The sequence below is a fragment of the Chaetodon trifascialis genome, chromosome 7 (assembly GCF_039877785.1).
Source record: "Chaetodon trifascialis isolate fChaTrf1 chromosome 7, fChaTrf1.hap1, whole genome shotgun sequence".
Taxonomy (NCBI): domain Eukaryota; kingdom Metazoa; phylum Chordata; class Actinopteri; order Chaetodontiformes; family Chaetodontidae; genus Chaetodon; species Chaetodon trifascialis.
Genome location: NC_092062.1, coordinates 17,131,783 through 17,201,120, shown reverse-complemented (window position 1 = coordinate 17,201,120; position 69,338 = coordinate 17,131,783). Strand labels below are relative to the sequence as shown.

General features: G+C 43.6%; 6 protein-coding genes across 8 annotated transcripts in view; 1 reads left to right on the top strand and 5 right to left on the bottom strand.

Annotated features, from left to right (window-relative positions):
• Positions 1 to 7,061, bottom strand: part of atp8b2 (ATPase phospholipid transporting 8B2) — a 20,249-nt gene extending 13,188 nt beyond the window's left edge. Inside the window, exons 1-11 of the mRNA XM_070966395.1 lie at positions 6,806 to 7,061; positions 3,408 to 3,466; positions 3,150 to 3,263; positions 2,281 to 2,379; positions 2,023 to 2,084; positions 1,825 to 1,897; positions 1,345 to 1,415; positions 1,161 to 1,240; positions 426 to 584; positions 262 to 350; positions 1 to 34 (exon numbers count right to left, since the gene is read on the bottom strand). The exon at positions 1 to 34 is cut by the window's left edge and continues 163 nt beyond it. Of these exons, the coding sequence (XP_070822496.1) occupies positions 1 to 34; positions 262 to 350; positions 426 to 584; positions 1,161 to 1,240; positions 1,345 to 1,415; positions 1,825 to 1,897; positions 2,023 to 2,084; positions 2,281 to 2,379; positions 3,150 to 3,263; positions 3,408 to 3,466; positions 6,806 to 6,914 (949 nt within the window). The 5' untranslated portion in view covers positions 6,915 to 7,061. The remainder of the gene's footprint in view (positions 35 to 261; positions 351 to 425; positions 585 to 1,160; positions 1,241 to 1,344; positions 1,416 to 1,824; positions 1,898 to 2,022; positions 2,085 to 2,280; positions 2,380 to 3,149; positions 3,264 to 3,407; positions 3,467 to 6,805) is intronic.
• An 8,989-nt stretch (positions 7,062 to 16,050) lies between these two features.
• On the bottom strand, positions 16,051 to 19,175 carry aqp10a (aquaporin 10a). Its single transcript, XM_070966829.1, has 6 exons — positions 19,092 to 19,175; positions 18,698 to 18,824; positions 18,169 to 18,306; positions 17,251 to 17,369; positions 16,942 to 17,159; positions 16,051 to 16,255 (listed from the first exon to the last, which is right to left on the bottom strand). The coding sequence occupies exons 1-6, from the start codon at positions 19,173 to 19,175 to the stop codon at positions 16,051 to 16,053; spliced, it is 891 nt and encodes a 296-aa protein (XP_070822930.1).
• Positions 19,176 to 21,762: 2,587 nt separating this feature from the next.
• On the bottom strand, positions 21,763 to 29,779 carry LOC139334081 (uncharacterized). 3 transcript variants are annotated; one of them, XM_070966828.1, is made up of 7 exons: positions 29,506 to 29,779; positions 24,354 to 27,287; positions 24,063 to 24,258; positions 23,825 to 23,923; positions 23,488 to 23,731; positions 23,263 to 23,379; positions 21,763 to 22,300 (listed from the first exon to the last, which is right to left on the bottom strand). In XM_070966828.1, the coding sequence occupies exons 2-7, from the start codon at positions 26,912 to 26,914 to the stop codon at positions 22,137 to 22,139; spliced, it is 3,381 nt and encodes a 1,126-aa protein (XP_070822929.1). In that variant the 5' UTR covers positions 26,915 to 27,287; positions 29,506 to 29,779; the 3' UTR covers positions 21,763 to 22,136. The 3 variants fall into 3 exon arrangements, with proteins under 3 accessions (XP_070822929.1, XP_070822928.1, XP_070822927.1); XM_070966827.1 differs by lacking the exon at positions 29,506 to 29,779 and adding an exon at positions 28,512 to 28,869; XM_070966826.1 differs by lacking the exon at positions 29,506 to 29,779 and having other exon boundaries at positions 24,354 to 27,559.
• Positions 29,780 to 30,279: 500 nt separating this feature from the next.
• Positions 30,280 to 34,328, top strand: c7h1orf43 (chromosome 7 C1orf43 homolog). The gene is made up of 7 exons (XM_070966424.1): positions 30,280 to 30,568; positions 31,276 to 31,377; positions 31,529 to 31,637; positions 31,772 to 31,825; positions 31,936 to 32,102; positions 32,765 to 32,823; positions 32,943 to 34,328. The coding sequence occupies exons 1-7, from the start codon at positions 30,506 to 30,508 to the stop codon at positions 33,163 to 33,165; spliced, it is 777 nt and encodes a 258-aa protein (XP_070822525.1). The 5' UTR covers positions 30,280 to 30,505; the 3' UTR covers positions 33,166 to 34,328.
• A 102-nt stretch (positions 34,329 to 34,430) lies between these two features.
• Positions 34,431 to 46,399, bottom strand: tuft1a (tuftelin 1a). The gene is made up of 12 exons (XM_070967208.1): positions 46,154 to 46,399; positions 39,565 to 39,645; positions 38,443 to 38,544; positions 38,263 to 38,349; positions 37,976 to 38,026; positions 37,750 to 37,836; positions 36,687 to 36,797; positions 36,341 to 36,564; positions 36,132 to 36,237; positions 35,948 to 36,031; positions 35,708 to 35,802; positions 34,431 to 35,544 (listed from the first exon to the last, which is right to left on the bottom strand). The coding sequence occupies exons 1-12, from the start codon at positions 46,211 to 46,213 to the stop codon at positions 35,472 to 35,474; spliced, it is 1,161 nt and encodes a 386-aa protein (XP_070823309.1). The 5' UTR covers positions 46,214 to 46,399; the 3' UTR covers positions 34,431 to 35,471.
• Positions 46,400 to 52,159: 5,760 nt separating this feature from the next.
• LOC139334387 (cingulin) lies at positions 52,160 to 68,737 on the bottom strand. The gene is made up of 20 exons (XM_070967230.1): positions 68,585 to 68,737; positions 62,624 to 63,530; positions 62,417 to 62,487; positions 62,223 to 62,292; positions 61,996 to 62,091; positions 60,982 to 61,103; positions 60,637 to 60,748; positions 60,271 to 60,483; positions 59,223 to 59,371; positions 58,338 to 58,458; positions 58,015 to 58,227; positions 57,656 to 57,877; positions 57,312 to 57,560; positions 56,979 to 57,149; positions 56,579 to 56,740; positions 56,079 to 56,252; positions 55,758 to 55,876; positions 54,735 to 54,843; positions 54,481 to 54,644; positions 52,160 to 53,955 (listed from the first exon to the last, which is right to left on the bottom strand). Exons 2-20 carry the CDS (start codon positions 63,527 to 63,529, stop codon positions 53,820 to 53,822), a joined length of 3,579 nt encoding a protein of 1,192 aa, XP_070823331.1. The 5' UTR covers position 63,530; positions 68,585 to 68,737; the 3' UTR covers positions 52,160 to 53,819.
• Positions 68,738 to 69,338: the final 601 nt, after the last annotated feature.

Sequence of the window (69,338 nt, the reverse complement as noted above, 5' to 3'; positions counted from 1 at the left end):
GAATCACACCCATACACACCAGGAAGCCAAAGATCTGACAGAAACACACAGATAGAGAAACATTACAGACAGAGAAGGCAAGAGTGAGGTGTCTAAATGGACAATCAGATATCTTGCATTTTGGATCTTAGCTCAGTTGAGTCCATATTGGGAGATAATACATTGTTAAGGAGATATTTGAAACTGGATTCAAGCCACTGAGATTAAGCCCTGAAATAGTTACTGTATGAGGCAGAAAGTGAGAGGTTTGAGGTGTCCTACCCAGAGGACCAGAGTGTTCATCAGACGATCGATGCTCGTACGCTTAAACTTGGTGCGACCGCTGTTCTGCATAAGTTTGGTATCTGGGCCTGCGACAAAAAAAGGGAAAGTTAGACTTGTTCCACACATCACATCTGTACCTTGACACAGAAATACAAACAGACCTGCGAAGATGACCAGGCCGTAGCAGGCCTCCGTGTTGCGGAGGACACATCCTCGTAGCAGCATGTTCTGGTTGGTCAGGGTGTATTTCTTGTCTCGCCAGTACAGAGTCCCACAGAAACGATCCAGCTTGTTGTTGGGGGGCTCACACACCACCTCACCTGAACACACAAACAAACACAAATCTAATCCAGATGCTGTATCACAGATGTCCATCAAATCCAGTTACAGCATAACGTTTATCTTTCTAGCTGGATGACATAGTGCTGAGTTAATCAGCCCCATGACATCATTCCATTGCCACACACACAAACACACATCCAAAGGCCAAACCACACACCTTTAGTAAGTTGATATGAGGCAAAGTGGGGGTTGATTTGCTGCAGTAATGCATTTTCCTGAGCAGGTGAGGAGTGTGTGTGTATGTGTGTGTGTGGGCGCGCTGTGCTGACACAGAAGTCTTTCGTTGCGTGTACTCGTGGGCGGGTGATGATAGGCTGTCGTTCAGTGCTGGCAGGGGAGGGCAGAAAGTGTGTATGTGTGTGTGTGTGTGTGTGTGTGTGTGTTTTGCGTGTATCTTTTTGTTCGTGTGGATAGGTGTGAAGGTGGATAACATTTCTGTCAAGACGCAGACGCTCAGATGCAGACTGAAAAACACTTGACCTTTAGACTATCAAGAAAGGAAGACGCACCAAACCAGAAACCGAGAGAAGAAGATGAGTTTTCTCAAATCTCACCGTCGAACGAAGCTAAGTTGTTCTGGTCTCCAAGTTCAGATGTCACTGAGACCGACTGACGCACCTTCATATTGGTCTCTCTGCAAGATAACACAACACACAGCGTTTTCAATGCAGTGTCCTGTTGCTTCTGCAGATTGTGAGGTACTGTGAGTCGATGGCACGGTGTGGTGTGTTTTCTGACCCGTCCAGCTCGGCTGTCTCGATGTAACAGAGCCCGTGAGGTTCACTGCTGGACAACAGGAGCAGGTCAGCCTGAAAATAGATACAATAGCTGAGGTTAGCATCCACTGCATGCCAGTGACAGCACAGGAACAGAATTAGTAAGGCACAGGTGACACAGTGATGATAAGATATGCATCTGGAAACAAATGAGTAATTAACAGCGGTAGCTAGTGTCCCTTACGAAGGCACATACTGTTCTGAAATACATTCAGTATTATAGAATTTGGTCTGAAATACAGTATAAACAGTCATCATGACCACATGCATATATAAAATGACTTGTGACTTGCAGGCTGAACCCTGAGCAGTCCATCCCTACGCTGGTAGACAGAATCTTAAAAAGTCCTAATTAAAATGGGCCCTACAAGACCACTGAGTGTTTGTGTTTGTGAATGTGTATGTGTGGTGATGATTATCACGGTATTGGACACACACTTACTGCCACAAACTGGTTGTTTTCCAGTTTAATGATATCACCCACTCGAACATTCATCCACTTTTCATTCTGTAGCCTAAAAGATAGAGAGATAAAAGGAAGAAAAAGTGATTAAATGTGAATACTTAATTTTATAATTAGCAGATTTAGTTTAGGAAGCAGAAGCTGGTTAATGCTTAGTTGACAAGACAGGAGACTCACAAGCCATGGATGAGGACCTGAGACTGGCGGTTGTTCACTTGGTTGTCGCTCTTGTGACGAAACTGCAGGAGACAAAGATCATTGTGAGCTTTGCAGGAACTGAGTCGAGCTCTCCATATTTAAGAGGCCACGTTCATAGCAGTGTCTGCTAGGAATAATTTGGAGTCCTTGCACTGTATTACACTGTAATGTTATCCTGCCACAAATAAGATTACACAGCAAAAAAAACCAACCAACCAAAAACCAAAACATGCTCACATAGTCATCTGTGGCATCCTTTACTGCAGTGATGCACAGCACCAGAGCTAAAGGCACAATGGTGGTGAACCAGGAGAGGGAGGAGATCTGAGGTATTAACTGGACAGAGACAGAGAGAAGGGTGATTTACAGATTGAATAGGGACACAAAGGCATTGTGCAATTCAGAGACAGCTATACATCTGACCCTAGCCACACAGCAGGTCGCTGAGCTCCTTCAGAACCTGAGTGCACCTGAATGCACCACACTGTGTGTTCAGGTGCTGGTGAGACGGTTCCAAGCAGGCAGGTACAAAGCAGTGAATTCACAATGCACATACACATTTGTCACAAGTCAGCATGTGTTGACTGACTGATGAAGATCCTCCTCAAAGTATAGAAAACAAGGCCTTGTTAGCTTAACTAATGTGTAACTTGATGTTTTCCCACTAAGCTTTGGAAAAGGTTGTACAATTTTCAGTCTATCGAAGAGATTTAATTCTTTAGCTGAGGTTAAAACATAGCAAGACTAACAGTCAGCTGCCATGCTAGAAATGGTCACAGATTAACTGTGAAGGCAGTCTAGGCAGTTCCCAATGTCGTTATGCTAACTAAGCATATTTACTTTCTTAGTTTAGTATGCTAGTATGCTAACACTTGCCGATTATCACTAAACTCAAAGCATAAGTGAGTCTGATGGGAATGCAGTTAGTTATGCCACAAATATTTCTGCAAAATTAAACAAGAAATTGGGCCTTTGGAGATGTAAAGCGGGAACTCTTCAGCCTTTGACACTGCAGCTGCACCCACACACAGAGACACAAATGCACAGCTATCTCTCTGCCTCTCTGCATCCCTCTTTTCCATCCCTCCTTCACCTCCTCTCCTCACCTGCAGTATGAGCAGGAAAAGGAAGTAGGTGTTGGCTACTTCCTGGAACTGCTCAAACAAGTTGACGGGCAGGAAGGTGATGATGTTGTACTTGGATGTCATAATGCAGTTACTCTGGATGAGAAGAAATGAAGAAAATAGAAAATTATATAGTCTCAGAGGACATTTTGGTTGAATTGTTTCAAAGATTAAAACGTTCTCTCATCTTTAATGACAGAGTCCATATTTTGGAACATGTACAGGAGAAAACCAGCTTACCGCATATTGAAACTTTTCATTGTACTCTCTGTCATTGGCTCTGACCCTTCTCTCCTCCTCTGCAGAAACACAAGACACCAAATGAGTCATAAGAGGATGATATCACGACAAAGAAATACAGAAAGCGCTCAAACTGCTGAATCTCTGTCTGTCAAAGTGCATAAAAGGACCAAGAGACCGTCAATATCAGTAATATCCTCCTGGCCAGAGGAAGAGAGAGAAGGAGACAATGGTCCATGTTTGTGCATTTATTTAGAAATCAATGAAGCCGGTGAGTCTGCTGGAGGTTTTTTGAGTAGACACAATCATTCTCACATACACATACAGGAACTAATTATCAGACCAATTACCTGTTATCTTTAATTAACTGTTGTCTCTGTCTCTTAATGACTGAATGTGCAATCTGGGCCAGATATGCAACACATAACCACAGATGAGTGTGTACATCTGTCATTCAACAGGAGCACTGGGACCCAGTACAGGAAGTCACAGGTGAAGCATTACATCCATTACACTTATGGTCAGATTAAACAACTATGGAGGACAAAAACTAAACCGTAAAATTTCCTTCCCTTGCCCTCGAGCTGCTGTAGTCCTCCCCTCCTGACCCTGCTCTTTATCCTCTCGCTGTTTTTAGGTTTCTGTTTATGCTGATGCCAAGTAGTTTGGGAGTTCCCCTCCTCCTCCATCAAGCCTGTCTCCTCTAATATTGATGAGGCTGCTTTTTAAATGAAATGACTGGCCTTTTTTGCACAGAGCTGCACACAGTTCATATGCACGCACACACACACACACACACACACACACACACACACACACACACGGATATAAAATTCAGGGCCAAAGCGTATGTTCTGCACAGAGACACTGTCGCTCTGAAACCACAAAGTCTCTAACACACTTTTGACTGATGACTGAGAGGCAATGAGGCGCCACAGGAAGGGACATCACACAGCAAAGGCCATAACCATTACAATCACACGCACACACATAAACAAAGACCTGCGGTTTCCTGTCTTTCTGCAGCGGTGTGAAGCCCCGTCTTACAGCTCTTAACATCTGCTGTATTCAGCTTCACCAGACAAACACAGGCCAGTTAAAGAGATGCCATCAGAGCTCCTCTTTGTTGTCGGGTTATAAGACAGATTTGATGTGGCAGGTGAGCTCCAGTCGACTGCAGACCAGCTGGACTGTCACGGTGGATTTAGTCAAGTTAGTCAAGAAAATACAAAGTATTTACCATCTCCCCCTAGTTACTGTCAGATGCTAACATTTAAGGACTTGTTAAAGGGAGTGCTTCCATAGCATGAATGTGATAAAATCAAATTCAAATCATCTCAACGTGTGCTGTATAGCATATTGCTCCATAAATATGTATAGATAACAATATGCCTCTAAAAATAAATTGAAATATTCTTTTTTTATTTGTAAAAATATTCTTATCCTTTAGAACTATGCTGTGGCTGAGTGGTGGCCGGATTCTGAAAAACAAGTTATATTTACCTGTGGAAGAGAGTTTTAGGGCATCACTTGATTTCTGTCTATGGTGTATACAAAGTTAATTTTAGTAAAGGCATGTTATAACCCTTAAACTTTGAGTGTATATAAAATGGCAGTATATAGGAATCTATCTCTGGCCTGATGGTATTTGATATGCCCTCTCCTCTACACTCTGGCTAGTATATCAGATTTGTCTGATCTTGTTGGTGCACATCATCCAACATCTATTCTGCTGAAACTCTTCCAATCCTGCCCCCCCTCCTCTTTCCTTTTCCCTCTGGCACTTCTCCCGTCCACCTGAAGGTCATTATGTTGCTTTCTGGGGCAAGTGTTCACTGGAGAGATCTGTCTGACAGGCAGTGCCAAGGCTGCATAAACACTCCACAAAGAGGGCAAGATGCTTGTGCCTGGTAAGCACCGAGACACTGAGGCTTTCCAGCATCTGACGTCAGGACCAGGCACTCCAGTGCAAGCTGACCAACCCAACCTGGATGCATGAGAATCATTAGCAAACTGCCCATTAAGTGTTTAATGTCTCTGACAGCTTCAAGGGCATTAGGAGCCCTGACGCAGACTGGATGCTACACAGCAAGTCCATATAAATCTATAAAGCTCCATTACTGAGAAACCGTCAATCGCAGTCTTACTCTGCTAGGAGCATAAGGTTTCCATCAACAACTGAGACATGAAGCAGTACATTAATATTGATTCAAACTAAAATACTTAATATCATGCTATCTTACACAGAATAACTGTAGTCTAATCCAAAAGCACTCATTTCTTTTCATCCACCCGCTGTCTCTTTAACAGCCTCCACCCCCAATGGCCGGACATGAAAGGCGACTTGCCACAGCTCTGAATCTCCTCATGTCTCTGTGAGCCACACACACTCTCACAGCACAGCGAACGCAGAAGTCATACCAACGATGACCACGGAGCACAGTCAGTCTGACGAATGGGAAAGGCTGCTGCCCTTGCCATGACTAAGCTGGAGTCAGGATCCGACTCTGTGCAGAAGCGATCATCACTCACTGATTTAATTAGATGAAAATGGGATAGTGGAATCGTCTGCAGTCATGCTCGTGCGCGTGCATGCACACCCACCCACACACACACAGAGTGATCTGATTTGTTGGAAAGCGATGCGTGTGACAACGACAGACTGATGGGCTGGAGGTCAAATGAAGGTGCACATGCGGTGTGAGTCGTGATAGTTAAGCTAAGGAATAAGGATACAGACGAGCCAGTGCAGTGACAGCGCAGCCTGGCGCCTGGAAGATTGATCAGCGTCTCAGGCAGCAGAGACAAGGACATCATCCTACTTATTTACACTAAATTAACAGATAAACTCAGCTCTGTTTTCACATGTACATCCCTCACATTAAACACAATCGTAATCAGCAAACAGAGCAATGACTCTGAGTCACATTAGACTGTTTTTTCCCCCAAATATTAGAATGGAAATAGAGGAAAAAAAGGTGGCACTGAGCCAAAACACTGGTTGGCAGTGGAGAAGTGCAGACTATTTGCATTAGTTATTGTTAATTCCCTGTTTTTAAATGTTTGACAGTTGAGACCTGATGCCGGTGTCTAATAAACAGAGTAAGAAAGCTCAGTAATTACAAGACCAGCAGACACAAAGTTGTGCTGTACAAAAAGCCACTGAGGTTATGGACATGTAATATGATGAGGTGTCCAGTGTAGGCACACATACACAAACACACAGGCCATTAAAAAAATGGGGTGAGTGAGATGAAGAAGCAGGACTCAGTCGGGATGAGGGTGAGAAACGATGTTTATTTAAGATGGAGTTTGTATCAACAAGCTGCTGACGATGATGACAATAAACAGTCAAAGCTGAATTAACCGCAGCCTCAGCGGTCACACAAAACTCGTACCTGTCCGCTTCTTTTTCGATTTGCCTCCATTTAGTCTTGTCTGTTTCTTTCCTTGCAGGGGGAAAACGATTGGGAACCATTTCTCCGGGAAGTCTTTCAGTACTGTCATCTTGACTTCTCCCACGGTCTAAATTGTCGTTAGACGCGCGCTGTTCCAGTGACAGATGACCGCCGCATCTCCGCAAGGACGCGGGGATGAAGCTCCGGTCCCAACTTCGGTAAAGTTGGACTAAGCGCGCACCGTCCCATCCCTGCCTCACTCCCTTCCCTTAACACACACACACACACACACACACACACACACACACACACACACACACACACACACACACACACACACACACACACACACACACTTGGTCGATCCCTTGCTCTACTTTCTCTCCCTCCCTCCTGCCGCAGAAACACTGAGGTCATGTTTTTCTCTAATATTGGCAGCAACTTCACAGTTAATCCGCCAGGACAGGCTCTGATTGCTTAAAATGTATATTTATTATGAATATTAAATACGTAGAGTCGTTTATACATCTCCTAAATGTTCTAAAGTCTTGTAGCACAAACGCACATCAGCCCTGTTGTATCATTATTTTATCAACTGACGCATCCATGTGCGAGGTCTGCAGTCTGAGTCTGATCCCAAACATAAACACTCCGCTGTAAACATTACGTAACCACATAGGCGCTGGCGTGCTGGCCGTTACCATGGCAACCGCATCTGCAGGGAGCCCACAGCTGGGCAAGTCGCTGGATGAGGATACTGGGCGACATTTTGGATCTACGAGGCACGAGCTGATTGGAGCGCGTCCGCGGCGTTTGGAGCCAGAGTGGCTCGTGCAGCAGTCCAGTTTCCTGTGCGTTTAAACGGAGAAGGTGCACTGCAGTGGGCGGAGCCAGGCAGGTGCCCGAGCACGTGCCGTGCGGTAAGCCTCGTGCCGGAACATTAAAGGCTGGCGACCACACACACGCACACGTATATATTTTACATGGATTCTGACCTTCCATTGTGCATGGTGTCTGTGATGCATATCATTAAAACACACACACACACACGCACACACACATACACACACACACACACACACACACACACACACACACACACACACACACACACACACACACACAAATGAATTAGGTGTTTCTCCAGAATAGCCCACCATCTATCTGATTGGGGTAATAAAGGCGGCGCAGTTAGGGTAATGAAACTGACGGTCATTCCTGAACTTATTCAGACAGAACAGATTTAAACGTCATCGTATGATTGATGAGCCCCCTTAATGCAGCTGCAATGCATCCTTCACGCTAAGTTATCAGAGACTCTGCAATCCAACCTTAAGTAAAGCACAGCCCCACGGCTCCCCTGTGCACTTTGCAATAATCGCATCTTGTATCCAGACTGTGGGTTTTACAAGTCAGATTAAATGTACAACTCAACATACTGCACGTCTGTTGTCCTCGCTGAGATCTGATTTGACTTTTTCATGTAAAGTCTACACTCCAATAACATAATTATTTCCCTTGTGTTTACATCTCGCCTGACACATGAGAGGCATTAGGGGCCTTTGATACACGGTGTGGCAGGCTATACTGTTATAACCCTGATTCCAAAAAAGTTGAGACACTGTTTTAAGTGTAATACACTGTGTTTACTGTAAACAGTTTTGTAAAGTGTTCCTCAGCCCATGCACTAATATCCTTTGAACAATCATGTGTTCACAAAGTAGTGAACCTCTCTCCATCCTTGCTTGTGAACAACTGAGCCTTTCCAGGATGCCCCTTTCATACCCAATCATGACACTATTACCTGTTACCAATGAGCCTGCTTACCTGTGGAATGTTCCAAACAGGTGTTTTTGGAGCATTCCACATCTTTCCCAGTCTGTTGTTGCTCCTGTCCCGACGTATTTGAAACATTTTGCTGCATCAAATTCAGAATAAGCAGATATTTACAAAAATCAATGAAGCTGATGAGATAAAACGTTAAATATAATGTCTTTGTACTGTTTTCAGTTGAGTATATTTCAAACAGCATCCCAACTTTTTTGGAATCAGGGTTGCATATGTGTTTTTTATCCTCTCAAAGCTGAAGAAAAAGCAGTAGTACTGGAGTATTTTCAGCCATCAGCAGCGATTACTGTGTTACTCTGTGTGGATTAAACGTGACCTCATTCACGCTTTTGCTCAACATGTTCATAATGTATCCCTGAACACCTCACGACTTGGTATGGATGTAAGAATCTATCTTCCATACATCCTGTGTGCATGTATACCTCTATATCACTAAGAACACCTGTTCTAGGTGGCACGGTGGCACGGGGGTAACACTGTCGCCTCACAGCTAGAAGGTCCCGAGTTCTATTCCTGCCTGGGGCGCTGTGGGCGTCGGGGGCGCCACCATGCCTTCAGTGCCTGCTGCTCGAGGAAAGGGGCATTTCTGTGTGGAGTTTGCATGTTTGCATGTACACCTGGGCTATCCTCCATTAAAAAAAAACACTAAAAACATGCAAGAAAACGACAAAGAAAACTGGGTCCCCGGGTGCCGGTTGGATGGCAGCCCACCGCTCCTGGTCTGATGCGGAGGAAGGACTACCGGATGGGTCAAAAGCGGAGGACAAATTTCACCAATGCATGGCGTGTGTTAGCATGTGTAGCAGTGAGTGACAAATAAAAAGGGGACTGTCCCTCTGATTTCATTTCTGTTCACACCATTTAAAAATCAAGACTCTGACAAGCCATGTGAGCTTTCCCCTCAAAGAGACGCTAACCTCCCCAGTTACCTGAAATCACAAGTGATTAGCGTGTTTGGTGTCAGGTACTGACCTGGAGGAGGCCTCTTTCTGAACATCTCCACTCTGCCGGCGTCCTTCTGCTATGGCCCATGGGATTGTCTGCAGAGGAAGCGAAGAACACAGACGAGAAGAGGCCTTAATTGTGAAGAGAGGAGCTGAGGAGGAGGAGGAAATGAGGAGGACACAGCGGAGAGAAGAAGTGGTCACGACAGAGGAGGTGAAGTGAGGGCTGTTTAAACAGATATCCTCTTCTGATGCAAAGCATGAGAGAGACGGTGCTCAGCGCTTTTTTTAAAAAACCAAACCATGAGTTTTCTCTTCATTTACTGTCACGTCTTTTTTTGTTTCAAGGTGTGAAAAACATTTATTTGCTCCACAGCAGACAACAGTACACACACACACACACACACACACACACACACACACACACACACACACACACACACACACCAGACTATCTGTGGTCTGTTGGAGCCATAATGAGCTAATGACATTCAGCAGAGAGCTGCATCTGTCTCTGTGGCACACTGCGTCTGGGGACTGGTGGCTCAGGCCAGATCCACTGTCAGTCTCCTCCTACAGTTAATGAGAGGGAGTAATGGAGCGATATTTCTTCTCTCCCCTCTTCTTCTCACTTTCCCCTCCACGCTTGTCTCCTCTGTTTCCATTTATGCTGATCTGTTAATATTACACACCCCACTGCTTTCACTCTGCGTTTTATCTCGGCTAAGTAACGTAAGTAAGAAGAGGCAGAAAGATGAGAGATGAGTCTGCAGAGGCGACGCGTTATACACCTTTGTCTTGGGTTTGTAGCACATATTCAGAGGTACAAACAGTATGGCAGACCAGCTGGAGGCAGCGAGCCTCCGATCAATACTCCTGAGAAAAAGCAGCTCTGCCTCTCTCTGTGCGAGTTGGGCTGATCAGCTTTCAGCTACAGTTTCCAGCATCGTCTCTTGCCCTGTCATACACTCTCCTCTTTTACTGCATGCTCTCTACTCACTTTCTCCACTGTACACCACCTCTTTATCAGTCTAACAGAGTCGTTTGCCATGTTCTCTCACCTCTCTCCTCAGCCTTTCACTTGTCACATCCCTACCGCTCTCTCGCTCACCATCTGTGGCCAGCATCATAACCCTAAAGACCCACAGTGCTGGTATGAAATAAAGCTGGAAACCCAGAGAGCGAGAAACACCAGGGACACACTGAATACCTGAACGCCTTTCTTGGCCTCTGGGCAGAATTAATCTCTTTCACTGTAGTGTAATATTCCCATAGAGCTGGTGGTGACTCCAGTTTATATTCACAATATTGTTAATCTCCTCAGATAAAAGCTAATACACTGCAGAATAACTCTTGCTGTTGTATACTTCTTGAGCTTAAAAAACACATTTAAAGCGTAGGAAGGCTGTATAACCCTCTGGTACTTAGGGGAAGGGCCATACTGTATGGTGGTCTTTCATTTTGTTTTGTCTCTACGTTTTGTGTCTTCTCAAAGTAATAAAGTATTTTACAGGCTCCCATCTGACATCTTACTGTAATAAATTCTAATATGTCTTTTGTGATATCTGCATGACATCCTATTAACCCCCCCCCCCCCCCCCAACAAGCTGAAACGATTTCAGACTAGAATAACTCTAATTAAGTTACACGTATATGCATTTGGCCTGCTCTGACAGCAGGTTGTGTATTTCTTGAGGAGTAATTAAATTACAGGGTTTTTAATCTCCTCTGATACACGATCATATAGATGCTAATATAGTTTCTTGTGGTATCTGCATGCTGTTAAAGTGAGCAACAAGTTTACTGTAGCTCTCTATAGTTACTTTCATGAGGAAGCAGAGGATAAGACGATAACAAAGTCTAACAAAGTTAAGTCATCCTGTAATTGGCCTGCTCAGAGGGCCGCTGGTACATTTTCTTGAGGAGGAATTAAATTCAGAGAGAGGCTGATGTGTATGATGAAGAACACAGGGTGGCCTTTTTTGTTTATTGTTGTTATTTTTAATAATTTCCAGTGTCTGCTGCGCTGTCTTCAGCTAGTAATGAAGTGGTGTTCAGGGCAGTTGTTGCTTTCCTCTGGTCTATTTGTTAATACTGATGCAGTTTTTGTGGTGGCTGCATGACACCCCATTAAAAACCACAAGATTATAGGTCAGTTAATTTCACAGCGAAGCAGAGCAACTAACTTAAATGACATAAGATAAGGACAGAATTCAACCAGTGTGTACAGTGCTGAAATCAAATCGCACCCCATGAGCTCTGCTAGACATCCATTAGAGGAAGCGCAGTGATGTTTGGAGTAAGTACGCTGTCATGACTAACTTTCACTTTGACTTTGAGAAAAGGTTTTGACTCCTGCCAGACTACAATAACTTCTCTATATGAAATCCCCCGAAACTAAGAACTGTATCTACTGTAAGAACTGAGCCGCTTCAGTGTAAATCATATTTTGGTGCAGCCGCCTGTAAGAGCTGAACACCCCCCCAGGAAAGCCGACACACATCAGTATTTAGAGCTGATAAAGTGAGACTGCAGAGCGGACTGGCCACACATGATGGGGGGCAGCCGAGCGCAAACACAGCTCTGAAACACAAACCTACCTTTACAAGTTGCCGTTATGAACAGCCTATGGTCCTTGTGCAGGCATCCTCGCTGCTCCTCCCGCCGAGGTCATGATGAGGTTCCGGGCTTGAATCTGGCGGAATGGCCCGTAATGAGATGGGAGGGTGAAGCAGGAGCCCGGGATGCGCAGGAGGCACCGTGTCGAGGTGAGGGCGAGTTTGGCTTCGGCCAGAGGAGAGGAGGGAGGAGCAGGAGGGAGGGAGGGGAGGAGGGACCGTACCTCCTTCACCTTCTCCACCTCCAGCTGCACCTCCTACATTCCGGACCTTAAAGCGCATGAGGGTCTGACAGAGCGCTCTGATTCACTGGAGGCGTTTTGTGAGTGTTAACACTTTGAAAGCACAATCTTTTAATGTTTTACTGATTTAAACATCTTTGTTATCTACACATTAAAGTCTTTGCTGCTTTAAAAGCCCAAACACACACTTTATTTATCGATAACCGCGTGCCTTTTTTCTCTTTACCGCCCTCTGCTGCTCTGTCAGCATTATCCGCTCTAACATCTGCTCACTGCTGAAGGGCGCAACATCTGCATTACGCCTAAAAAAAAAAAAAAAGGACTGTAACATTGCTATGGGAATCTACACTGCATCTGTAGATTTAACAGTATGAAAATTAACAGGTTATTCATAGTCATAGTACGCCAATAGATCTTTCATAAAGGGATAAAAATGTGAATGAATTTCATTGTTTTAAAGATTAAAGCCAATAAGCATGCAGCTCATAGACACCTACCAAATTTCAAATTGCGTTTTTATTTTCAAGTAATGTAGCATACAGAGATATGCTCACGTACTGTATGACACAAACCTTCTCTCCATCTCTGGCTGGAGGCATGAAATCTCATATAAAGCATCACATTATCCAGAGCAGCATTTCTGTGTATGGCTGAGATGCTAATTAAGGAGCTGCAGAGCAACAAACGTGTTCAGGGAGAAATCTGCTTGTTTTTGCAGTGTTCTCATATTTTAATGGTGATGATCATTAGACAGTAGTCTTACTGTACCTGAAACCCTCTGCACTCCCGCTTGTCCAGGATGTGGAGGGCCTTGACCTTAGCTTGTGTTGAGAGGGAGGCCACAGCTTCCACCCACAGGCAGACTGATGACAAACAAGCTGAGCCTGACAGTGAGACTGTGTCTCAAAGCAGGGAGCCTACATTTCTGCACTGAGTATGTCATTATGGATTAACAAGACCTGTCCCATTTCAAAGGTTCCCTCTTGTGCAGCTCACAACCAGTGTATCAGCTGAAGCTGAGCACACCCCATTATTTTTGCACCCATTGTAACATGTGGGCTTAAGTCATAGTTGTTTTCAATGCTGTGCCATCTGAGGGCCCAAAGATCACGTCCATCCAATATTGGTTTTCGGCCTTGTCCCCTGCGTACAGAGATTTCTTCAGATTCTCTGAATCTTTTAATGACATTATGCACTGTAGACAATGAAACCTCCAAATTCTTTGCAAGTTTAAGTTAACATTATTCTTAAATTAATGTCTGTCACAGAGCGGTGCACCCTCCCCATCTTTACTTCAGAAGGCTCAGCCTCGCTGGGATGCCACAGTCATGCTACTAACCTGTTGCCAGTTAATCTAATTAATTGCGACGTCTTCCACCAGCTGTTTTCTTTTAGCATTTCACAATTTTTCCAGTCTTTTGTCGCCACTGTCCCAACCTCTTTGAAACACGTTGCTTGCATCAATTTCTAAATAAGGATGCAATTTTCAAAAGACAATCACAGACAATGACTATTTTCAATGAAATATGGGGTTTCAATGTTTTGCAAATCATCACATTCTGTTTCTATTTATGTTTTACACAGAGTCCTAACCTTTTTGGACACAGAGTTGTTGACGAATGTTGAAAAAAATCTAAAGACAAATATTTTGAGAAGGAAAAAAGACGGCTGCCAAAGACCATCAAGATTGTTGTTCTTTTCTCCTCACCTGTGAATTGATGTCGCACGTAGTCTGTGACACTGCTGCCAATGTCACAGACCACCAATTTAAAACCGTCTTGACCTTTGCGAACATGCCTCAAAGGTTCGTACACGTCATAACAATTTTCTCTTGAGTGTATTTCAAATAGACTCAAGAGACCAAAGCAATCTAAAACACTGATGAAAGGACTCACATAATCATAATGTAGACCTCCAGACGTCTGAGTCCTGTGTTTCCTGAAGTGGGATGACTCTCTTTCCTAAAACCTCCTGACAGACTTATGACAACAAAGACATGCACTTACTACCAGGATTAAAGAATGAAATGATTTCCCTCTCTGTTACCTGTGTGTGGAAACCTTGCTTTGTTTTTACAAATCTCAATGAGACTGTAAGCCTGAATTTCTTAGTTCTTGTTAAAATTCTGTTAATGAAACCCGACTAATGTGAGTATGTTTAAACAGCTCATATACTGGTATACTTGTGTCTTTTTTTCAAACTATGGTGTATCATGTACACCTTGTTTACACATTTAATATGATAATGGAAACCCCTAACCCTAAGATGAGTAGAAATGAAATTTAAAGTGACAGTGACATCTTATTTTTTAACATGTGCTCAGTACTTAAAATGGCATTTCATAAAAAGTAAATTTAACTCAGTAATATAACTTACCAAAAAAGAAAATCTACATTCTAAAGAATACAAACATCAATGTAAACAGCATTTTCACATAGTCTCCTTTGCCTCCACTTCCACTGGCTGTAAGAATGAAGTTAACTATACTTCATATACAGATGGAGCGGCCTCGAAATTCCCCTAATTTCATGCTGGGGCCCTGGCGGGTCCGTGACCGGTCCCTGCTCTGCAGTAGGCAGGTTCGTGACTGTAATGAGATCCCCCGTTGGTGGGTTTCCTGTTTGTAGCGCATTTTAGATTTGCGGGTTGCTATTTGATGCGGTTACCAGCAATACGCAGAGTCCTGTATGTGTGTGTACAGTATATTACTGGACAGAAATCATTTACAGTGCGCTGAAGAGGGAGGGACGGGAGGATGAAATGCCAATTTCAGCCTGTGATCTGTTAATGTCTGACTGAACAGCCTCATGGAAGTGATATTTTACAGTTCTACATATTTCAATCTAACAAAATTCGTTAAAACAAGTCACTTGGTGCTTTCAAAGCCATGTCATTGAGCTGATGGGAACTGAATCTTTTCGACTGTTTCTGTAATGTGAAGTATGGTTATTATCATATAGGAAGTGATTATATACAACTTTTTTACATGAGTTTGTTTTTTTTGATCACAACAATCACAAAAACATTCATACAGTATATTGTAAGAGAAAAACTTAGGAATTTTCTGTTTGCAAATCGAAAATATGCATTAAAACAGGCTGATGGAAACACACATTTAAGACTTTTTTAAGACTTTGTGCAGAAATATTTTTCTAAGTTGATCTAAATAATCAACGTAAAATAGTTGAGTAACTGTGACTGCCTAACTACAAATAAGCCTACTAAAGCAGATGAATGTAGTGGAGTAAAAATCTTTGCCCTTGAGATGTGTTCCTGTGAGGGACACGCCATCTCCTGGTGACACTCTGCAATTGAATGAAGAGGCGTGTTTATAGTGGATTCTGGGCACACCCCCAAGAGGAGGGGGGGACTGGTAGCTGGCTGGCAGCCGGCTGGGAGCCGGCTGGGAGCTGGATGGCCTCTGGCCTGGAGGGGAATTTCGAGGCTGCTGCATCTGTAGTATAAAAAAAGATATCCCTGGTATTAATCTTACCAGCAGACAAACTCTCAAACATAATTTAAAACCCGATTGCTGTCTTAAACTTTCTGAAAATCTGAAGGCAGCTTTGTTGTGTGGGACATAACAATAACACTTAGAGATGTGCAGCCTTAAACTCAGTGTCCCACATGGTGCTGGGCTGCTTGATTTTGTCACTGATGGTGGAGGGAATGGAGAGGCTGTCGGGTTGGTCCGGGTCAGGCAGGTGCCAGTCGATGAAGACTTTATACATGAGGGTACCTATAACAGCTCCGACAGGTGGGGCCACCAGGGGTACCCAGAACCAGTAGTTGTAACACCTGGACAGCAGACACCCAGATTAACATCACACAGGAATTCAGATGAGAGTGTGTTTGCGGGTGTATTTTCTTCAAATGTCGTCTAATTCTTAAAGCGAAAAGGAAGTGATGAACCCACAGAGAATAATCACCAATCTTTTTTTGTCTCTTTTAGCTCAGTGTCTTGGTTTTATGGCTCAGTTCTGCTTCACTGTCAAAAGAGCTTTGTAAGGCCATGTTATGTCAGAGTTACTCTGTCCTCTAGTGGGCAAGAATTCATTCATGCAGCTTTAAATAGATTAGATCCAATACAAAGAGTATTTAGAAGCTGTAGAACCGCAGAAAAGCCATAGGATTATGAGCTCATACAGAGGTTGCATTGTGGAACAAACATCAGGTCATAATCAGATGTTCTGTAACAAGCTGACTCTTCACGTTCCTTTGATACCGCAGACAACAGCTCTAACATCTGATAACCTCTGACATGCAAGATTTTCTGATAAACCCAAGGCCAAACACCTGTAAGAGTGGCAAACAAAGCCCCTCTGAAATGTCACTGTAGGATTTTGAATGAATTGTCTAGCTTCGTCAGTAAGGCCTTTAAATGTTTAATAAGAAATATGTATTCTTAAGTCATCTGCCTTGCTGCCCTGCTGTTGTGTTTATTGCGGTGCATGTGCACCATATATGTAAGATAAGATGCTTACGTGAAGACCTCTACGCCCCAGCCTGCAGTCAACGTAAAGAGGCGAGGCCCCAGGTCCCGAGCTGGATTTATTGCAGCACCACAGTTAGCTGACATTGACATGGAGATCCCCAGGACGATCACCGCCACTATAACAGGAATCAGCTCAGACGGAGCGGGGGTATTCCTCTTTTCATTGAGACACAGGATGCACAACATCAGCATGCCAGTGCCCACAACCTAATGAAAGAACAAATGCAGCAATTACGAGTTCATTAAAGGAACAGCTGTCAAGGTACTGATTAAAGTGTACACAAATCCTCTCACTGACCTGGTCAAGGAAACTCCTGCCCAAAGTTATGTACTCTGAGGGATACGTGGCAAATATAGATGCTGTCTCATTTGGGCCATATACAGTCAACACTCCTCCACTGAACGCCATTATAGCATCTGTAGCAAACGACAAAAGAAACAGGTTTGCAAATGTATAGAACAGAAAATTAAAGGAAAAGGGTTCTATTACTAGCTCAGCCTTTTATTTTGTGAAGCTCTCGTCAACACCTAAAGCCAGTTTGAGATTTACTTTTGCTCGGTCACTCTCTTTTATTCTCTTAGCTTCCGCCGTCAACATCTTCTACAGTCTTTTTGCCTCTGCCGTGATGTCTGTGGGGGCTACTGAACCTGGTTCTGTTGCCTACTCGTCTGGCTCTCGATCCCATTCTGGTGCTACCTCCCTGCCAGCATTCCCTGCTGAGTCCCCACAAACCTGGGACCTGAAAACTTCCCCAGAGTGGTCCAAAGCTCCTGTGCTGGTGGTGTAAACACCAACACTCCCCCCGGTGCTCAAAGCTCTTGGTCCAGCCAGAGTACTGTAAGCTCGCTGCATGGCTAACTGAGCTAAATAGCTAATGGTGGCTACAGTGACTGTAGCAGCAGTAAGCAGTTACGTTAGGAATAAGTAAGGCTTGTCAGGGAAAACAAGAAGACATTTTATGTATAAAATATGGTCCATTTTCAGCTAAATTAAACCCATTAAGCTATGCTCAACCCAAGTTGGCCTCATACAAGGACAGGGGTTCGGGGTGCATTTTGGGAATGAAAGAGGCCCCATTCTTCCTATGACAGGTCAGTGTAACGTCAAACGATTCTCAAGATGTTTTTTCAAGGTAAAGAGTTGCATTATGTTGCTTTAATTCATCACCCGTGTGTATGTCAATGATAAAGTCTTTGAAGTGCTAGAAAGACAAACCATAGTAGACCAGGTAAACAAGCCCTGATGCCATGTAAGCCCCCAGCAGCTGGGAGAGGCAGTAGGGTACCAGCCTTCCCCAGGGCACCTGACCAGACACACAGAAACTCAGAGTCACCGCTGGGTTCAGATGAGCACCTACAAAAAAAAAAAAAAAAAAAAACAGGAGATGGAGGGAGAGGAAAACAGGAAGGAGGAAAATAAAAGTGAATTACAGCAAGAGAGATTGGAAGATAATGAAATCTTAGATTATTTGTAGCCATATAGCGTGTAAACTAAGAGTAGTTGTAGTCTGGTAGATATCAGTCACAGTGAAGACCTTGAGATGCTGGACAAGACCTCTTTGCGGAGCTGTCCAGACATTAGTGTAATAAATCTAGAGTGCTCAGATCAGTAATGGAAGAGTCATAAATCAGAGTGTGAGGCAGCAAAGTGAATACTGCTGTTGTATTTTAATCTGATACCAAAAAGATCATATCGTTGGAAAAGTTATTATCCATTTTAGTCTTTTTTTTTTTTTTTTTTTTACCTGTGATGCCCTTGGTGAGATACATAGCTGACATGACACCCACAGAGAAGGCCATGTTGACTGACAGGAACTGGCCCTTAGTCTCTCTGCTTGTCTTCACCTGTGCTGCAGCAGAGCAGCCAAAGAACTTTATGGCAGATAAAGGCAGCAGAGTGAGCAAGAGAAAACCCGAAACGTCAAACTTCAGGGGAACAAGCCTTCCACGGCAAAAAATAAACTTACAAAAACCACTTTTCCACTGAGTATTTAAGCTCACTTCAGAATGATACAAGCAAAAATACATTCAAAACTAAGAAAATCTTTTTTTTTTTTTTTTTGTAATTGTATTTGTATTTTTGAAGGGATCTTGTAATCACCCTCAAAATCAAAAGCCATCTCAAAGAGTGTCACTTACCAGCAAAACAAAAGTTCCCAAGAACTCAGCCATGCACTCTCGCACCAGGGCATTCCTCACTCTCAGGGCACGTAGCTTCAGCATTGCTGCAGTTAAATCCTCGTCTTATCTCACACTGAACTCTGTCTCTATTGTCCGACAGACCAACTGCCAGACTGCCCGTCTGTCCAGGAGCTGATGTGGTGGTGTTAGTGAAGGAGGTGTCACTGCTGATGCCAGAAACACTATTAGTCATTTATTATATTGTCACACCTGTGGATTGGCTGACGCAGAGAGCGTAATGTGCCTCAGCTGCTAGAGGTTGCTCTTATGAATAGAGGCCATAAAAACAGTCAGATTATGTGTTGACAGCTCTGACTTAGGGCAATAAATTATATATAACATATATGCATATATACAGCAGAAACATATCTACTACCTTCAAGAGAGGAGTTACAAGTGTTTATGTGTGTTTTTGATAAATAAGCATCTGTGCTTAATGTTTTTCATCCTTATAAGTCCTTTTCTTATAAGTCATCGTGTCAGAGACAGCCACAGCTAACACAAAAAAACTGAATTAAGTACACCACATCTATTAGCACTCAGAACAGTAACACAGAAACCTACATTATGACTTACCTTGTCACAATGCATATGCGCTGAATGCCAAAAATGACAACTCATTGATGCATTAAACTCATGATGGGTGTGGATACAGTCGTTCGCATATACTCTTTATTCTCTTTGACATAACTACTATAATTTCAATTCAATTCAATTCAATTTTATCTGTATAGCGCCAAATCACAACAGAAGTTGTCTCAGGACACTTTCCATATAGAGCTGGTACAGACCAAGCTCTTTTATCTACAAAGAAACCAACAATTCCCCCATGAGCAAGCACTTGGCGACAGTGGCGAGGAAAAACTTCCTTTTAACAGGCAGAAACCTCGAGCAGAACCAGACTCTGCGTGGGCGGCCATCTGCCTCGACCGGTTGGGTGAGAGAGGAAGAGCAAGAGAGGGAGAGTGAGACAGACAGAGAGAGTGAGACAGACAGAGAGAGAGACAGACAGACAGACAGACAGAAATGCAGTCAGAGAGAGAGACAGAGAGAGAGAGAGAGAGACAGACATGCAATCACAGTAACAGTGACAGTGGATGTAATAATAGCAGTAGCAGTTGCAGTGGATGTCAGGCAGGGCCAAGGCAGGAGATGCAGCTGAAATCCACAATCCAGATTCAGCCACTGTGGAACCTGCAAGACGACCAAGCACAGAGACTCCGGGGAAGGAGCTAAGTTAGTAACACGCCGTGGTAGGACATGAAAGCGTGCAGATGGAGAGGGACAGAAGGACAGAGGAGCTCGGTGTATCTTTGGATGTCCCCCGACAGTCTAATCCTATAGCAGCATAACTAGGGGCTGGTCCAGGACCAGCCTGAGCCAGCCCTAACTATAAGCTTTATCAAAAAGGAAAGTTTTAAGCCTACTCTTAAATGTAGAGACAGTGTCTGCCTCCCGGACAAAGACTGGAAGATGGTTCCACAGGAGAGGAGCTTGATAGCTAAATGCTCTGACTCCTGTTCTGCTTTTTGAGACTTTAGGAACCATAAGTAGACCTGCATTCTGGGAACGCAGTGTTCGAGTAGGGCAATAAGGTACTATGAGCTCTTTAAGATAAGAAGGGGCCTGGCCATTTATGGCTTTGTAAGTAAGGAGGAGAATTTTAAACTCTATTCTAAACTTTACAGGGAGCCAGTGCAAAGTGGCGAGTATTGGAGAAATATGATCTTGCTTCCTGGTTTTTGTCAGAACACGTGCTGCAGCGTTCTGGAGCAACTGGAGAATATTCAGCAACGAATTTGGGCAGCCTGATAGTAAAGAATTGCAATAATCCAGCCTGGAAGTTACGAATGCATGGACTAGTTTTTCTGCATCATTTTGAGAAAAAATATGCCTGATTTTTGCGATATTACGTAGGTGAAAAAAGGCAACGACTTTTTTAAGAATGGAAAAATGGGAGCCTGATGCAGTCTGACTTTAACCTGCAGGTTCTGTGAATGGACATCGAAAATTCAGATGTCCAAAAAGCCACAGAAGGCAGACAAATGTACAAATGATGTTTATCACTGGTGTGGTGAAACGTTCCTTGGCCAGTGTTAAGTAAGATTATTGAAGTGAAGTCCCTCTCTCATTATGGGAGAGCAAGATGTCACCATGTCCCCTCTCAGTGAACTTTGGACTCCTAATGGATTATGTAACCCAAATCATTGCTGTGTAGCGGTCAAGATCCATATTACTGCTAATCAGAGAGAAGCATGACAGTGGTGTGAAAAAATGTGTGATATCAGATAAGATATTGTGGAGAAAAAGACTGTTTCAGTCAGTAGTGCGTCCTCACATGTGGAAATGCTTTGATTTTTGTCATTTTTATTGCTGTTTCATGAGCAAACAGACCGGCAGGCTATATTTTGACATTTGAAATCTGAGTAAAAGCGAAGTGAAGACTATCTCGGTGTGTGTGGAGACCTTAAAGCGACATCTCCACCTAGTGACATCCTATCACATCTGTTTTTGAAGAGTATCACTTTTTGGTACCATACAAAAGGACAGATATCTTTCCCCGTAGAAAGATAACATCATGCCACACTGTCTCCCTCTGCTGGACACGGGAATGAGGAGCATTGGTTTTAGTGTAAAATTTATTAAAAAGCAGTAGAAACTCAAAATGCAGCTTCAATTCAAAATATATTACAATGTGTTTTAATTTACAGGTGCCAAATTACTAGCTTTAAACTGGGCAGAGAAACTGTTTCAAAGGTTGATTCACAGCCATCAGTGCACTTTAATTATGGTTAATAATTATTAGAATTAGAATTATGGCTGGTAAGGAAAAATCCCAGGCCTTGAGGTAGATAAAGTCCTGCAGCTAAAGTAGAGAAACATACACACTTTTGATGTGGTCTCCGAGTATATTCCTTTGGACTTTGTTATAATGACGTTTTAACGTTAGTTTCTTGTCCGTCATCAGTCACTTAGCTTGACTGTGCTTCACAAAGCCCCTCCTCATGTTTCCAGATTTTTAAGAGGGCGACGTAGCACCACGTCTACAGGCCCAGGTGGCAGTCGTCTGATCAAAGTCCAGGCCTCCAGGCGTCTCATCCCCACCACACTCACACCCCCAATCTCCAGGACCTCATCACTAGGACACACCTTGTCAGCAGGACCCCCTAAGGAAAGGAAACATTGAATATATGGCTTTAATGAGCATGTCTGCATAAAAAAGAGAGGTCAACATGAAGCAGTCATGATGTAAAGGTAATGCAGATAGCATTTAAATATAGTCATGACATATTTTATTTAACCTATAGGAACAAAACTGGTGTCTTTCTCTTTTCTGGCTGTTCACAAAGAATATCTGGATCAACACTGCAGTAGGCAACAGGCAATAATCACATCATCTCTCCTGACTTTACAGTGAACCGTTTATTTAAAAATGTTATTAGTCATGTGAAGAGGCAGAAATTTAGACGATTATCTGAAAATCTAGTTGCTTATAATGAGATAAAATGACTACAATCATATGCAAATCTAGTTCAAAAGTCCATCTGCTCATACTACATTAATTTTACTAAATTTTACACTTTACGCTGTCAGTGGACACCAGTCTGGGACATTTTAAGAGTTTATAACGGAAAATGTTAATGCTGCAGCAAACATTTCATACAATTATATCCTTTTTGTATTAACATGACTGCGATCGTGTGCATTAAGTGAGGTCCATAAACATGGGTTTCTGACATTGGTTTGGAACAGTGGCCTGCAGGGTGACCTGACGTCAACCCTGTCCGAACACCTCTGGGATGAACTGGAAAGCAGCAAACTAGACCTTGTCAGCCAATGTCTGTGCCTGACCTAACTTGTGCATCCCTGCAGCCAGGTTCCAAAAACTTGAGTAAAGACTTTTCAAACAGTGGAGGCTGTTAAACATGTTATACTAACACCCCCGAGTTTGGAATGAAATGTCAACGATCATATATGAGTATAATGTTCAGGTGTCTACATATGCATACATGTCTGGATGTCTACATCCTTTTGGTCATCAACTGTATTACTTATTCAATCTTACATTAAATGATCAGATCTTTGCATTTCTCTATGGAGGTCTAAAACACAGAGCTTCAGTTCTCACCCTGGAAGATCTTCTGTACAGTGAGTGGTCTGTTCCCCAGACTGGAGCCTATACCTCCCTCCAGGCTGAAGCCCAGATCCCTGCTGTTCTTCTCCAGACACACACACAGACGCTGACCTGAGAGAGCAGGAAAGACAGGAAAACATACAGATACAGCTGATCACTTCAAGCTGCAGATTTAGGCCTCATGTCTTTTCAGACCTCTGGTAAAGTCTGTCCTCTCACCTGTCTCAGTGAACTGAGTCTGCGTTGAACCAGGATGATTTGTCTGCCCTTTACAGCCACTGCTAATTCCTCCCCTCCTCAGGACCACCACCCCCAAATCCCGAGTCTTTGCTCTTCTCAGGACCCTCAGGGCCTCCCAGTGGACGTAGCCACACAGTGATGTGCCATTGATTGACAAGACCTGGTCCCCTTCCCTTATGGAGCCTTCCTGGGCTGCGACACCTGCGGGAAACACCTTGTGAACCTGTGAAGACATCAAGAGTTAAATGAAGAGTCTGAGGACAATGTGTTATCTTTGTTATCTTTATCTTTCTGGATATAGCAGGTAGTTCCTTACAGTGACTGGCTTGTTCTGGTCCACACCCCCTGCCACACTGAAGCCCAGTCCCACTCCCACCTCCTTATGGAGAACCACCACCTGCACGTCGTCATAGTCCTGCAAGGAGGAAAGGTATAAAGAATGAGGAATACAATTTTCACAATATTTTTTAAACTGCAGCGGTAGAGACGTGTTGGTTCAATACCACAAGTTCAAAACCACAGCAGAGTGTAAAAAGTTACTGAGGTGTTTGTACCTGCAGGTTGTTGTCTCCCAGGCTCCTGACATCCTCCAGCAGCCTGTCGAGCTCCTCGCTGGGCAGCACAGACACACAGGACAGAGCTGACATGTCGGAGCTCAGCGAGGCGGTCCGGCGGCCTCTAGACTGCCACTCATCACTGTCATTGTCTGACTCATAGTCAACTCCAGCAAAGTTACAAAGGTCTGAAAGGCTACAGGGGGGAAAGATGAGAGTTCTGGAGGTAAAAAACTGTTTGAAGGAACAGCTCCATCAAACCAGAAATCTGATCATGTAAACAGTACCCACCTGACACAGAAGCTCCTGCGATCTGACTGGCTCATGTTACTAGTGATGGTCACCGAGGACTCTCCAGAGTCTGAATCATAGTTTGAATCCTCATCCTTCTGTGTGCTTTCATCATCATCCTCATAACCATCTTCATCATCATTCCAGACCTTAAACTTCAAGCCAGCTACCCAGGCATTCAGGTCCAACACCTGCTTCTGCCTATTTGAATGGGCTGTATTGACATCTGGAGAGATGAGATCTGGGAGGTTGCTGTGAGATGAAGTGGCGAGGGGATGAGAGAGAGGTGGCGAATGTCTTTCAGGCACTTCGGCCGCTCGTGTGAGGACAGAAGTGCTTTCATTTCCACTGTCTGCAATAGGAGTGGTGCTTTCCAGTTGGGCATTAGGCGACAGAAGGGGTGAGCGGTTGGGAGTGTTTGTTGGTGTCTTGTCTTCATCACTAACAGGTGAAGGTGTTGTTTTCTGCGCACCAGTGTCAGTGGAGTTGGACGGTATGGAGAATGGCGGTCTGTTGCTGGCCTCCTCGGGGCTTGAGACTTTGGAGAAATCTGTCTCGTCTATGTAAAACTGTCTATGGAGTCTTTGAGCTCCTCCATTTACTGGGATTTCCAGTGTTCTCTTAAGTCTGGAATGTCTTTCAAAACCGTCAGCAGAACTGCTGGATGTTTCTTTTCTTTCATTCTCAACCAAAGCATTGCCTTTCCTCCCTGATCTTAGTCCAACCTCATCCACTGATAATGACCTTTCTGACCCACATTTCCTTCCTCCTTTCTCTTCTGTTTTCTCACCTGCCTCCTCTCCCTCTTTCAATCCCTCACACTTGTTTCTCAATCCACTTGTTGCTTTTGCTGACCCGTTATTTTTCACTCCATCATAATCCCTGCTGAGTTGTGTTGGCACAGAAAATGCCCGTCTGGGCGTCAGGACTTGTCCTGTAGCCAAACCCTGGGATCTCTGTGTCAGAGCCTCAAACTGACTGATCTTATTTTTCACACTGGCTGCAGAGGGGACGGACAGCATGTCTGGGAACGTCTTCCTCTCGATTGTTTTCATTCTGATTTTCTGTGAGTTTGACTCAAACACGTCATCAGTGCTGCTACTCTTCACGTCTGTTTTTCCTTTTGTTCCGTCTGTCTCTTTCTCTTTTTCCTGCCATACAAGCCATCCAGTTCTGTCTCTCAGTGTCCGATTTATTCCATCATTCTCACTCTTTTCCTCTCCGTGGTTCACCCTTCCCTCATCCTTACTTCCGCTTACTCTCCTCTCTCTCGCTCCAAATGAATCTCTGAAAGAAACCGACCTCTCCTCTCGTAAGCAGGTGCTTGGCTGAGGAGGTGCAGTAATCTCTCCTGCAGCTCTTGCAGATCTTATCTGAGCTGCTATAGTGTGCCTGCTCCTCGCTCTATCCAGAGACCTCGTGCCAATTTCCTCTAACCCTCTACTCCAGTGAACTCCACTTTCTTCTAAATACCTGCCCTGGGTCTGTCTTTTCCACAGTCCTCCTGACAATCCCTCCCTGGTGTCTTTTTGTGTCCAGGCGATTGACTCCCCCCTTTGCATTGGACTAGGGCTGCTTTTCTCTTCTGATGAGAACCGCCTGGGGAAGGTTCCCCCAGCTGCCCTCTCATATGACCTCTGCTGTGGCAAAGTGAAGATGTTTGCGGCTGTTTCTTTGTGATGGGAGGTTACAGGGGTAGAGAAGTCCCTACCGGCAGACTCAAAGAGTTTTTCTATCCGCTCCAGTATACTCTGACCTGCATTGGGCTCAAAGGAAGAAGTTGTCCCTCTGACTCCAGAGCTAGGTCCAGACTGGGACCTCAACCTGGAGGGGAGAGAATGACCCCTGCTGGCCCTGTCCAACGGCTGACTCACGTGACTCACAGAGCTCCTCCCTTGAACATCTTTGCTTGTACCTGCAGCGTTATAGGTCTGTACTGAAGACATCACCCTGCCCCTCATGCCTTCAACTCCTGTCCGTCTTTCATCCAAGTCTCCAAGCCATTTACTGGCGTCCCCTCCTCTTTTGGTTGACGACGTGAACATGTCAGCTTTTTTAACCCAGTCTGGGCTTCTTTCCCCTTTTCTCCAATCTAAACTGTTACTTCTACTTGGCTGGATGTTGCTCCTCAAATCTGTCCTGCCACAGCTTTCAGATGCTGGGTTACAGTTTCCACTTCTGTCAGCACCAGACTCTGTGACTGTTTTGTCTGTTGGGTCATTCTGGTTCGGTTTGGTAGACATTTTATGGCCTGATGTTTCCTTCTCCTCACACTGACCTTTGACACTGCTGTGACTCCCAGTCCTGGCTTGGTAACCAGTGACTGTGTGATCCTCCTCTTTGTTCGTGCCATATGTGCCAGTGTGCATCACATATCTCTCTCTTTGTCCAACTTCCTGAGCATCCTCCTTCTCCTCCTCTAAAAGACCTCTGGGTTTCCTAACACCTGGTCTGCGAATGAGACTGTATGAGGGAGAGTTAGCTGAGCGGACAGTGAAGCGTGCTCCTGTCCTCTGCCTGCTGTCCTCGTTCACTGGAGTAGGGAGCAAGGACAAGTCCATTGTCTGAGAGTAAACAAAGTTAATGACTGCCTGTCAAGTGCCAAATCCCAAAAAGAAAGCCAAAGAGTGAACTTGATATTTAAGGGATTCCAAGCAACTGTCTTTCAGAGTGAAATCTGGAAGCAGTTTGTCTGAATACTGCAGTTTAGAGTGTGTTAAAAGTGAAACAGTGGCACAGTCACAGTCCTGTCATTAGTTTCTTGCACAGAAACAAATCCTGCATTAAGAAGTTTGATATTTCAGTGATGCTCCTGATGATTCGCTGTTTTGTGGTCTAGAAGAGATGACTCCTCTGGGCTCCTGTATTTGATTTTGTGTTGTTCTGTTCAGCCTTCAGTTCCGAAGCACGACTTCAGCGAACAGCTCCCGGTGCCTGCCAGACATAAAAAAGAACAAATTTCCATCCTCAGAATGGACCAGGCTGGAATGTTGTGATATGTGGATTGTGGTCGCTCTGGCTCCTCAAAATGGTCAAACAGAATCATAGAGTGGTTGAGGACAGCGAACACAGCATGTTAAAGAGGAACACAAAGTGGACAGTGGATGGAGAAGATGTGGAAATGATAATTGAAAAAACTAGCACAAGAGATAAGGAAAGATAATTCTGGAAATTCTAGTTAATGTTAAGCAGAACCACTAATAAAATACGACATTCTAATGTCTCATTAAGATAATTAAGGGGAATAATCTTGAAACAAGCCTGTTAAGAAGATATATCTTGTCACACCACCTTGATTTTAGATATTTTTACTTAAACGTAGCTTTTTGCAGTGAGAATGCGAGAGCTAAAGACACTTCAGTATAGGCATTTCAAACCTCTGTGAGTTATGTCACTTTGCAACACATCCCTCCCCTCATGACATTCCCCTCACCCTGAGTCAATGAACCCATTCACAGAACAGTGGGATGAAGATAATGCTCTCTGTTGTACTCACATATCATAACAGCTGTTTACACAAGCAACACACTCATGACTACCTGTCAGCGTCAGCTAAACCTGAACCAAAAACTGGAAAAACTCACCTAACAGCAATCCACTCAGCAAAAACAATGCATTAAAGTGCCACAATTAGTCTCTGTGCGACGCGTATCAGTCTCATAGAGTCCATGCAAGACACTGACACCTCATGACAGCAGATTCAGGTGAAAGATCAGATAAGATGGACAACATGGACAATGGCTCATCTGGGACATCAGAGTTCACAGCCATACACAACACACGTCAGTAATCCAGTGAAAACAAGCCAGAATTCGGATCCAATCATAGTTATTGGCATTAAACAGAAATACAGTAAGCTGCTGATTTACTGTACACATAAAACAGGATACGGGGATTAGATGCATGTGTAATTACATGAGCACTTTATGAAGTCTGAGGCATTTTATGAAGTCTAGGCTTGTCGCCGTGGTGCTTTCCAGTGCAGGTGAGTGTGAGTGTCGGTTTACAGACGCACCTGTTCTGCTAGGTCACAAAGCCTCCCATCTGTGTAACCAGGGCAACACTGCACAGGTTACTTCAAACTCCAAATGAACGGCAAGTAAAACACAACAGTACACACACAATTAGCTCATTAATCCACTTCCTCAGGCACCTTACCTTCTCCAAGTGTGTCTTCTGTACTTGTCCTCGAACACTGTGTTGACACGGGTTCATGATGAAGACGTCGCTCTGCCATGACATCAGCTCTTAACTCCTCTCTCTCTCTCTCTGTCTTCCTCTCTTTCCATCAGCTTTGCATGATGGATTGTGTACAGTGACGCAAACCTGCCACACTGGTTTATCCTCTCGTCCTCCCTCTTTCTCGCTCACTCTCTGTGTCTGTCTCTCTTTCTCTCTCCTCCCCCTCCCATTGTTGTTTTCTCTCTCTTTTCCTCTTCTCACAGGGTAGCATTCCTGACTACGGTTCAATGTGTCACCCACTAAATGGCTCAACAGGGAGTGCAGGCGCACGCACGCAGACACACACACACACACACACACACACACACACACACACACACACACACACACACACACACACACACACACTCTGCTGTTCTCTGTATGCTTACATACACGCCCTGCAAAATATTCAAACTCCATCTCACATCAGCATTTCATAGCTCAAGGGAGAAGAGATACAGTTCAGACAACTGTGAGAAACGAAAAACAAGAATGACATTTCCCGACACAGACTTGTAGTATCACCCCACCTCGGGCAAACCTGAGTCTGATCATCCGGCCTGAGCAGGTATCAAAATACATAATAACAGAGCACCTTTAATTGGGACCAGAGAGCACAAAGAGCTCACGTAAACCCATAAATACCAGCTGGGGTAAATATTGCTAAAAGCACACCTCTTGTATGACATATGTTCAACAAAACAAAGCTGCATTGGAGACAGACTTCTGTGGGACTGTAATGTCGACTGAAAGGTATCTGAGAACGCAGAATGGTTTTATGCACACAGAAGTAGAAGAAGTATTGCTTGTGGGGAAACTGGATTCTGCAGAGTGGGAGGGTCAGCAAACAGACTTTTGAATGACAGATGCACAAAGAGCAAGCAGAGTAGAAAGCAGACATAGACTTATATAAAATAGCAGTACTTACAGTTTTGGTTGTTGTGTAGAGGCTCATGTTCTTACTGCTGCTTTTGCATGCACCTGCAACTGTCTTCCGTTGAGACAAAGGAAACTGTGGTTATCAAATCAGCATGTTTGCAGCGTCAAAGAGGGGATGTCTCAACGTCTCTCTGTGCCTGTCAAACGTCAGACAGACTGAGTCAGAAACATTGATCCTCGGTCAACTCTTACGAGCCCAATGATCCAATCAATGATTAGCCATACAGACAGAGGTCTGGTAGGTTGCATGGTCTTCTCAGGACAGAGATAACTTTGTGAGTAGGGGTAAATAGCTCCAGTGCGACTCTGCAGACTCCCACCCTTGTCCCTGACAGAAGAAAGACGCTCAGTGTCTCTGCAGGATAGATGCAAATGACTGTCCTTCTCACACTCTCATGCTGGTTCTCTAAATTCATTCAGTCCCATGTAGGATACAGCATGAGTGTTGTGAGAAAGGGCAGTTTATGGTATTTAATCTGTCTGCACAGTGGATATAAATAATGACAGGCAATTCAGTGTCAAGCAACACAAAAATAAACTGCAAGAATGTGAAAATTGAGCAGTTTAGTGGTGTGCATCTTTTATTTTATGAGACTGTTAGAGCTTGAAATTACAGGATTTCTGTCAGGGTAGAGTCTCTTTATCATTACCGTTTGTTTGTTGATGTGTTTGCTTGTTGGGTGGGTCGCTGTAAAACAGCGTTCAACAGCAGGTGGCAGAAGAGGCCAGAGAAACGTCAGACCTGACGTCACCCCGGTCACGTGACTAACGCGGAAGTCAACAAACCGGTCCAGGCAGTGAAATGTAACAACCAGAAGAACTTTATTTTACTCAGGTTCCCTGTTCTGTGTCTTCCGTCTAACGTTAGTTGAATGTGTTTTAAATACTGCCGCCTAAATGAAACCTTTTGCCTTTCAAAGGTCAACCGTGTGACGTGCTGCTGCCGGCGAGAAAACGTTAACTTTACCTAGTAAAAAGTCGGTTTCAAAATGCGGAATGACTCTCTTCTGTCAAGCATTAATGTGGTCCTTGTTATGGCCTACGGAAGTCTGGTGAGTCTCTGTCGCTTTGGAGATGATATATTCGGGTCGAGTGTAAATTTGTAGTAGTTAGTAAGTTAAAACTTATGATGACAACAATGTGCGACTGTCAGATACACAGAGTTTATTATTTGACAATTGCTTAATTTTCACAATAGCGTCTAGATGCAATATATCTCAAAGAGCCAAACTGAGTGAATGTAAGCGCTCATGTCAAGACTCCCAGATCAGATTTAATGCAGCATGGGTTTGCAAACATTTCCCATTATTTTGACAACTTCATCCAGGTTTTTTTTGTTAACATCGGTGTAAATTGTCATGCACTGTTATATGTTTTCAGGGATCACATTATTAGTGCAGTTAAGTGTTTCATTTTTATTATCATTATTATTTAATTATCTCAATTTTCACTTGTTTCTTTCATGTCTGTTACACTTCCTAGAATAAACAAAGGTAAAAATAATAATGTTTCAGAATTCCACATTCATAAGAACAAATTTAATAAAGATGATGAAATTATGCAAAAACAGCTAAAGGTAAAGCAGTAAGTTCAATGTGACCTTTTTCTATTTTAATTTGTTTCTTGAATTGTTTATGTATTTACTAATTTGTGTGTATTTTATATTATTACTTGGTTCTGTTTGTTATCCACTGGCATCCTGTTCACTTAAAAAAAGCTGCAAAATATCTTTAAACTGAGACTCTTGACTGTCCTCCAGGTGTTTGTTTTGCTGTTCATCTTTGTCAAAAGACAAATTATGCGATTTGCTATGAAGTCTCGAAGAGGACCACATGTTCCCCTTGGCCACAATGCTCCTAAGGTAAAACAAACACACACACACACACACACACACACATACACACACACACACACACAGAGATGATAACGAGCCAGCAGTGTGATGCTCTGTAGTATTTGCCTATAAACGATGTTTTTACACCTGGGTGTTTCTCCTCGTGTGTGTGCTGTAGGAGCTGAGGCAAGAAATCGAAGCCAAACTTTGCGACGTCCAGAAAATCCACTTTGAGCCTCGTCTGCTGTCCCCAGATGATGACCGGCTAAAGCACAGAGAACAGTCTGGTTAGAGGGACACTCGCTCTCACACACAAATACACACAAATATACACAAATACACTCCAGTCCAGCAACTATCGACATGAGAAGTTTTAATGCCTGTTTACAGAGGAATCTGTGTGCGTGCGTGTGTGTTGCAGATTCCTATGACTACCTGTACAGGATGAGAGCCCTGGATGCCATCAGAGACACTGGTAGGCTTCGCAGTCTTTGCAGTCACTGATCTAAGTTTGCTTTATTTGTCATAAACAGACTGTGAATCCTTCCCTGCTGTTACAGCACCTCTTGTACTTCCTGTCCATAGATCTCCCTTTCCGTGAGCTGGGCGGGTCGTCCACTGCTGTGACGGGTAAAAGACTTCGGACCTGGCTTCTACAGCTGCGAAAGTCTCAGTGCATGTTCAGAGACAGTCTGAGCTCCCTCATTGACACGGTGCTGGATGGGTACAATAAAGCAAGGCACGGGGCAGAGGTCAGTGTCACTGTGTGGGTTTGTGTTCAAGAGGTTTATCAAGTCATCAGACACGTCATAATGATGATGTGCTACACAGCTCTTTGTCCAAATTAATAAGTGAGTGTATACAGGCTGAGAAAGGACCCGCTGCCATTGGGCAAAGTGATTGAAACGATCTGAAGCAGTGCAGCCAGTTCATTTAATTATATTTTATGGGAGAAAAATGACAATGCAGCCTTTAAAGAAAATAATGAAATAAAACAACGCATGACTGCACTTCAGGAGAAACCTGTATTAATAAGTAGGCACTACATTACAGACCATTAATGAAGTGCAATGGCAACCATCCAGCCTTTTAAACTAATAAGCAAAGAGAGTACTGAATTTGAGTAATATGGAAAAAAATAATCAAAGACATTATGATAATGTAAAATATAATCCTGGCTATTGAGCAAACATTTTAAAGGACATTATATGAAGCAGTTAGTACCATAAACATCCATTTTCACACACATGATTTCACAAATGTGGGCGATAATGTGGCCGACTGTAAGTTGTTTCACATTTCTATAGAATCCTTGTGATTAGCATTTTACCTTTAGCCCATCCTGTTGTGTTCAGTGCATGAAAAGCTGACAAATGTACTGATGTCTCATCTTTGGCTCCTGATTTGTCTCTAGACTTTTGGTGAAGCGGAATTTTTGAAATACCAGGAAGCTCTGACTGAGCTGGCCTCTGTGTGAGTAAACACAACCGTTTCTTACAGCGTTCCCATTCAGCATTCTGTTTTTGCTAATCCCATCTTAGAATGTTAATCACGCACCGGGAACAATCCCTTTCTCCCCTCGTTGTTTTTAGTGTCAAATCACACAGCAGCAGCGGCAGCTCTCCGAGCCGGCACCACCAGTCTGCAGCAAAAGACCTGACCAGCACCACAGAGCCTGCGAGCTCCTCCTGCTCCTCCCCCACACAAACTACCTACCTCACATCTACAACGCAGCAGCGCAGCAAGCGGCCCAGACACTTCCTGGAGCTGAAGAACTTCAAAGACAACTACAACACTCTGGACAGTTCGTTCTGAACATCTGTGATGCCTGTCCAAAAGAAAGGTCAAGGACAAGGTGGAGCTGCCAGTGATTAAAGTGCCTATGGATGGCGACGGGTCAGAGTCAAGTAGTTTAGAGTCAAGCACTGCCTTCATATGCTAACACGTATTGCCTGGTTTACAGTAAAGTGCATATCAGACTACTGGCACAGCAGTGCTTTTTGCCTAAGTGTAGCTTATGCGTATATCCTGTATTAATGCATGTATGAGTGCTATGACTGGATAGAAAAATGACTATAGTAAGTGACTATAGTAAGTAGGGTTGATATGACCAAAACAAAACCAGGGTTATGGGGCTATGCAATGGCATATGACAATCAGTATTTATTGCACAATGTAAAGGCCTATGCAGACTTGTTACAATTAACCAACTGTATTTAAACATGCTAATAGTTAACAATGATTGTAGAGAAAACCAGTGTTAAAGGTATGCTATGCAGGATTTCCATAAAGAAACATTGTATAGACTCAAAAGCAATCCTCCTCAGTCATCAGCTCTGACCCACTAGATGTGTGTGATGGTGTGTCTATCTGCAGAGACCCTGCTCGCTGCCTCTGTTTTCTTGTTATTTTGCTGAATTCAAGACGTTTCTGGCCTGCAGCCTTTGGGTGGTGAATGTGTAGCCCCCAGCCAAAAACAGCGTGCAGGTGAGGTGGCCGTGAAAATGCGGCCACAGTGTCAACAACTGTTCATTTATTAACAGTAGCCCACAATTCCTGCATAGTGTACTTTTAATGGTTGTCTCACACTGAGGAAACATCCAGTTCTGTCACTTATGTTTACGTCTTGTGTGCTGTATGTGTGTGAATGATGTTTTGAGCCTCAAGCATTTGTTTTACAGAAGCCATACTTGATTTAATGAATTTTGATCGTTAAGTGCTCTTTTGATTTAATCATTTTTTTCAGTGCAATGTAATTTAACAGAATTCCAGTGCGTTAATGCATTCTGAATGTGAGGTATTGCATCGGGGGGAATGTGACTTTTCTCTTTTGTAGAGGTAAACTGGCCCTCTGATGTCTGAACTGTGTGTTTCATTTGGTATTCAGGAGTTTCAAGGAGGTATTTTCATGCCTGAATAATTTTATTGCCTGTGGTGCTTATTGTTCAAGTTGCCATCCAAATAAAACAGTAACATTCAAAGTTTGTACAGTGTATAGTGTCCAGCAGGGGGCGCCCCCTTTATAGTAACCTACTTGAAAGTGTGGCATGAGTCCAGTAAGAAGTCAAAAGAAGCTACTACTCATTTTCAGTGATTTATTCTGAGAGCCACAAACACAGATAACAGATAAGAATATACTTAAGAAAAAATATTACAACCTCTCTAGAGGTTTTATTTAACATAAATAAATACAAAGGGGAAAGCTGTTAGGCAGAAATGAAACCATCAAATCACATTCATTAATATTATTTACAACACACGGTGACCGTTTACAAAATGACAGGGAACTGAAATGCTCTACAAGAAATATGTGCAATAATGAAACTTCTGTGCAGCAGCAATGTCGCCTTCATCCCCACTGACACGGTCCTTCTTCCTGCTGCTTCTCGGTTTCATAAAGTGCCATATTGTTTGGGACTTAAAAAACATTTTTTATTAAAAACAGCTCTTTTCATCACATAGTGTTGACCTTACAGAGTCAGTATTTACACGTTTAAAGCACCGTTCACTCAGCACGGTGAACAGAGTCATTAATGAGTGACTAATGAGTACAAGCGCACAGGATGGAGATCCTGTGGATAATGATTTTTACATATAACATTTAGCTTAGTTAGCCATGTTTGCTACATTGATGTATACACACTCTTCAAAATGTCATAACCCACTTTGGCAAAAGGTCTGCCATCCTGCACTTCGCTCAACAGTTCTGTTTTGATACAACAATGTCGTAAACTCAAAGGTTAAAAAAAAAAAATCCAAACAGGGCAGGGCAAGGAAACGCTTTGCATACAGTACACAGATTATATGTACAACTTCAAATGCACATCAGCTCAATCAGTACGCTTAATGTATCTACATTAAAGCTGACATACACACTCATTCATTATGTACACACAGGCACAGCAAGCCCCAGTGCGTGTGTCGCCAAACGCCACAACATTTCCTTCAAAAGCGTTTGCGGTTGATGCGCGTTAGTGGAAGTGTTGATGTAGTTGCAGTCGAGCAAGCTCAGCTCTGACGCCCCAAATATTCATGCCATCAGATGTGGTGCTGTTCGGTTTCAGTCTGTATTGAAAAGGTGTGGTGGTTCAGTTTCTGTGTCTTCCTTCTGCGCAGTCGCTTCATGACTTGATCTCGATGACTTTGATGAAAGGGAGTGGTTTGTTAGATGAGGTGGACGGCTTGATCGGTTTACTGAGGGGACAAGAGGAGGAGAAATGAGCTGTTTTTATATTGAAGCAGCATAAAAACACACAATCAGTGTGCATCTTATGTTCACAAATCAAAACAAAGAGTAAACTTTGCCTGAAATTTTCAATATTTGAAAAGAAGAAGAGAAAAAGGCAAAATAATTTACCTGTAGACGATCTGGGCGTTGCGCTCTGATGTAATGTAGGAATTTGATCTCTGTCCTCCCAGGAAGTAATCCATCTGGTCATGCATCTCTCGGTTCTGCGCAGATGGTCAGAGGTCAGTTCACGGAATACCAATACCAACCATTTCCTTTCTCCTGCCGCTTGACCCTGACCTTTCACTCTAAATTCCACTGAAATGCCATACGTGTTTGTCACAGCAGAAGACAATAAGCAGCGCTCACCTCAGCCTCCAAGAAAGCCACTCTCTCCTCCAGCTCTTTGATGACGCGGTCCCTCTCCTGAATCACCATGCGCGAGTTCTGGAGCTGCAGACGAGCAAACACAGTCGAACAGTGAGTGAATCCTGTGCAAATATGAACACGGAGATGAAGTGTGTGCTTTGAGTCTCGCGCATGTGCGTCTCACCTGTTCAATCATGTGTCTGACTTTCCTTTGCTGGCTTTTCAGCATGTCATCCAGATGGTGGATCTTTTCTTTGAGAACAGCCACCTCCTTCTCCAACTGCTCAGCCCTGAAAGTCCACACAGGGAGTTAGGGCCCACTCCTCCTGATTTGCTCATCACTGATTGATAAACAAGCATGTATTATGTTTGTGTTTGTGTGTGTTAGCTGACCTCTGCTCCCCTTTCTGGCCCTCCTCTCTGATCTTGCGCAGCTCCCGGAGTTCCTCCTCGCGGCTGCGGATGGTCTCCCGCAGGGTGGCGCTCTCCTGCTCCATCCCTCCCAGCAACCTCTGGAGCTCCTCTATGCGCTTGTCTTTCCTCTCACTGGCCTCTTCTGTGTTCTTCAACTTCTCCTCCTGGTCGCGCAGATGCTCCCTCAGCCTGCTGCCCTCAGCCTGGAAGTGACAGGAAAGGGAAGGCGGAGATGCTTTATTACTCTGGCTTGTTTAAAATGGGCTGTGCATTATTTGCATGGTTCATAATGAATAGAGAAATAAGCTGTGTAAATGTCCGTTACCTGCATCCTCTCTCTCTCCTCTAGGTGTTTCTTCTCTGCTTCCTGGAGCTGTGCATACAAGCGCTTACTGACCTCCCTCAGCTTGGCTCTCTCTGCTTCTTCATCAGCTTCCTAAGAGGGCAAAAATCAAGTGTTAGATCAGCTGATAGTTACTGTAATGACCAAGAGTGGACGAGTCCGGATCTTTCAATTCAATGAAGGAGGTGTGATTGAACTTGAAAAAAGGCACAATCCCTATGCAACCTGACTGAGCTTAAGCAGTTCTCTGGGTAGAAACTGCAGCGTCCAGATGTGCAAAGCTGCTGTCAAACGTGCATCTGCTAAATACTGAATACTGCAAAAACACACATTTTATATTTGAAATTAATTTAGATCACTCTATAGAGATAGACCGCTAGATAGATACTTTTATGATTACGTAATGTAAAATCTTGTTTTCGTTTCGTTCAAGCTCATTGGGTTTGGCTGTCATGCACAAAACAGGCGTGTCAGCATGCGTCACCGAAGCAACACTTCTGTTAGTAAGCCATGGTGTGACTCACAGATAAATGCTATAATTGGCGCAAAAACAATTCAACCAAACACAACGGTATTAGCTCTGTTGAATTTGTACAAAACATTGCTGACAGGCAGACGGCAGTGGTTGCTAAAAGTGCTTGGCTCACAGACGACAACAAAACTATCCAAGGAGGAGTATCTGAGGAATGCTTGGAACAATGCAGAGGCGCTGAACACAATAACACATGCAGGGAGGGGAACAGTGTGTGCTGGAATGGCTCTCTCACACATTTTCATACACCCCAGGGTGCTATAAGTGTTTCAAACTATCTCACTGTCTTATTTTCCCCTTATACCACATCTCTGTTTGTCTCTCTTTAACTTTACACCTCCTTCAACACGAGGGCCTGTGGGAGGCGATCGCTTTACGGGCATCACACACTGGCACACACTGTCCGAAGGAAAGCACAGACAGTGGACTGCGGCTAGGATATGCATCCGAGGTACACGTATACTGAATACACACAGTTCTAAATGGAGGTCGAGCATGTGAGAGTCCGCTCACCTGTCCGGCAGCTTTCGCTCCTCCCTTGGGTGCGGACGAGGTGCTCTTTTTGAAGGGAACTCCAACCTTCCACCCGTTTGTGAGCGGCTGGACAGAGAAAGGGAGGAAGTCAGCAGGGAAGAGGTGAAAGATGGAGATGAGGGAGGTGGAGGAAATACCATTAAGCACACAGGATGTAAGGTTAACAATGGTGATGGCACAACAAAGCAGCTCAAAATAGGCCTACCTTGTTTTTGGCTGCCATTTGCTCCCTCAGCGACTTCAGGCAATACCTCACCTGAGTGAAATACAGACATATTGTGAGTTACTGAGGTATTATCATATGTTTTTAAAATGTTTCAATGTGTGTGTTTCAGGCTCCACCAAAGGATTAACAAGATTGTTTTTATCAACAGAGGGAGACAAAGGCATAGAGAGCGAGGAGGAATTTACACAATGCAAACATGCAAATTGTTACATAATCTAGAGCGTTAGTGAGACAGTCAGAGCTGTGGAAACTGTCCAGAGACTGACCTCCTGTATCTGTGAAACTTCATCTGACAGCATCTTCAGGCTCTGCTGGTGCTTCTGCTGCTCCTGTTTGCGTGCCTCGAGATAAACCTGCAACAGGGAGAGACACGCGTGTTTAACACCAGTGCGACCATGAAGCGAGACGACACCATTTATTTCTCCACAAATAAGAGCCACACCCACCTTGATAACCTCCACCTGCTCCTCTGTAGATTTGACTGGTTCAGGGGTCAGAGCTGTCCTGTCACTGGCCGGCTGCACCAGTGCAAACGCACGTCCGATTGGCTGGAGGTCAGAGAGCAGAGTTAACAATGCGGCTTGTGGTGTATTGAATGAGCATGGGTGGATGGGTGTGAGACATTTCCAAACATCATATGAGAAAACGAGTGACGTCTCTGCGCTTCGCTAACGCTGGAGGGAGGAGTTTCTGAGCAATATTGCAACACAACATTTGGAAGGACAGCCGGGAGCACCTCTGTTTAACAGTGATTGTGAAACATCCATCAGGAATGTCTGATGCAATTAAACTATTACAAGGCAAAACTGCATTCATCAAGAAACATATTTCTTATCTCAGCCTTGTCCTGAGAAAATGACCCGTGTGAGTGTGTGACTGACTGCGCGTCTCTATAATCAGGAGGCTGAAGCATTTAGGCATAATCACTATGGAGGCTAACCCATAAACATCTGGTGCTTCTTTGGAAGTCTGATTTGGTCAAAACCATGAGCGGAAAGAGGGAGAGACACGCAGAAGAAGGTGGGGAGATGTTACGTAACTGCCGCTCTGGTGGTCCCGTTTTTTTCCCCAAAGTTTTGGCGCTGGTTTTGGTAGAACAATGGTTGTCTTGAGACGTTTTGAGTGGACTTCTGTGGGAACCGCTCGCATGAAAAGCTGATGGCATCTACGGCATGTCTGCAAGCAGTTTGGGTCTCTGTACAGTTTGTGTGTAGGAAAATGTGTGTGTATGTACGGCAGCTCTCAGATAATTCCTCACGATCACTGAGAGGATTAACTGTCCGAACCCTCAGATCCAAACATGGCCGGGACGATGAACACTTTTGCCTCTAAAGGAAATAGTACTACTGCTGAAATGGCAGGCTATTACTACAACAGTGTATCCATTAAAGACGAGGATTCATTTTTAAATATAGTAAAATATCTTGAAGCAGGTGTTTTGCCCTCAAGTATCCAAAGTAAGCATTTAAAACAGTGATGCAGATATTCATCTCCTCCAGCTCAGACTCCCTCCTCTCCTCTGGTGTTACAGTGCAGGTTACAACCTAAGTTATGCAGGAAGTTCTTACCTTGTCCCTGTGCTGCTCTGTGCTCTGGGTCGCTTGGCTCTGGTTGTTGTGCAGTGTGAGCCGCAGTCGCCTGCACCCGTCCTGAATAAAGAAGGAGCAAAGAAAGACGACGATGAAGTACGTCCACAAAGAGACCGTTATGTGATGGAGAGAGTGATTGAGGACTACTTTGAGGGAGGACAGGGGGAAAAAAAAAAGAGGAGGAGAGACTGAGTCATACTCACTGAATGAAAGAGAGAGGGAGGGAGCGAGGGGGCAGTAACCAGTGAGAGAGAGGGGTACGAGCGTCAGACAGAAAGCAAAAGTTTTTTCACAGCTGCACAGAGACAGATTGTTTCATTTAAAGTGTGTGCTATGGACGTCAGAGGGACTTTAGGCGGAAACTCTCCAGGCGCTCGCAGCCAATTGGAAGCGCTGACTGGATTTCTGGGAAAGTGGGCAGAAAATGTAATGTCAAGCAAGACGGAACATTTCCATGGCAACACAACCTTGCAGCGGCCGTAAACTATCTGGAACATGAACAATATGAGAGGGAGGAGACAAAACAATGCACAGATCCAACGCTCGACGGGCGCTTCAAAAAGCACAAACACAGACGCCCTCCTGGTTTTTCCAGCTGTGGAAGCACTCAGAGGCTTTACTTCAGTTAATGTACTAAAACTGTAAAAGTACTCGATTAAAAGTCCTGTATTGAAAGTATAATCGGGAAAATTTCATTTTTATTGAGCAGATCAGACTGAAACTGATGATTATTATCATTATGGATAGATCGGCTGATTGTTTTCTTGATAAACACATGAGTACAAAAATCCAAAATATCAAAAACAAATTGAAATGATCAAAATAACTGAAAGGAAAATCAGCCAATGATCCCATTTATGAAGCTGGGACCATGAAACTTTTTTACATGAAAAATGACTCAAAGTTATTAAAATAGTTAGAAACTCATTTTTTGGTCAATCGACCAATTGATTAATCAGCGAATCGTTTCAGCTGTAGTTGTACGCATTGTGGGCTGGTTTAAATGATAAGAAAACATCATATTTTCAGAGCTCCTCGTGTTTTTGTTTTAAAAATCTGAATTTGTAAAGTAGACGAGAAACTAGCATGAAAAGAAAGGACTCAACTAAGTACAAAGAAGTCACTGTAACAGGAAAAGTCTCGACCGACCGGGACGTGGCTGGGTGTGTGTCCTCCGGCACAGGGAACCCCCTTGTAAGTGATACCCAGTGAGTGTGTGTGTGTGTGTGTGTGTGTGTGTGTGTGTGTGTGTGTGTGTGTGTGTGTGTGTGTGTGTGAGTGTGTGTAAGTATGCGGATGCGAGGGAGGGGGTCAGAGGCATGATATAACAAATTCCAGCCAACACAACTTCTGTTTATTTTCCTGTGTGTGTGCACTGTGTCCTCCTTTCAGCTCAGACATGCAACAGGTGAGGAAACAGAAATGCCAGCAATGTTTTCCTCTGTTAAAAACCATAAACACAAACAAATGAACACATGCAACCGATTACACAGAAGTGGGTAAGAGGGCGCCATCATTTGTTTGTCCCTATTTCACCCTTTGAAATACAAAAGGCTCCGCCTCTGAATGTCCTTGCGTGTCCTGATGAGACTGCAAAAGACATTTTTTTAGCAGCTGACAAAACAACGTTACCTCAAGGTCTATTTTTTTTTTTTTTTTTAATTCATATGCACAATAATAAAACAACACAAATAATAATACAAAGGCGAATAGTTGTGCAGGAGAGGAAAAGAAGCCCACTGGGCTTATATAAAATCCTCCCCCTCAATACAAAATTACTAAAACAAATCAGCTAATAAAAAGAAAAGAGAAAAGAAAAAAGAAATTTAGTAGCTGTTTTCAATCATATTGCATGAGCTTCATTAGTAGATGGAGTTTGCCAAATTTTCCATCAAAAAATACTTAAAAAGCCCAGAAAAAAATGGAAATTTGAACATTTACAGTCATCAGAATGATGGAAAGCTCCAGATCAGCCTCAGTGTCCAGGTGACAGTGTTTCACCTGCTGATTACAACAACAACAACAACAACAACTAGCTTTTAGTGTGGAGGACTTAGTGGCATCTATCAGTGATCTAGCTACGGTGGCTAAGAAAAACATGAACATGAGCACCCTCCAGAGCCGGTGCTTGGTGTGTCCGTTCAGGGCCACTGTAGAAACACAGTATATAAAGAGATATTAAGAGCTCATTCTAAGGTAATCAAAACATAACTGTATAACATATAAACACTGTACTCCATGTGTGGCTGTAGATCCCTTTAAATCCAACACACTGGTCCTTTAAACTCGAGCTGAAACAATTAGTTGATTGGACAAATGATGGACAACTAATTTAATAATCGATTCATTGTTTTAGTCAATTTGTCAGACATAAATGTCAAACATGTCTGTGTTTCAGCTGTGAGGATTTGCTGTTTTCTTTGTCTTATGTGAATAAAGTGAACATCTTCAGGCTTTTGATTGTTGTTTGACAAAGTAAGACATCTGATGACATTTCGTTGGGCTTTTGGAAACTAATGATTGTTTTTGACATCTCATAGACCAAACAATTAACGGAGAAAAAAATCAGGAGTTGCAGCCCTACTTTAAACTAAGTTGCTTTTTGCAGTTTACAGTAAGAGCAGAAACTAAAGTGAATAGAAGCACTTCTACTGTATCTCTCCCTCTGGATAGAAACTGCTTTGACATCAGCCACACAGAGGAAATGAACAGGGCTGTGTTGTGGGTCGTGTTGTATAAAGCCATGATAAAAAGCAGTGAGAGGTTATAAAAGAAAATGTCATGCGTTCCATGGAATACAGAAAGCCTTCGTGATTAGCTGGTTATCTGTCCAGGAAGTACAGTAATAGAGGAAGAAGCAGAGAGCGACCGATGGGACTGAAAGAGGGTAAACTGGGAACAAGACCAATTAAAAAGGCGAAGGAAATAGCCTAATTGTTGGGGTGTGGGTCCAACTACGACAAACAAAACTCAGGGAAATGACAGCCAAAAACTCCCCTCTTGTTCGGCATGCTTTCCTCTCAGATTACAGACACCTGAAAGCTCTCATAAGGCTCAGCAATTATGGGGGAGAAGAGAGGAGGGGGGAGAAAAAGGGAACAGTGAGAGGGTTGTTAAGGAGGAATCCATCATGGCCCTTCATAGACAACCAGCCAAAGGCTCAGCTAATCCTCGCTCTGCCATGGACTATTTACACACTAGCTCCACAACCTACTTTCCTTTAAATCCACACACACACAAGAAATGCCGCCGTTGCCCCCCCTTCAAAGACAACCTGTAATACTAGACTTCCCGGGAACACAGACAAAGGGACTGGTTGGATGCGCTTGCGGACGTGACGAATGCATGCACGCATACACACTCTCACACATGGGAAAATACACACAGAGATATACACAGCAGACTGAAGTACACACTGCTTTTATAACAGGATAGAAACCTGAAACTAAGTACACACACACACAAACACACACAAACACACACACACACACACTGCTGGGTGCACCGACAATGGGCACAAAAGATCACGGGGTACAGGCAGGCTGAAAAGCTTAAAGAGTATGAGGACGCTTTTGTTTTGGACCAGGAGGTCTGTAAATCATCCGAGTTAAATTAGCTGAGAAGTGACTACCAACCCGGGAATGCTGCTCGTATGGAGAACAACAAAATGCCCTTTAGAGCCACTTACAAAGATATTTGATATGAGATTGTTTCAGATGTTGCTTTCAGATTTCAGATGGTATCACGGCTTTAAACAGGAAAACTCGCCTGCCTGCAGGTTTAGTGTCAATCACTGCTTTCCTGTACCTGCTGCACAGATGTCACTTTTGTCTTCTGTCCAGCTGCATTATAAACCTCCACAATCCGAGGCAGCAGGTGCGAGCCGACTCGGGCCGGTCCTGCACGAAACCTGTCAGTTGTTTCTATACCATACCCGAGTTTCGGTACCTTACTATGAATATAAACAGGTTTTTCTACAAAGGCTTTTTTTTTTTTAATCATCAGCACAACTTGCCTCAGCACATCTGTGTTTAAAGTTGCCTTAACATACATTAAGCTGCTGAACAGGAAGTTAATAAAACACAGTCTAAACTAAAGTTATGACTAACATCAGGAAATACTTCATAAAAGTAAGACAAACAAAGCATCTCTAACTTGACTCTTTGGTTAGTGCTCAGAAAATACTGAGGTTCAGTGCTCAACTTTAGCAGGTGCTAGTGAGTTTTACTGCTATTTAGCTGCAATTATTGGTCACTTAACTGAGTGATTTCAAGCAACAATGTCAAACTTTTGCAAATTCCTGCTTCTTAAAGGTGAAAGATTAACTGAATTGAAAGTTAATGGAATACCATTGAGCTCTGGACTGTTCGCTGGACAAGACGTCACTTTTTTTACTAAATGATTAATGAAGGAAACAATTAGGAGATTAATCAACAATGAAAACAGTTGTTAGCGTCCTGTCTTGTGATTAAATTCTTTTGTTTTGAGCTCCCTGAGTCGTGGAGGGTATGGTTGCCTGTCTGTAAGGCTTGGCCCTTGAGTCAGTCTGTACAAACTAAAGTGTTAAGTCAAAGGTTACGTAAACTTTAAAGGGAAGAGACAAGCTGAGGTGTGAAGGGTTTGCTTGTGTTTCACCATCATGTGAGATCCTGAATGAGCGCGAAGGTAAAAAACCCGCCAGTCCAGGAATGTGAGACTCATTTTTACAAGCATCTTACTATGAATCTCTTTTCCTGCTCCGTGTGGCGTGCAAACCAGGTGTGCTCTGACATATTCCAGGCGCTCCTTTACATTCATGCGTTCATATGTCATATTTGGCTCACTCCCAGCCACTCACGTCACACACTCCTGACTACGACTGAGGATGAGGCAAGTCAGTGGAAATGTGTTCAGTCACACAACGCAGAGAAACCAAACGTCTGGACGGATCATCATGGCATTATTTAAAAAGCCAACTCATGGAAAAAGAAAACAATCTCCTCAAGCCTCCGATGAGGTTTGAGGGAGGAGACGCTGCGTCACAAGTTTGAAACGGTTTTCAAATAATAACTGCAAAATCTGAATTTTGGTCACTATAATAAACTTTGTGGGAAATGTTGTTTCAAAGCCAGGCCTGGACGTTTCTCCTGGTTTTTCTGTTCAGATACTATCATCTCAGTTCCAGGAAACACACAGAACAAAACTACAAAGGAACCACTGAAGGCCTTTCTCTGCTACAACAGGCACATTCCTTCTCCCCATGTATCCTTACAGACCTGATGAACAGTTAAAGATGTCATTTTTTGCTCAGTACAGCCATTCGGGAATGTTACATGTGAAGGTGACGTAAATACATAAGCTTTGTATAGTCCCACACGGTGATCAGATATGGAAATTCTGAAGGGCTGTGGTTATTTGACTATTGCATTGGACTCTGATAAAGATGCGTTCGTGTTCTGTATGAAGCTCATGCAAATGTGCTGTCAGTCCCATGTTATAATGTTAAAATCTACGGATAGTCATAGAATAAACAGACGCTGCGAAAATACGGAGTTTCACTTATTGCTTCATGACACATTCCTCAGCAGAAACAATCAGTTTATTAGGTGTGAGTGGAGCTGCTGCACTTTGACCTTTTGGCAGTTGTAAGGTTACACAACAGTTACTGATATTCAAGTCCAAAACTCTGACCCAAATGTAAAATATGGCTCTCAAATTCTGTCTTAACATACTCAGCCTGTATTTTCTGTAAGCACGGTTCAGACTGCATGACCCTCTTTAGAGAATATCATCTGATATGAGCTCAGCGGATCCATCGCTGCTGGCAGGGTGAAAGTGTCAAGTTGCCCGCAACCTCATAAACCTCAGTGCAGGTTAACAACGGTTTGCTTTCTCAAGTCAGACGCTGTGAATGATTAAACCATAGCAGCCACAGGCAGAAGATAAAGCCCATCTACTGTATGACAAGAGCTGCTGATAGCTCATCTAACCGAGCGTGCAAATCAAGGATGTGTGATGTTTAATCCTGTTTAACAAAACTTCACAGGCACAGGTGGTGCACACACCGCACAGGCAGAGCTTTCACGGGTTTGTCTCCTGAGCTGCCTTCACTGTCTGTCACAACTGCAACTGTAAGCCCTTCAGTGATGTGGCCAGAAGGCACCTGTGACAGGCACAGATGTTATTAGGACTAATTCTGAGCTTTTGCCTTTATGTGTGTGTTGGGACTTCGGGGGAAGGGGGTGGCGGCTAATGCTTTAATTACCACAAGACCAGAGACTTACTAATAGTTAATGCTGCACTTAGAGCAATGAAGCCTGAAGATCAGTGACAGAATCACTGAATCACTCAGGGCCTCTAATCCAGGCTACACAACACACCAGGCTCGTGTAAATTAATAAAAAATAAAAGTGAAACATGTTTTTATCTGACAAAGAATCAAGACACCTAAAAATTAGAGCGCAAAGACTCATTTTACCACAATGCACCCAAACAGGAAATAAGGCCAAACACGCACAAACTCGGGGAGACTTCCAAACTGAGAAAAGTGAGAAATCCGACAAATAGTGAGTAATATCGAGCCACTCACCCCATGCTCCTGGTTTCTGAAGTCCTCAAATGTGCACAGACTCCTCGTCACTCCGTTCATCTTCGACAGAAGTGAAATAAATACTCCTCACACACGAACAAACAAACAAACAAACGGACGAATGAATGAATGGATGAATGGATGAAGCGCCCCTCTGGGTGAACTCTCCGGTGTGTGTCCACAGTAGCTGCGGCTGATTTCAGCCTTCAGAAAGGTGTGCAGAGATGTGTTTGCCTCTCTGTCTCTGCCTTTCAGCACGCTGCACAAACTTTTCTCATCACGTCACTGATGGGAGTGAGCGCACGAGCAGCCCGCCCACAGCTCGAGCGAAGTGGCCAAATAGGGAGCCGCGCGGAGCAGTGGAGGAGCCGGGCGGGGAGGTACCTGCCGTCTCCGCCGCTACAACTCCTGGAACAAAAACTTCATCGTCATCATCCTCCTCATCGTCATGTTATTACGGGCTGTGGTGGACAGTGGACGGTCAGCTGCTGCTGAGCGTTGCGCACGACGCTCAGTTTACCAATAAATGATTCATTCAGCGGGTTTAACCTAAGATCGACCCTGTTCAAAAAGCGTCTCCTATTACCTGACAAAACAAAGGAGAGCACGGTATTAAATTTAGTGATTTAAAGCAAGCACTTTTTGAAGGTGTTTGATTGGGATTATTTACATTTTCCTCCACAGAATGAATATATAATTGCAAATATAAATGTTTTTTTTTTAACACATTATGACAGATCAGAAATACTTTACATCACTGCTCACCATTTCCCAAAGCGTAGTTTTTAAAGTCCCATGCAGGCACCGGAGGGTCTTCATTTCCATGCAGTATTTAAATGAAGTTGCAGGGACTTGGACATTGCTTGAGATGAGTGATCTGCCACAGAGAGCACTGCACTGTAACACAGCCCAGACCTTTCTGTTCAGTCTGTGCTATAACCACACAGAGGACAGTGAAAGTTCAACACAAATTAAGTGCAGACTAGTTCAAGAGTATGAAGTCAAGTAAATTCTGTTTAGACGCCTCAAAAGGAATCCTCAAAAGTCCATGCGAGGTGATTTTTAGTATTAAGTTGAATGGAGAGCAGTTGAAGCTAGACTGTGGGGAAACACATTGAGAAAAGTCAAACTCTGCAGCGTAATCATGACATAGAGGTCCATATTTACAACATATTTCTAGTATTCATGAAGTCACACAGGAGAAACAAGACGATAAGTAACACAAGTAACAGGCTGAGAGTTTCTCTGGTGGCATTCAGCTGACTCCAGCAGCAGCAGCTGATCCAGGCCGGCACTGACCTCAAATTGGATAAAGACTTTAATGGCATTAATGGCTGTTGAGGAGCAAACAACAGCTCATGGTGGCAGACAAGGGATGACGCTAAGTGAATCTGAACCATGCAGCTGAAACGACACACACACACAGAAAGTGTTTAACAGTTCAATGTTTCAAGGCAGCTCTTACCTACAATAGATAACTAACCAAGAATGTAGTGAGTGGGTGTTATTGTCTTTAATGGCTGATTTATCATTTGGAATGAGGTTATCCCACACGGACACGTCCACAAAACCAGAACACTAACAAACAACCCTACAAAGGTATGTCATCATGTGTCCCAGGTGCTGAGCCATAATCATGTGTTTCCATCACACAGGTGACCACGCTCAGACACGCTGATCCACAGATCAGACAGCAGACGCTTCTGAGAGGTCTGTGTGTTGATATGCATTCACGTCTGAGACTATGGCGTGAGTCACAATCCCGATTCACACGCCATCTCTTCTGGTGCGACTTCAGTGGTCTTCTCCATGGTATCTGGTCGAGCCCGCTTTGAGTTATGATATCTTGTTGAAAGACCTGAATGAGTCCTCTATAGCACTCTATTGAAGTGTGTTAGGTTTGAAAAACGATCCCAGCGCTGCAGTGTCCAGAAGCAGAAGGATCCAAAAAGTGTGTGCACGTTGAAGTGTATAGGAAATACTTTATTTTCTTGTGAACATAAGTCAGCAAGAAAAGGATCCACCAGACAAAAGTACGTCTCCACCACTGCAGTGAGCAGGTCTAATCTAGTTCGACAAGAACTGAACTGCATGTTATGTAACTGTTTGCTTACCGCCATTTTTTCATTTTACGATTTCTTCATTCTTTAATTAAATATTGTCTTTTTGATATTATAAATGTTTTACTTTTCAAGTTGTACACATTGTTCCTGTCCATAAAAAGAGATAGAATGTCTTTTATTTCACCATGATTAGGATTGTGAACATGGCTTTTTCTTTTACTTTAAAAGGAAATCAGGACTCTTTGGTAGACGCTCATAATGACAGAGCTGTGTGGTTAGTGCCCAAAGGAACAAAGAGATGCTGAATGAAATATTATTTTAAATAAATCAATTAATAATAACAGTAAGGTCACCAGTCCACTGGTTTTTGTCTGAGTGCAACCATTAAAAGCTTCATTCAGATGACCTGAAGCACAGAGCAGAAAACTGACCAATAAACAGGAAAGGACAGAAAAAGTTCATATTTTGCTTGTTTGGAAATAAAAGTTATAAGTGCTCTAAGGTTACATGGAGTCAGAGTGATGCTGCTTTCTCGAAAATAATGATGACACTACAGCTGTTGTCATAGTTTAGCACATATGAAAACATGACCTTTCTTATGTAAAAGTCATCCTTTCATCCTCTCCACTCCTTTATTGTCATCAGAGTCACTGATAACACTGAGGTCATGAGGTGCTCTGTATTCTGAAAGAGTTTCATCAGCCTGGACGGGGAGCATTTACATCCCACAGTTAATAATCTAAAAATCTTTTAATGCCCATTGCAGTTTTATTACACTTATTAGATTTAAATTTGATAAAAAGAATTGAATTCTGAGCAACACAGAGACTTTAGAAATTCATTCAATTTGCTTGATTGAATTTTGTAATTTTACACTAATTGTATAGAACAGAAAATGGAGAATATTGAGTTTGTGGGTACCTGTTGATTTCCAGTGAGTTTCCCATCTAAGAACTGCTTCATTTAAGTAAAAAATGCACAAAATATAATTATATAACACCTCGCTAATTCAATCAGATCCAGATGTTCTTTGTGTCGTCATGGCCTCGGCGTTTCTGACCACAGCCCTGACAGTCATGCGCTGTTGAACGCAGGATATTTATAGCACTGACGTATAAAACGATGTCTTTTCAGCTGCTTCTTCTGTTTTTATTTGTTGAATCTTAATCACTACAGAACAATTGAAGCACATGTGTCGTTTGGTCTGAACTACTGCATCCAAGCCTGAAAGACTTGTATTTCCACGTGTGGAACACCTGGAGGCAGATGGAAATATTACCGCAGGGCTGCGTTCTTTCTAAACGACCATATGCAATAACAGCAAACATAGCGTGATTCCAAAACACAGCACACCCAGCTCATGCCAGATTGGCTTTCGGGTTGAGAGTTACGCTTGGAAAGCTGGAATGGTACGGAAACCTAATTCCACCCATGGAAAATATGTTCACTCACATTTTACAGGCTAGAAAAACAGGTACTGAACACAACATGTTGGCACTGTACAGGTTTGGTTACACTGGTGTAGTATCAGGGATGTGGCACTTGGTTCCATAGCAAATATTGAAGGTGTGACTTCAACTTAAACAAATTTGTTCCAAGTAAATAATTTAAAGTTCAATTCCCGGGAACCAGGAAGGGAAGAGTTCTCTTTTCAGGTCTTTTGTAGATCAGTCACACAATAGCACCATGGGAGGTACAGAAAGTCTGTCAAAACCAGCAACAGACCTGCACAGTCGACGCCACTGCGGTGTCTCAAAATGGTCAAACATGGTCTTGTTATGAGTACCAATGTGCCAGAGAGGATGTAAACACATAAATATCCAGATGAGCTGTGAAGTCTCCCTCCAGGGTGCTGACTTTGATCTCTTTTTAAAAACGCAGGAAAAACAAATGCCTGAAGTCATAAAAATGTTTTGGCGTGAAGCATAAAGGTGTGGATTTCTTCCCATTACCGTACTGAGACTTTCTTCAGATTTAGAGGAGACTTGGATCAACAGTCGCAGGTGTTACAGGTGGGATCATCTTCTGACGTCAGACTTCATTTTAGAAACATCTCTCAGCTCTGTAGAAGTCTCCTTTACGCTGTTTTCACAGTGATCTCAGTTGACCCCACACATTCCTGGCGTGCCTCGCCCTGTGGTGCTCCTGGCAGCAGCAAACCATCCATCACTACCCACATTACCAACTAAGAGACGGGTCTCTGCACACACTTTAAGCTTCGACAAACAGACCTGCTTAATCTGTTTTAACTCTATCAGGGGAGTGGCAGGTGGACTGTTCAGTATTTCCCTGTCCGTGTCAATGTGAAGAAGATGGCTTATATAATTCTGCATCTATGATTGCATGTAGAAACAGAGGCTCACTCATCCAGGTGTGAGTGAGCGTAATAACCGTGTGAATCTGTAAATGCATCCACAAATGAGAATAAGGGCCTCTTCAGCACAACAGCTCAGTCGTTTTCCGCCCTGCGTGATTCTTATCACAGAATATACAATCTATGTTTCATTCTGTAAATTATTGAAGATGGTGGAGGAAATTAATGATACAGTGCCCCGCTTTATTTCTCTTTCCCTTGCTGCTGTTTGGGTCTGTATGCTTTGTGCATGGTGGGTGCAATTTAGTTGTTTGAGTTCAGTTAGTTGACAGCTGTGCTGCAGGGAGAGCTGGCAAGCAGGCAAAATAAAACCTGAATTGTTTATCCAGGTACGTGTGAATACAATAATCACATGTGAATGCGTGCATAAACAGGAACGCAGAGCTCTTGTATCAACACACACCGCCACGCACAATGCTCGTGACACATACGATGAACAAAAACAAGTCTGCAACGAGAGATAAAAGGACAAAACAACAACATTAGCACTCAGTCGTGGCCGGTGCAGGTTCAGTGAACGTCCTGTCAACACACTCTGCTTCTCTGCTGCAACAGCTGATGCAAACATACAATAACAATATGGGTCACACGGTGTTGTGTCTTCAAATGACACAGCACGCTTTTGACACAGCTGCAAGACGCTTCATTCTCTACAGGCTCTGGAATAAGTGATAAACTAGCAACCTTAACACCTTTTTCAGAGGTGGTATTTTGACTAACAGTTGCGGAAAGCAGAGAGGAACTTAGGACAGGTGAACCCACATTGAAGGAAGCTGTGATTAATGTTACTCCTGCTGGGCCACAGTGTTTGAGATGTGAAAAAGACACTGTCTCTGTCAACTGTCTCCATGCGCAGGCAATGTGAATTAAGGTTAACGAGCGCCTGTACACGGCACTGAATAACTCGTTCAGCGACGCATGCCTGTGTAACTCAGGCTTAGATAACAGATCTTAATACCACGGAAGAGCGGCCCTGTTGCTAAAACAGGAATGCAGTCCATCTTCCTTTGAAATAGCCGTGCTCCTGCCAACATGGGAATAGTAAGATGTCCAGTGTTTGTCAAATGGGAATGTGTTTCTGCTTAAATCCTTATCATAATTGCTGAAAGTTTGAAGTGTTTGTCTCTCAGATTGTTCATTAAACTCACATGTTTTACCTCTATTCAGGGTAGAGCTGCTAGGGGCCAGTGTGTATGGGTCTTGACTATAAATAAATGACTGTATATAGTATTAAACCTGCAATACTGTTTTTGGTCTCCACCAGCTCCTGAGTTGGCACATTATACTGTAGGGATTGGGGCACTGATTTAAACACATCCAATGTATTTTATTTTGTTAATCACACGAGCAGTGAATATAATTAAATATTCTTAACTGCATTTCCTAAAGTAGAATCGATGTGTATATTAGTGCACATGGACTTTTATCTGGCTAAAAATTTGTTGACCTTCCAAAGAAAGTCTGTTTCAGACATTGTATAAATGTGCAAAAACAAAACTCTGCTGTAAAAGGAGCTGATTAACATTCAGTCATTATTTCACAGACAATAAACATGGATAAATTAAACTTAAAAGTTTTGTTGCTGCTAACTTTATAGAAAAAAAAAAAGATCTATTTTGTGAAGTACAGTCACAGTGTGAAAGTATTTCCATTCAACAATTAAATGATATAAACAGGCTCATTAAATCCAACAAATCATATTCAGTACCATTTTCCAGTGTCAAAGATTGGGGGAGACATTACTTTGCAGCAAAACGTAATACAATTATAGTGCCGAGTGATTGTTCGAACTGTACACAAACATCAATCAAAACATCTAGAAATGTTAAATAGAAACACTTTACAAAAATCATTCAGATACGAAGTACAAGTCAATTACAAAATTATTTTTACAATTTTAAGGCGTTGTAATGAAACGAAGAGAGTATTATTTCAGTGACTGGAATGCATAGAAATTGTGCAGCTTCTACAAATAAACTTGTACATTTTTTATCAGACAGGAACATATTTTGGCCATTATTATTGCTTTAAAAGTAGAAAACTACTTTTATACAACATGTGATATCCTGACAGTCATCCTGTGAGCAGACCTCTCTGTCCTCAAAGTTAGAAACCACAAAAGTAAACGTCTGTTGAGTCTTTACTACGAAACTGCTTCAGATACAGTGAATAAAGACACGAGCAACAACTAAACCAATCTACACTTTTAACCAACATGAGCTTTCTATCACATTTGCGGTATTTAATATTCTCTGTCCAAGAGAATCCTTTTCAGATGCTATTAGTGTCATACTTTGCTATATTTCTAATGAAGCACTCCTAAACTGTGTACAGTGACATTAAAGACTGGATGGTGGAATAAACTCCTGCCCCAAATGATCCTCAAGCACAAAAAATGACATATTCCATACTTTAAAAGACACAAGAAAATAACATTTTGTTTCACATAAACAAACAGACTTCATTCATTTGCAATACTTTAACCATTAGATTTGGTCAGGTGATGAAAACCAACAAAAGAATTACAGTGTTAGACAGCTCATAGGCAATATGAATGCGCTCAGTGTCAGCGTTTGGTCCATGTTTTACAGTAGTGCTACCTCATATTTGTGCATGCTGGGGTACAGAATTCAGGATTTCAGTCAGATGACGGCTGTGCACCAGAGAAAACTGAGGTGCAATGAGTAAACTGTCTACACTGACAAACAGAGGAGAGTATTTTCGATTATTCAGTCAAAGCCACACTTGGTACCATAAGTGAATCTCAACCCTGAAATGGCTTGACTTACTGAATCTGTACCAAAAAAACGTAGTTTCATTTCTCTCCTTGCCGTCCAGTTACCGACTTTGTGTGGTAGTGAGTTTTTGTACACTGGAGTACCTCGTGTGGCGTGTTTCTTAGTGCACAGCGTGAATGCAGTGGAGTCCTTCCAGCTGCACCGTGAAGTACATCAATGTACATTGTAGAGTGAAGGAAATTCCATAAAATGCAGAGGATGTTTTGTTTCCTTCCATTCACTCTGCTGTGGAAAATCATTCCACTGCTAACCTCTTCAGCACGTCATTTACCTTCCAGGTCCTTGTACCCCTCCCTCATTGTTTGTAGTGCATAACATTCGGACTTTTGGCTTAACTCTGAGTCTACAAAGCAGCTAACCTACACGTCCCTGCATTTGTTCCTATACAGTGCTACGTTTTCCCGCCCTCACCCTGTCACTGAAGTGCTGCTTTAACAGGAGCTGGTCTGGAGGTTGCTCTCCGTGAGGATGGAGGTGATGGTGGAGGGGTCATAAAGACTGTCGTCGTCATCTGAGCTGAGGGCTGACGAATCCAACGCTGGGCGCATCGCTGCATGGGCTTTTCTCCTGCGACAAATAATCCGAATTGATATTATCACTATCAATCACTGTCATCAGTTATTTATTTATTACATTCTTTATTCACAATGCTTCCACGTGATTATTGTGCTCCCTCTGCTGGAGATAAAAGGGAACAACATGCTCTTCCTTGTAACTAGTGGGAGCATGTCTGGAACTGAATTCCCCCTGTGGTACATGACTAATGTGCCGTTTTAGTTTAATGAAATACCTTTTCACACGTGGGTGATTGCTGATGTGTTTTACACACATCACATTGTGAAATACTGCACCTCAGGGAGTCTCTGTGAATCCTAACAGCCAAAGAATCTGGGTTCGCTGGTAACAACGTCATTTCGTGCCGTTCTATTCATCCTGAGACGTAAGAAGGAGGAGATGGTGTCCCTCTCTGACTCACTCACGCACACTGCTGTGATACTCTGGCTGCCAGGAGGTGTCTTGCACAAGCTCGAAAAGTGAGTAACAAAATTGGATGAGAGGCACAACTGGAGACAAAGAAAAGGAAACGCTTACTTGAGCTCAGTTTCTAGCGCTGTGACTCTGGTCTGCAGGGCCTCCTTGAGCTCCATCTGTTCCTCCATCTCTCTCTGAGATTTTCTCCTCAGTGCATCTATCCTTTCCAGCTCTGTCTCTCCTTCGTCCACCTGCCTCTTCAGAGCTTTCACCCTCAGAGCAAGCTGCAAGGATGGGGTTAAAGTGTAGTTTGAGTGTGCGTGTGTTTGCTGTTGATACATGTTCAAATATCAGTAGGGAGTGAATGGGTGTACCTGGTCTCTCTGTTCAGTGTGCGTATGTCTCTCCTCGTCCAGCGTCATGCTGAGTTCTTTAAGTTTCCTCTCCAGACGTCGCTGAGACGCTAACACGGAGTTCTTCTCCCTGACATATACAAGAGACGAACAGACGGAACACGTGTAGGCATGTTATGAGTAATATTCATCTTATCTCTATGGCCAAAATGCCCTTGAGCAAGACATTTGCCACTTGATTGCATTTATAGAGATGCTCTGTAGCAGGTACTGAAGTCTGGCTTCCATATTGGTCAATATCACTGTTAAATTATGACATATAATTTGATAATGCTACCAGTTTGAAGGGTATCCTGATAAAGCTTTGGAGGATGACACGTTCGCCTTCTGCATTTTAGGATTAAGTATGGCTGTGTAAAACAAAGTGGGTGTGGATTATGAGAGGGCTACTAGAGCGCTCATAGACGTCACTTTTCTGCGGGTTTGTGTTCTGCTTGTTCAGGTGTTTGATAAACAGATCACACGGTCTGCCTTAGGTTGCACTTTTGGATAATAAGCATTGTTGTCGTTGACTCCAGTAAAGTATATCCTAAAGTCTGTTTCATGCGCTCTGCTGTGGGCTCTGCTCTGAGGTCACGCTGCCCCGCCCTGTTAGATCTGTCCATGTCAAGTGAAAAATGTTTATCATCGTTATCAACATTTTATCACATAGCACTGTGACAACATAACTTTATCACAATAGTGTGCTGACATCGTTTTATTGCCGAGTCGTCGTGTTTGTACACAAACCTGAATTGAAGTGACACTGAAAAAAAACTTTGCAAACACACTGTGGTTTGATAAGGCCTAAATACATTGAAAGGGAATGGTGAAACAACACTTGACATTAGAGGCCAAAAAACAGCTTCTAGAACTCTAAATATCCCTCTAGAAGAGACAGTTAACTCTCCTTCATCGTTTAAAAAAAACAAACAACTTGAAAAAATGTGATCCAGAATGAAGATCCACTGAACTGCAGCATGTTTTCATTCTGTTGCACTCTACCTTTCCTCACTCCGAAGGCGTTCTTCAAGATCCTGGATCTTGCTCTCCAGCTGGGAGACTCCTGCTGAGGAGCGAGACTGGCCCTCCATGTCAGCCACACGGCTCCTCAGCTCCTTCAGCTGCAGGGACAGACGCAGACAAACAGCAGGTCAACAAAACCCAGAACACACTCGAGTGGAGTTCTGGACTTTGAGTTTCACTGAAGATGCAAGAGTGAAAACAGTATTTTGGACACATCAGTTACTGATGATCACAAGTGTCAGCAAACACAGACGTGGTGTGTGTGTGTGTTTGTGTGCGTGTGTGTGTGTGTGTATGTACATGTCTCTCCATGGCGTTCTTGTCCAGCTCCAGGTCCTGTTTGGAGGATCTCTCCTGCATGAGCTCAGAGCGGAGCTGATCAATCTGGTCTCTGCTCCTGGCCACTCGGTCTGTCATCATCTCCGCACTGTTTCTCTCCTCCTCCAGCTCCAACTCCACGCGCTTCAGCTTGTCCTGACAGAGACAGGATCAACTGTATCAGATGCTCAGAAATGAGACCGTGTGTACCGGATCAGCCCATGTGAGAGATTTGATGGTGCTGAGTTTGGACATACCAGTATGTAAATATTCTTGATCTGTTGTAATAACACAGTCTATGCACATTGAACTAGTCTACAGGCTAATCTGTAGACCATATTTGTTTGATTTACAGATGAAACATGTCTAGAAATACGCACAGACTGTTATAGTAACACTGTGTGCAGAGCAGACTTATTATCAGCCCTGCAGTCATGGTTTATTCTTCCAAACCACAAGGTGAGCAGATGCACGCATCTTACCTCCAGGATGCGAATCTCTCGGGTTTTCTCATTAAAGCTGTTTTTGCTGGCCTCTACCTCTCCCTCAAGGTGGCGCAGTCTGTTGGTGAGCAGCTCTTTATCCAGCTGGTGGTTATCTCTCTCCTCACACGCAAGCAGAAGCTCCTTCTTCTGCCGTGACATCTAATCAGATTCATCATAATATTAGAAACACTCATGCCACGCTGAATGTTCATCATTGTGCGGTTTTTGCATGTTATATCACACACATGAATGCAGTCGGTCAAGCGTGCGGCATGAATATTATGTGTCAAAGCTATTGAAAACATTCAGAGCACGCATCATTTTCATAATAAAAACAACAACCGGGCCAAGCCAGCGAGCGAGCATGCACACAAACACTCAAAACAAAAACACACACTTCTTCCTCAAGTCTCCTTAGATTTATGTGACTTCTTTCCAGTTCACTCTGAGCGTCGTTTCCGTGACGCTGCGCCTCCTGCATTTCCTTGCGTGCCCTCTCTCTCTGCTCCTCCAGCTGAACCCTGAGAGCCTGCGCCTCCTCTCTTGAGGACACGATCAGAGACTCATACTGACAGAGGAGACCGGGAGGGAGAGGAGAAAAAAAACACAGAGGGTGATTTTTTTTTTTTTTTTTGGTGCTGTGAATCCTCTAATGAGCAGTTGGATGCTCCAAGCTGCAGAAGCTTTCATTTGTTTGTAAAGGTATAAAAAAAGGATCTCTCCTTCTTACCTCTTTGTTGAGTTTCTCCAGAGCTCTCTCCTGCTGTTGTTTGGTCTCTTCCAGCTGGTTGACGGTCTGTTTGAGTGTCTCTTTATCTTTCTCTGTATCCCCCAGACGCAGGTTAAATTCGCTCTGCTCTTGGCTCAGTCTGGAAGCTTTTCGCTTGGCCTCGTCGAGCTCAGATCTCAGTGCCCTCACCTCCGTGTGGAGGGCGAGCTCTGCCTCTGAGCTCTCTGTGGCGTTGCTCTGCAGCTGAGCCTGAGGAAACCACAGATGATGTCCAGTTATTATTCAATATGTCTCCTGCTTTCAGGCATCCATGCCGCTGTGGTGTGTGAGAGGATGTGACCTACCTCTAACCGTGACAGTTTCTCTTTGAGACGTGTGTTGGCCTCCTCCTGCTCCTGCTGGGCATCTTTGAGGGAATTAACATCCTTCTGAGCTCTACTGAGATGTGTTTTACTGGCCTCCAGTTCCTCCTCAGCTAATACGAGTTTCTCTTTCAGCTGGGCTGCTTCACCTCGTGCCTCACCAAGCTTCTGCTCCAGCTCTGAGATGAAGGCTGGGTCTGGAAGCTATAGGCAGGAGAACAAGGGAAAGATATTGATGAAAAACGATGGAGATCAAAGATGAGCACCATTTACACTGTTATAACCTTACTGAGATCTACATGAACCCTTTGCTTTAGCCCTCACTGTAAGATTTAACCAACCTGTTTGTTTTTCTCCCGTGCCTTTGCAAAATCCTCCTTGGCCCTCTGTAATTGGTCCTTTAACCTGTCGATCTCATACTTCAGTTCTGCCTCCTGCTGCTGGTGAGATTTTTTTATGGAGATGACCTCCATGACCTTCTTGTCAAACGCCGTCCTCTGCTTCTCCACCTCAGACTTGGCCTTCTGCAGATCGGCACTGTATTGCTGTAGTTCCTGAACATAAATGTGCCCGATTTGATGGTTAAATTGCTTTATTTCTTTGTTAAACAGGACAGATCATTCAACCGTGTATCAGTGATCATGTGAGTGTATGTGTACTACACCTGGTTGACAGCCTGAGTGTGGCCAGGGTCTGGCATCTGTTGTTTCATGGTGCTCACTTTCTCCTGGAGCTCCTTTAGTTCCTCCTCAAACTCCTCTTTTTCTAGACGGGCTTGCAGGAGTCTGATTGAACCAAATACACATACAGGCACCGCTTGATTATCTGATCAGCAGCAGCTGGATTGTAGAGGTGAGCTTAATTTACTCTGATGAGCCAGTAAGACATTATTTAATCTCCAGACAACAGAACATGATTCAGGATTCCTTGTTGCCACATAACAGTCAGACAAATTCACAGAAAACAAGTCTAGAACACATTTTTTGCTAAACACAGAAATATAAGATCATCCACACCACTCAGCATCTTTATAGTTTCTGCTTCCATACAGTGATGTCCTGCCCTGAAGGCTCAGACTGTGTTTAGCATCATTTCTGCTTAACTAGAGTGCTAAATATGGTCCAAATTCTCATTAGGAGCCGAACACCTGAAGGTTCACGGCTCATATTTGAACTTGGATCATGCAGTCGAGACAGACATGAATTAGGGTTGTAAGTGTGGATGGTCTTAGAACTACAGTCAGACAGTTGTTAGCACGTCTCGCCACATCTACAGGTTTGCATATCTAAACACAAATGCTGTTCAATTAGTGACTCTCACAGTGTTTCGGGGCTGCTGGGTGGCTCTCTGACAGAGAGGGGGAGAAACAATGACCAGGTAGAATGAAAGAGAAGAGATGGACACACATCAGTAGTACAGTAGGTACAAAGAGAAACCACGAGAAGATGGTGACAAAATCCACGTCCAAGTCAGCATTGGAAATCCCAAATCCAGATGGGTAATAATAAATACACTCTGTGAACGACATGCTGTGTTAGAATAGACTCACTCTTGTTTAGTTGTTCGGAGTTCATCTCTGGTGGAGTGAAACTGCTCCATCCAGTGGCTGCTCTCGTCTCTACAGTCTTCCAGCTGCTGCTGCAGGGACCGAACTGACGCATTTACACGCAATCGCTCTGCCTCGATCCCCGCGTGAGACTGGAATAGAAGACAGAAGAATTGAGGGCATGTTTGATTATATCCCAGCATTTCATGGACATAAATAAACATGAAGATAGATAGACTCCACTTTGTTTTGAAGAGATCAAGTTTCGAATGTTGTTTCTTTCCAGTATTTCCTGGAGGAAATGCTGCAAGATGCATCTGGGCTGAGCATGCAGCTTCTCCTCTGCAGACAGCCCTGTGCTCATGTCCTGAGGCTTTCATCAGGGGAGTTTTAGCTCCAGTATGGGATTATGTTATCACAGTAAAATACTTTTTACAAACCTGCCAACACTAATGTTAAGAGTATACTGATATTCAGGGCTGACCTGAATGCTTTGAAGCATCTACTGCTGCCATGGTAATCAACATCCAAATCAGTATTTGAATGGGGGGGGGTTTGTTTTTGAAGAGGAAGAAGATGTTGCTTTGGCTGCACCACAGCAGAGGTAACAGACTGATGAAGAGTGAGAAATGGAGCTCCTCTATGGTGAGTTATTAGTCTCTAAACTGGCACACATAAGAACCCAGCTCGCTCACATGATACGAGCATACAGAACCGTATCCGCGAGCAGAAAGGCGTCCTCATGAGGGCGCCTTTCTGCTCCGCATGCACAAATTCGATCCCATGAGGAGACACAACTGCTCACCAGCTTGCTCGCCAAGTTGAGTTTTGAGACTTTGAAGGCGGACATGGAATAGACAGTGATGTCTCCTCTCCTGTCCTCGTCTCTCATTATGCTCATAATTACAGTAATAATAGCAAAGTAAGGAAAAAACTGACAAGCATGTAGAGGTGGATTTGCTAATGGGCTCTTTTGTTGAGGGACTACTTATAAACAATTTAATACCAAATGTCAGTGATAGCGAGCTGGCTACTGTGCTTGTACACACACCTGGGACACCTGCTCCATGCTGCCCCGGAGCTTCTCCATGTCAGCACTGTACTGCTCCCGCAGCGCCTCGATCTCTTTGTCATGTGTGGCCACCTCTTCCTTCAGAGCTCCTTTGAGGGCCGTTAGCTCCCTCTCTCTCTGCCTGAGCGTCTCCTCCAGCTTCTGTTTCAGCTGGCATACCTCCATCAGCTGTGCCTGACATGACACCAGGTCCTGCAGACACGGAGAGAATACACGCCATTACCTAGATACTTTTGATCATATAAAAATGCTTTATTGAGAAGCAATTTGGTCTAGATTTGAGTCTCAGTGGGGTGAGATGTTTATCCCTGTATGTATGTTCATGCCAGTGTGTTTCTGTGATACCGTCTTGTTGCCATTATCTCTTCTCAGATCATCCTGAAGCTCAGCCAGCTGGTCCTCCATTTCTCTGACCCGTGCCTCTGCGTTTTCCCTATCCATACGCAGCTGAGTCAGCCTGCGAGCAAAAGAGGACACACACATTACTGACTGAGTTGAATTCAAATGGCTACGGCACACTTGTTTGTCTTGTGAATAAGTTACAGTAACTGCTTGTTTCATGGAATTGTGAGGAGCGTGTGCTTGAAAACAAAGTGGGCTTGTCATGCACCCCCTCTCACATCTGACCACCGAGACTCAAACACAATGGTACCATATCCCCTATGTGTGTGTGTACGCTTGTGTCCTCACTCTGATTGTGTTTCATTTAATTCCTTCTTCTTCCGGTCCAGCGTCTCTCGGAGTTGCAGATTTTCATCAAGACAGGACTCCAGCTCGGCTTTCAGCGCGGGATCAGAATTGCTAACCGAGTTCTACACACAAGCAGACATGATGAATAAATGAGAGCAGTGAAACATTAGACATCAGGCAGCTCTGGTGGCATAAACAATGAGGCTTTTAGGAAATGTTTATGCAGGCTTGCATTTGTCCACCGATCAATATGCAAAAGGATTAAATTCTTAGGAGCTATTAGAGACTAAGATCTGCGCACCTTCCTTAAACCAAAGTATAATGAGTCAGTATTGAAGTTAGATTGGTGTGTGTGTGTGTGTGTGTGTGCACCTTCGACTAGCCAAGAGGGCTTTAAGGATTAATCTGAGGATTAATCGAACCACTCTCTGAGGAACCCCCAGCCCTCCTGGTTAGATTAGCTAAAAAGACATAAAAGTCTGAAGACCGTATCCAGCAGCTATTTCCTTCACCTGATAGTTGGTGCTCACATTTCGAGGAGACTTGGATGAGTGTTTATGTGGTATTGGATGTGCACCATGTAATTAGAGCTGATTCAAAGTGGCAGGTTACCCTCTGAATGTTACCATCCTCCGGTGGCAGCCTGTTCCAATCTGCCAAGTGAATTTAGGGAAGTTTGGTAGGTCATGTAAGGAAACTACAGTAACAACCCAAAACTCTAGAGCACACTCTCTACATGTCTTTCACCTTTTGTTGGGCATTACAAAATGACACCTTTACTAATGTGGGTTTTAAGGCTTCCAATGGGGGAAAAAAGCAGGAAAAGTTATTTTATATTCTGGGCACACAGTGGAAATTAGCTGCATTAAAAGCAAAAAAAAAGTATGCATAATATGCTTTTTATTCTCTTCTTATCCACTGGAGAAAAGCACACAGAATGAAACATTTCAGTGCTGCTAATGAAATGAAATTTCTTTCTAAATGCCCGCACATCATTGTTTCTGCTTTGCTTACCCTTCTTTCCTCCTGCAGGGCAGTTTGTAGTTCAGCCATCTTTCTTTCAAGCTCCCACTTTTCTCTCATCCACTCTTCCTGGGGTCTGTCTTTAGGCTGTTGAAGAAAAATGTACATGGGGACAAACACATATGTAAACAGTCTGCTCATGCCGTTTCTTTACCTGACATATGTACCAGTGCAGGAACAAGGACTCACAAAATTAGATATTTTCAAAGAGGACAAACCTTTAGATTCTGAATCTTCTGAAAGATGACTTTGACTTTGTGCTTGATGACAACATCGCTCTCGTTGGTCCTACGGGACAGAAGATGGGCAAATATATAACAGATTTGTGTGTTATCATGTATTATGATGTGTGTATTATGACAAATACATAAAATAAAAACATGCTAAGCCAGGATAGCATGTAGGTCCATACCCCTGTCTCAGGATGTTGTATATAGTCTGCATGACCTGCTCCTCCTCACTGCTCATCTCTGCACTCGGACCCTGGTCCAGCAAAAGGTCAGGAGTCACCTTAAGACATAGATCAGAAAACTACTCTGGCAATGTTGCATGCTGTGTGGTGTTTGGAGCTCGCTGAAAGTCAGTTGTAACGCCCAGCCATGAAACATTTCATTCTTACTTGTGCCTCAGTCAGACTGGCCTGCGGCGTCTCCACAATGGTGTGCCTCCCTCGTGAAGTCCACTGATGGGCAGAGTCTCCAGGAAATTGGGCGACAGCGCCCTGGCTGCGTCCCAAACTGCTGTGAGTTGAGGCCGGAGGTGAGGTGTAGGGGTTGGGGGTGAGGAGAGGAGGTGTAGCTCTGGGATCTTGTGCAGGAGGCGGTCCTCTCTGTTGGCCTCCAGTGTTACCACCGTCAAACCTGTTTATTAGCCTGTTGACAGGAGTCTGCCTCTGATTATAGTGATTCTCGTTTGTTTGCTGAGGTGGGTCAGGGTAGGACTGACTGCTCCTCACTGAGCCATTGAGCCCCGCTTTAGACGAACCATCCCACATATTCCTCTCCATGTCCCCCTCTCTACCACCGACACGCCGGACATGCTCTCTCTCCCCTCTTAACCCGACTCCTCCATCCAGATTCCCATAACTACCAGACTTCCCATCCCCTGGTGGCCTAGACAGCTGAAACTCCTCATTGCCTGCCCCTCCCTCTCCATCCCTGTCCAGCAGCGAACCATGGGACTGGGCCCGGCGTAGTGCGCCTCCCTGACCTCCTCCTACATCTACCCCTTGCATTCCTGGCTCTGCCTTCTCTCTCCTGCGGGGAAGGCTACTGTAACCAGAATGGTACTGGGTCTTGAGCTGGACCCCATATGAGTCTCCTTTCTCTCCATCCTTCAGGACCACATATGGCTGGCCAGCAATACCTTGCACCCTGACCGCCACACCGTATTTGGAGGTGGGTTGAGTCTTGGTTTTGGGCTGGGACCCAGGCTGACCCCCACCCGTGTCGCAGAGGTCATTGATGAAGCGGATCTGGACACCGTAGTCCACTGGAGTCTTCCGACCTGAAGATGGTGCACTCATGCTGGTGACAGAGCAGAGAGCTGGGTAAAGAGAAGGAGAAGGAAGCACGGATGTGTTTAGCTTTTGAGGTTTAATTTAAGGTTCAGTGTTTTTAGCACAACTAACAACATCGCAATATTTTCTGTCATATTGAGCACGAAGCAATGAAAAGATACTGTTTTTGCACGCTCACATATATGTGTAGGTGTTCCCGTGTCTTCCACACAAAAATGACCAACACTGAAGAACTCACATTAGAGGCAGACAAATAAATGTTGCAGCCTGATACAATGGTGGATATTAGATTATTGTAGATATATTGGTATCTGTGTATGTGTCAGCTGATATGAAATAAAAAACTGTAGTGCAGAGGCCAAACTAGGTTTGCAATATCTCAAACTGTGTCACCATTACATAGTCTGTCCACCAGATAGTAATGACAAGTTTATTGTTTCACTGACCCACTTATTATGTATCTTGAACACAATTATTAAAAAAAAAATAAAATAAAATAAAATAAAAATAATAATTCTAAAGGATCTGTTCTAAGATTTTGTATGTTTTGTGTTTCATTTGAAGGATTACAATCAGTCAGTACGTTGTTATCAGATTCCAAATGTCAGTATCAGTATCGGCCCATAAATCCAGGATCGGTCGGGCTGTACTCATAACAGCAGGTTCAGGGAAGCAGAAAGAAAACTGCTACAGTACTATCAATAGCCACGTCAAACATACCACAGCTCTTCCCTCAAATAAGGAGATCAAACAAAGAATGCCTAGACAGTCACTGGCACGCAACCCTGAAATGTCAAAACCCTGCTCGACAGACGCAGACAAGCGCTTTGAACCAGCAGATTTACAGGCAGTAACACTTGGATTCTGGCTCTGGACTGCCTGTGTGGACTTTGAGCTCGGTGCACTTCATTAGTCATTAACCTGAAAGCACACACCCACATATCACTTTCCCCTTGTAAGGACCAGCTAAGCCTTTCCCAACTTTTGGAATTTTTCCCAGACAGATACTAAACATTTTTCCCTGAACAAACCTTTGACAGCTTGAATACAGACAGGTACCATAGGAACTACTAAGGACCCCTTATTTACTCTGTCATTTCTCCACCTTTTTTGTTTTTCTTGACTCCCTAGTCCTCCCTTTTTCGAAACTCTAAAAGCCCTTGATGAGTAATTGTGAAACTATGTCTATTCTATTTCAGCTGATCACGCCTATTGTATGTCAAGGTTTAGTGATACATCACTGCCCACATTACTTATCACCAGCAATAATCTAAAGCACCGAACTGAACATTCCTGGTATAACATCGACCGACTGATCATTCCTTTTGCTATTGTGAGATCTTATCCCCATGTCATTACACTGGCATGGTTCATTAAACCAGCTTCAAACCCATTCCAACACTCCCTCCTGACCTCGGCACCTTTTACTTCCTCTCCACAGCTTTCAAAGGTGTGAGACAGAAAGTGGGCTGGGAGACTGAAAGGGAGGGTGAAGTGAGAGAGAAAGAAGAAAAAAACAACAACCAGCTTTTCTTCTCTTATCAGAGCCTTGTGTGATAAAATCCAAAGTCAAGCTGTTCCTGTGCACAACCCCCCCCCCATCCCCCCAAATACACACAAATGCACTGACTACAAACGTAACCATCAAACAGAGAACTCTGTTTTGCACTGACACGTGCACCCATACATTATTGAACGCCTACAAGCATTTTCATATTTCCATACAGATTTTGGAGGCTGTGTGATGGAGCCCAGAACGAGCCATTCTGAAGAAGAGCAGAGTAAGACGCATTCAGCGACGTGAGCCAGGACTGATAATCTTAAATGCACCTGCTTTGAAAGTCAGTGCGTTCACTTTGAAGCGAGAGTGAGAGAAGGCAAACGTCTGGGCTGGCAGCGAGAGAAGCGACATGACATGAATGACCTTTTGAGGATATCTGTGCGCTCGCGGTGCGTAAGCATCGTCCGCAGACAGACCTGCTCATCAGACGTCCGCAGTTAGTTGATTTTTTTTTTTTTTTTTGCACCCTTTGGGAACCGCAGAGGAAGCACCATGTCACAACACATTTGTGCAGTCGAGCATGAAGTGTGCAGGCCGCTGCCTTCACAGCAAGGCCGAGCAAACATGTCACGCGCTGACGAATGAGCAACAGACACGCCTTGTGATGAACACAGAAGACAATGTCCACTGATGTCATGTGCATCTGAACCTCGCAGTCTGAGTGACAAATGGACGTACAGATAGCTAAACGTAACAAGATGTTTCTTAATATCCGCTCATCTGTGTCTCTTCTTTTTTTTTTTAATTTTTCCATGTCACTGAGGAAGAACACAGTCCCAACTCTCAAGAGAGACGGGGGTGAGGGGGGACGCATCCTATTGTCCGGCCAATGTGGGGCAGAAAACGAGGGCAGTAATTCTGAGAATGTCAAAACGATGCTCGTGCTCTTTCATTCCCTCCTTTACTCTGTCCGTCTGATTAGAACAAGTTTGCTTCAACCCTGATATTTCTGTCCCCATACTCCCTCCCTTTTATGTTCCTCTCCAAAGCTAATTTATTTCACTCTTCTCTACAATAAATCCACTTGGTGAAACAGTGCCTGTGCTGTGATATTCAGACCTAGTGTTACTAAAAACACAGTGTATGACTGTTTCATTCAGAGCTGAAACAGGAGTCGATTGATCAAGTAATTAATTGATTAATTGATCAGTAACAGGATGTGCCTTTAACAACAGACCAGCCTTTTCTGGCTTGCCTGCACAGCTAAGAGTATCTGGAGCTTTTGGATCCTGTTGCCAGTCATGTTAGCCTGCAGTTCTGCTGACGGGCCCTCTGCTTCTGGCCTCAAATTGAATACTTGCACAGTAAATTGAATTGTAGCTGCTTCCCTGTTAAGATCCGTGGTGGAATGGGAAATATAATTAGGAGATTAGAGCGGGTGTGGAGAGAGATGAAACAACAGCAATATGTGGAGTCATGAGAGTGCTTCTGATGACTCACAGAGTCGCTGTGGGTCATGAGATCAGATCATTTCTGGCCTAAAACTGACACAGTGGAGAAGAGCTGGAGGTGTCTTGAGACAAAACTGATTCTCAGAGAGCACAACACTTGGGCTGTGTTGCAAATGTATCCATCCCACACGTTGAATGTTATGAACAGTTTCTAATATTCAAAGAAAAGTGTGTCTTTAGCATAAGACAGTGGACATTGCTTATTTCTGATTATTTTGATTTTAATTAACCTGTTGATTACTTCCTCAATTGACTGACTGATAGTGGAAAAATGCTCATTACAATTTTCCAAATTGATATTTTCCATCTTTTGCTAATGGCTGAGTGAGATGAGTTTGAAAGCACAGATAAAAGCTAGTAAGAGGGCCTTGAGTTACAGCTTTCATGGCAAGCTACTGTTCTCAAGGTCAACAATGAACGCTCATACTTATATTCAATGTACAATGATATAATAGAGAGAAGATATAACTTAAGGGAAAGTCTTGACGGATAGATAAAGTCCACACATTTGAGAATATTTACATTTTTTGCTGGATAAATGACTCTAATTCATCCAGGATTGTTTAATGCAGTTTGTTTCTCCAACTGAATTCATTTTTGTTTTGAACTGTTTCAGCTAGCGCACGCCATGCTATAAAGAAAATACAGACATGCTGTAAAACAGTAGCTTGCCCATTTTCTTCCAGGTGAATCATTACGTTTTACAAGCATAACCTGGAAAACAGAAACATGGAGGTGTGGGTAACAGCGACGGACAAAACAGGAGCTCCCGGCCTCTGTGTCCTTTACAGACACTCAGTCCTCAGGGGATTCTTCCTCTCCATTACATTCTTCACTTAATACCAGGCCCTCTTCCTCTCTCCAGCGGTCAATCTCTCTCCAAACCTGCCACTGCTGCTCTTTCACACTCAAACAAACAGCCATTTATTCCTCCTTTCAACTCCAAAGGACTTCATTGGCATAACAAAGAGAGACTTCAGTGTTACCAAATAGTGCACAAATGACACCATATTAGGAGCACGTAAATACGTCCCTCCCTTTCCCCACATTCCAGACACTTGTTGTCCCCCCCACTTACACAGGCTGAGTGTGTGTGTGTGTGTGTGTGTGTGTGTGTGTGTGTGTGTGTGTGTGTGTGTGTGTGTGTGAGTGTGAGAGAGAGAGAGAGAGAGAGAGAGAGAGAGAGAGAGAGAGAGAGAGAGAGAGAGAGAGTTTGATTTATGGGACTTTTTCTGCACCCTTGAGTTTGTGCCTCCAACATTGGTTAAACCTTTTGCCGTGCTGTTTTAAATGAACCACCTGTGTCAGCTGCTCAACAGCTTAGCGAGTCCACTGCTGTAATTATTGAAAGAACTATAATCTGCACTTCTTTCTCGCTTGAATCATCAGTTTCATCTGACTCAGGATCAGTGCTGAGGAGCATCTCTGCATTATACACCTGCTCTTCAGCATGTCCTCCAGAGTTTGCAGAGGACACGTCAGGTTGTTTTATTGTTATGCTGCACAGGTTCAAGGCCTTAAGGAGTGGTTATGTGAGGCCTTGGAGTCTTAAACGTTGTCTCAGGGGTCTTCAAGCTGTTTGTCTCTCAGTGCAGTTTTTCCAGTGGTAAACCCCCTGGTGGCACAGGGCAGACAAACGGCTTACGCACAGAAATCACACTCGTTTTACAGTCGAATAGCATTTAAACACTTATTTCTTGTGTTACGTTATTCTCAATAAGAGCAGTTACACATTTCACACAAACACGCGCAGGCATCTCTCACGGTTCATACATTATCCTGGAGTAACGTTAGCTGGGAGCACTGGACCCTCACAGCTACTTCTCCCATTAAACCAACGTTAGCTGCCAAGCTAAACAGGCTAACAGTTAACAGAGAAACCTCAGCGAAACAATACTGAAAAGAATCATTAAAGAGCTCGTTTAACCGAGGAAATAAGCAGCACAGAGCGTCAAGAAGCCTCCCACAGTGACCGTATCTGTCTGACAGGTCGCGTCTGTCTGGTTTAGCTGTCTGGCTGTAAGAAGTCAAAACCAGGCGTAAAGTTACCTCTTTCTCTGAAGTTATCCCTCGCTGCTCTCGGACACCTCGCTTTCCTGATATCTATGATAAAATTCAAATATTTTCACAGACTTCCATGAAAGCCTGCACAGAAAAAGTGGGTTGAAAAACAACTCCCACGCAAATTAACACAGCGACAACTTCATTATACTGCGACTGCAACCTGTTACCTTTGTCGGGGATGTAACCGTCCCGCCCAGCCTCTCTGGAGAGAGCACTGTGATTGGGCCAACGACCTGATATAGGCGGGACTATAGATATCGGCTTCGTTTGCTATTGGTTAAATCCCTACGCCAGGCATTCATTGTGCTGGACTACTTTATGACCTTTTCGCTGAAAAAAGGAAGCCAGTGTTTTCACCCCAGGTGAAAACTATCAAGAAACCTACCAATATGATCAAAATAAGGATTTTTCATTGTCAGTGACGGGGCAAGGTATAGACTGGTGCCTCATTATGTTCGTTTTTCCAATTCACCAGTAGATGGCGCAACTATCTACCTGCTGGTCCACAGAAAGCTCTAACCTTCTGCTCCAAGTGCATGACCTCCACTAACATGGACTCCAGTAGAAGTGCTATTACTTTAGGTATTTTATTCAGGTATGTGTTGTTTCCTGTTGAAATAAAAGCTGAAATCATATGCACTGAAAATACCAATTCACAAATTTACCATAGCTCACATGAAAAGTACCCACATTAAGATTCATATATGTGGACAGATTGTTGCGTTAAAGTGAAAAAACA

Bases quoted from the DNA above. Each gene is read 5' to 3' on its own strand.
- tuft1a (XM_070967208.1), bottom strand. From the start codon at position 46,213: ATGAACGGAGTGACGAGGAGTCTGTGCACATTTGAGGACTTCAGAAAC. The intron at 38,350-38,442 runs GTGGGTGTGGCT...TCCCTGTTGCAG, and splicing joins AGCAGGTGGAGGTTATCAAG to GTTTATCTCGAGGCACGCAA. The intron at 36,798-37,749 runs GTGAGCGGACTC...TTGCCCTCTTAG, and splicing joins GAGCGAAAGCTGCCGGACAG to GAAGCTGATGAAGAAGCAGA.
- aqp10a (XM_070966829.1), bottom strand. From the start codon at position 19,175: ATGCTGAAGCTACGTGCCCTGAGAGTGAGGAATGCCCTGGTGCGAGAG. The intron at 18,825-19,091 runs GTAAGTGACACT...TCTGCCATAAAG, and splicing joins TGGGAACTTTTGTTTTGCTG to TTCTTTGGCTGCTCTGCTGC. The intron at 16,256-16,941 runs GTAAGCATCTTA...TCTGCTGTCCAG, and splicing joins TGGGGCGTAGAGGTCTTCAC to GTGTTACAACTACTGGTTCT.
- LOC139334387 (XM_070967230.1), bottom strand. From the start codon at position 63,529: ATGAGTGCACCATCTTCAGGTCGGAAGACTCCAGTGGACTACGGTGTC. The intron at 58,228-58,337 runs GTGTAGTACACA...ATTTATGTTCAG, and splicing joins ACACTCAGGCTGTCAACCAG to GAACTACAGCAATACAGTGC. The intron at 53,956-54,480 runs GTAAGCGTTTCC...TATTTGTCGCAG, and splicing joins GCGCTAGAAACTGAGCTCAA to GAGAAAAGCCCATGCAGCGA.
- LOC139334081 (XM_070966828.1), bottom strand. From the start codon at position 26,914: ATGGACTTGTCCTTGCTCCCTACTCCAGTGAACGAGGACAGCAGGCAG. The intron at 24,259-24,353 runs GTGGGTACTGTT...TCCCCCCTGTAG, and splicing joins CGCAGGAGCTTCTGTGTCAG to CCTTTCAGACCTTTGTAACT. The intron at 22,301-23,262 runs GTGAGAACTGAA...TCCTTTCCTTAG, and splicing joins TGTACAGAAGATCTTCCAGG to GGGGTCCTGCTGACAAGGTG.
- c7h1orf43 (XM_070966424.1), top strand. From the start codon at position 30,506: ATGCGGAATGACTCTCTTCTGTCAAGCATTAATGTGGTCCTTGTTATG. The intron at 31,638-31,771 runs GTTAGAGGGACA...TGTGTGTTGCAG, and splicing joins AAAGCACAGAGAACAGTCTG to ATTCCTATGACTACCTGTAC. The intron at 32,103-32,764 runs GTCAGTGTCACT...ATTTGTCTCTAG, and splicing joins AAGCAAGGCACGGGGCAGAG to ACTTTTGGTGAAGCGGAATT.